The 72,089-nt window shown below is 40.5% G+C and overlaps 1 protein-coding gene across 1 annotated transcript; it reads right to left on the reverse strand.

Moving 5' to 3' along the window:
• Positions 1-3,947: 3,947 nt before the first annotated feature.
• On the reverse strand, positions 3,948-57,662 carry TTC9 (tetratricopeptide repeat domain 9). Its single transcript, XM_027844668.1, has 3 exons — positions 57,000-57,662; positions 27,718-27,900; positions 3,948-6,977 (listed from the first exon to the last, which is right to left on the reverse strand). Exons 1-3 carry the CDS (start codon positions 57,433-57,435, stop codon positions 6,898-6,900), a joined length of 699 nt encoding a protein of 232 aa, XP_027700469.1. The 5' UTR covers positions 57,436-57,662; the 3' UTR covers positions 3,948-6,897.
• Positions 57,663-72,089: the final 14,427 nt, after the last annotated feature.

Genomic DNA, 72,089 nt, shown 5'->3' on the forward strand with positions numbered 1-72,089 from the left:
AAAGGCTTTCCTTCTCTCACTCCTGTAGTAGACTTTTGTTTCAGATTTTTCTAACACTGAGAACTCTAATGTCTTATTTAAAAGTAATAACATGCACAAAATATCATTAATATCTCTCTGACTCAATTATAACCTCCTTCCTTCCCTCCTCTTCTATTCACCTTGGGCCAGGAGCCAGCATCTCTGGGGATTCTAAGATTGCTGCCTTTCTTCCACAATCAAAAATGATTAAAAACTTCATATTATCACCTTATTTTGGTGACGCAGAGTAGCTTTAAATGGATTTGGGGCACTGAATATGCAAGCCCATATGACTTAGCCCTCATTCTTTGTGCTCCATCCTCCCCTTCCCCCCACTTCACATTCCCCTTCCCCCAAAGGAACAATTACTACTTGGATCCCAAGATTTTTTTGTGGCTGGGAAAGTGGGACTAACAAAAAAAGGGAAGTGGTAGAGAGAAGGGAAGGAGGAGAGAAGGGAAGGAGGAGAGAAGGGAGGAAGGCAAGAAGAGAGGGAGAAATCATCAGCATCATTCCATCTTCTACTGGACTCGTCTCAAAGATGCTTTCAGTGAGTCTACAGAAGATGAATTTGCATCTCAACACTTTAATTTAATTACAAAAAAAATCAATCATTTTATCTACTTGCACAATAGTAGGTTGAACATGAAACATAAAAGCACAATAGTAGCAAGATAGTGTGACTTGTTCTAGGACTGTTTCTATCCGTACTTCATTGAACATAAAGATGAAAACATCATCGTCATCATCATCATCCATCATCATCATCAATAAGATCCATAATTATTGGCTCAGATGTCCCATAGTAGAGCATGAATTATTAGCAAGGCACTTTACCAGCTCAACAGAAAGCATCACATATCTATTACCAGAAGATGAGAACACCAATGACTCCTTCAAATATAAGTGAATTACACATTTAAGTACTTTATAAAATGCATTTACAGTATCATGAAAAAAAAAAATCTAGAAACACATAAGAAAACAACATATTGGCTGAGCAAAAATGTGTGCCAGAAAGTCCTAGGATCGTAAAAAGAAACTTATTTGTGATTCGGTAATTGTTGAACAAACCACATGAAAGTGCTGTAACATTTATACTGCCTTTTGTTGATAGATATTTTTAGAGCACATAATTTACAGGTCAAAAACGTACAGAAATACTTTTAGAACAAGCAGACATCACTTTGCTGAGTAAAGGCTGATAACAGGTAAATGCTATTGGATCTGTTGAATGTAATTTAAAGTGATTTACCATCAGATGGAGTCTATGAAACAGCTAATATCTAAAATGGAATAAGAAAGTGCTTCATGGATGACGTGTCAATTCCAATGTCACCAAGGAAGCATTAAATAAATGGTTGTTGTGTAGATATTTAGGGGGTGGGGTGGGGCAATGAAGGGGTTTAAGATAGCAATTCAGAAAAAGAACATTGCCACCAGAAATTACAGAATGGTTATTCTACAGAAGCTCAGACTCAGTGATCAGTGTAAATGATACAGGGAAATGGCATAGAAACTATGCCACACAACTATATAGACTGTAAAAATGTAGCACCTACTGAATACTTAGCAAGGCTTGATCTGGTGGCTAGAATTATGCATCAGAAGCTTGCTCAGTCTTTTGTAGCTTGGTAGATGACAAATTCTCATACTATAAATACAGGACCCGCACCCCTTCCTCCCCCCTCCCCGCACCAAAAAAAAAAGATCTTGGCAATCTAAGCCAATAACCTATTGGACATACCATTTTCACAGACCGAACTGTGGCCCACAATCACACGGACATAACAGCGATCCATAAAAACTTTAGACCAATTTTTAAACATAAATATCCTAATCTTCAATCTACATGGAACAACATGCTTTCAAAATTTAGAAATGCAGCAGATGAAATAAAATTCATGTGGGAACGGAATGGGGTATATAGCCTTCATCTTGTCTGCTACTGGAGTTGTCTCAAAGACACTTTCAGCGAGCCCATAGAAGATAAGCTTACCTTCCAATATTTTTATTCAATTACAAAGAACAAATATTTTATCCACCTGTGCAAGATTTCACAAAACATTAGATTTAAAAATACAGTAGCAGGCTAGTGGCTTGTCCCAGGACCCTTTCTCTCTGAACTGTATCCAAAAAGATGAGAATGAAATTCTTATTAGTAGTAATAATATTAATAATGATAGCTGGCATTTATGTAAAGCTTTAAGATTTGCAAAGCACTTTTTACATATATGTTATCTCAGTGGATTCTCACAGCAACCTCATGAGTTAAGTACTGTAGGTATTATTATCCCTATTTTTCAAACGAAGAAACTGAGGTTCGGAGAAGTTGAATGATTTACGCATGGTCACACAGCTAGTGAGTTTCAGGATTCTTAACTAGTTTCTGTGTCTGGGGCAAGTGGAGATGGGGAGAGCTCACTGGGGGTACAGCTTCCACAAGGGAACAAGAAGCATGCCTCTGGGACCATGTTATTTGCACTCTTTAAATTTTAGCCCACTGGAAAAAGTCCCAGTCACCTTGCCTTAGATATAGCTTTGAGCTATAATGTGATTTAAGTCCAGCTGTCTCCAGACTCCAAATCCTACATTCTTACCACTGCATTAAATTGCCTGGATTGGTTGCAAAGCTTGGTAATCCCACTGGCCCATGGGATTCATGACTCCTGAATCTCTCCTGTACCTAAGTACGGTGTGGTAAAAATAACTGATTGTCAACAGTCACTTCACACACTAAGAGTGCTGGATGAGAGAAACATGGATTTAGATTCCTGTCTCTGCCATTTACTGCCTGTGTGTCCTTGGACAAATCACTCAGACTATCTGGGCCTTGGTGTCCTCATCTCTTAAATAAAGGTGTTAGGTTAGATCAACTAATCCAAGTGTCTTCCAACTCCAAGTCTATGATACTACAAAACCTGGGATCATGCTGGATACTTTTTTTTGTTATCAGCAAGCACTCATTCAGGACTTGACTGTGTTCCTGTGCCACACATCTTCAACTAATCAAGTTCTGAATGAGCATTTAGTGATAGGAAGAAGTATCAGCAGAAAGAAGTCAGGAGAACTGGGCTCTAATTAGGTTTTGCGCTGAGCTAGCTGTGACCTTAGACAAGTCCACCCTCTCTGAGTTTCCCTTGTGAAATGAAGCAACTGGGTTAAGATGATCTTTGAGGTCACTTCCATTTTTATGACTTTTCAACATGCCCAGAAAATGGGCTGGAACTTTCTACCTGACTTAGTTCTCTTCAGGTGATTCACACATAGGTCCTAATATACTTAATAGAGAAGGGGGGGGTATGCAATTGAGGACATCATATGGATTTTGGCAGATTTTTTCCAGTGATATGTGGTGGTCTTAGAACTAGTGGGCCAGGTATAGTGAATGCTCACCCCTGAGAGCAACCCAGGCATTTGCTTAGAGACCATGGTTCTATCCTTTGTGCAGATGGAGAATAGAAATGACAGCAGACCACTCCCTCTTTTAGCAGAGGGCTAATATCTTGGGACTTTGCTTTGAACTGGGTCCTTTCTTTTTGAGGCTGTCCACCAGGATAGCGAGTGGGAAGAAGAAGCAGTGGGGTGTGATGGAAAGAGGCTGCACCTCAAATCAGAAGGCAATGAATCAGTCAACAGCCATTTATTAAGTACTTCCTGGCTAAGTGCTTAGGAACCAAAGAAAAAGCTGGCTGTGACACTTCTTAGTTATGTGACCTTCCCCCACCCCATCTCTTAGAATCCTTTTCTATTGCTGCTGTTGTTGTTGTTAGGTCATATCAGACTCTTCGTGACCACGTTTTGGGGTTTTCTTGGCAAAGATAATGGAACGGTCTGCCATTTCCTTGTCCAGCTCATTTTACAGATGAGGAAACTAAGGCAAAAAGAGTTAAGTAATTTGCCCAGGGTCACACAGCTAGTAAGTGTCTGAGGCCAAATTTGAACTCAGGAAGATGAGCCTTCTTGACTCTGGGGTTGTCACTCTATCCACTGCACTACTCAGCCACCCCTCTTAGAATCCTAGCCTTCTTCAAAGCTCAGCCCAAGTACCCCCTCCTCCTACATGTGATCTTTCCAGATTCCCTCTACTGCTAGGACCTACCCTACCAAAATTTCCTTGCATTTGAGGATGGGAAAAGTTTTATAAGTGTCTCTGTATCCCCAACAGCACTTAGCAAATGCTTACTGATTGATTTACCTCACAGATATTTCATCTTGATGATTCCCAATTTTCTCATCTGTCAAACAGAGATAACAGTCCTTGCACTACCTATCTTACAGGATCTTTGTGAGGAAAGTGCTTTGTAAACTGTAAAGTGCAGTATAACCATGAACTACTGTTAAGCTTGAGCTAAGGAGAATCAAAGATGAGACTCAATCTCCATGCCTTTGTTTGGCTTGATCATGGCTTAACGTAATGGTTCTCAAAGTATGTTCCATGGACCCATGAGGGGCCCCATGATCCTTTCAGGACTTCCTTGAGGGCAAAATTACTTTCATACTAATACTAAAATGTTATTTGCCTACTAAAATACTCCTTCCTTTTCCAACTACATATCTGTGTGAGGCCAGATTTCCTTCATAAACCTCAACCAAAACAACCTATCACAATAGATTGAATGCAAAAGCCGATGTGAAAACCTAGTAGTTTTCTATTAAGTTAGACATTAAAGAGATTTGTAAAAACATGTAATACAATGCCACTCTTCTCAGTTAATTTTTTTTTGTTTTGGAAAATAGTATTTTTCATAAAAATCTGTCATTTATGTTACTGTATAATGGGTTTATTACTATTTTTAATGAATAAATATTTTAAAATTTTATCTATTTGTACTCTTCTAATACAGTAAATTATGATAGCTATAACCCACATAAACAAAAGCTCTTTGGGGTCTTCAATAATTTTTAAGAAGGTAAAGGTGTCCTGAGGCCAAAATGTTTGAGAATCGGTGGGCTATAAAGATGATTAGGAAAGACAGAACTGATATCAGTGTCAATGGAAAAACATATCATATAGCAGGTTTTATGAAATGGTTGTCCTTGAGATGGGCAGGATCAATAATACAATGGAATCTAAGATGTGGGATCCAAAGAGATTTCAGCTGGATAGAATGTTGGGCTGAAGCTAAGATGTAATTTAATAAGGGTAAGCGTAATGTCCTGACATTGGGCTCAGAAAAACCAACTGTGCAACTACAAGGTGAGGAAGATAAGCCCAGAAAGCAATCCATGTGACAAAGACCTGGCAATTTTTAGTAGACTACGAGTGATGGAGAAGTCAGCAGTGTGCTTGGCTGCCAGAAAAGCTAACACAATCCGAGGGTGTGATGTCCAGATGTAAGAAGGGAGAACGACGTTGTGTTGAGTCCTGTTCAGAACACATCTGGAACAGTGAGCCCAGCTCTGAACACCCTAGTTTAAGGAAAGCACGGTCAAAGTGTAAAATGCTTTGAGGAGGGTGACCAGGATGATGAGGATACTTAGAAACCCTGCCAGGGGATATTTAGCCTAGAGAAGACACAACTTGGTGGTAGACATTGAAGGGTTATTATATGAGAGAGAGATTCAATTTGCTTTATTTGGCCTATGATCAAGCCCCATGGACAGAAGTAGGAAGGAGACAGATTTTTGTCTCAAAATAAGAGAAAATTTCCTAACAATTATAGCTATCCAAAAATGGACTCATCGCTCCACTGAAGTCTATCTACCCAACCTTGACTAGGTTATACTTAGGTTAAGGCAGGGAAGAATGCAAGCTCCTTGAGGGCAGGGACTATTTTTATTTTGTCTTTGTGTCTCCAGCACCTAAAACAGTCCTAGAACACAGGAGGTACTTTACATAAATGCTTGTTGGATTGGATTGGGAGTATACATGCTGGGGGTAGACACCTCTGCAGAGGACACACAGTACAGAGTACAAGCAACTGCACAGGGCACTAAGCAAATGGTCAGCTGCTCTGAAGGTCATCCAATGCTATGTGAGTACATCCTTCACTCCACGTATGGGGTGAGGGGTGGGAAAACGGTTAGGGGGGCTATTTCAAAAAGAAATGACAGGAATTATCACCTATTAATTTATTTTTATTTGCACTTCATTAGTCCATAGTTTTATCCCCTGATTTATACAAAGCCTTTTCAGCTTTTGCATCACTGTCCCCCTTCCCTCACCGTTTCCCTTGCCCTGATCTTCCCATACCTGCTCCTGTCTGCCATCAAAGTTACTATGTGGAAATAGGATGTAAGTTCACTGAGAAGGCATTTAGTAGGGGCTTCAGTGGTGGATGAGCTTGTAACCGAGTCCTAGAACCCCAAATGGAGATTTGGGATTGGGGGCACACAGAATGCAACAGGAGCCAAGAATAGGAGTGTGGGAGGGGGAGGGAAGTTGATGTGCACATCTATGTCCCTCTAGGAGGGGGTTGGGGTCACCAGCTCTTTCTGTGGCCATCTTCCAGATGTGTCTGTTAGGACTGGGTTGGGATGGCTTAGTCCATCAGGGAGGTGATTAGAAGGGACAAGCTTACAGACTCAAGGTGAAGACTCAAGACTTTAAGATGAATTGCCTTCCAGGCATGATCCCGGCAGTGGAAACCACCAGCTAAGCCTTTTCCAACTCTGACACAAATCTCCTCTTCAGGCTTCTTCTCATCAAGGGAACTTTGACCATTTTCTGGCAACTGGCCAGGTTCTAAGCTGGCTTCTCTTGCTCTCTCTCTTTCTCTTCATACTGGGAGTAAACAAAGAGTTAAGGGGGCTTTCGAAGGAAGATGGGAGAGGGGCAGGAAAGGGACCAAACCCAGGAAGGGGAAATCCACCTGCTGGGCCCCTGGAAGCACAATGTCCACCATGGGTCCATCTCTGAAGGAAGCTTCCTGGTTACAAGGCTTCTTTCTCTCTCTGGGAACATCTGCTGAGTTTCATCTCTGTCAGTTGGATATATCGTATCACATTGGTATCTGTAGGAAAAGGAAAGACACGTGTGAGCTAATACCAGATAAGGGAAAATTGTTGGCCTTTTCCCAGGCCCAAACAAACTGGGTCTATACAAAGTGGACAGACTAGAACCAACCAGTTTTGCTGATCCAAGACTGATTATTCTGTGACCATCTGGCTAATGTTTTGTGAAGGGAGCCAGAAGGTTTTTTCTGAACTGGGGCCTGATGTACTTGGCTGTAGACCTAGGTGAGGACAGACGACAGAGAGAGAGAGAGAGAGAGAGAGAGAGAGAGAGAGAGAGAGAGAGAGCAGCTTTTCTCCATAATGAGACTCAGTCCCTGGCCAATAAGCCTATAAGGAGCAGAAGGAAAGGTGAGGAATGAAGGCGAGGGGCACAAAACTTTCATCTCTAGCATTACTTTATCCTTATAACCAGGGCTGGCCTGACAAATTCCATGAAGCAGGCTGGACAGATTCCTACAATGCCGGACCACTGGGCAGAGTTTCCTATAGACAGCTGGCAAGACATCCCACTGGGTAACAAAAGGAACTAGGACACATTCAAATACACCCTTTACATGTAGACTATCAGCTATAGCCAGTATGACAAAATAAGTACACAAGGTACACAACACATACTGGACTGAGGGTCCAGCACTGTGTTAGAAGCATAGGCAGTCCCTGCCCTCAGGGAGGTTATGGTCTGACTGGAAAACAAGGTACAGATAAATGAAGCTGTTATAATGCAAAACAATATGTGATTCTGTTGATGTAACTGTGAATTAATTGATGCAAGCATTTTAGAAAGCAATTTGGAATTATATCCTATTGTTAGGCATATATGCCAAGGAAGGGTGTGTGTATACACATGCATGTGAGAAAGAACATGAAAGGAAGAGAGAGAGGGAGAGGGAGATAGGGAGGGAGAGAAGAAGAGGGAGAGAAGGAAAGAGAGAGAGAGGGAGAGAGGGAAGGAGGAAGGGAGGGGGAGAGAGAGAGAGTGAGAGAGAGAGAGAGGTAGGCAGGTAACTAGGGGGTACAGTGGATAGAGTATTGGTCCTGGAGTCAGAAAGACTCACCTTTCTAAGTTCAAATCCAGTCTCAGACACTTACTAGCTGTGTGACCCTGGGCAAGTCACTTAACCCTGTTTGACTAAGTTTCCTCATCTGTAAAATGAGCTGGAGAAGGAAATGTCAAAACAGTATAGTTTCTTTGCAAGAAAACTCCAAAATGGGGTCACAAAGAGTTGGACATGAGTAAAAATGACATATATGTATATATGTATGTATGTGTATACATATATACACACACATATATGTGTGTGTGTGTATATATATATCCTTCATTTCCTCTGAATGTCTAGCCCATGAGTTAATGCAGCAGTTCTCAAAGTATGTTCCATAGACTCATGGGAGTCCCTGTGACCCTTTCAGCAGGTCCTGAAGAGATTCAATACATTTTATGACTATATCTGGGAGAGATATATCTTTTGTTTTATCATCACCTATATTACCCAATGTATTTCCCCCTCCTCTTTCCAGAGAATCATCCCTTGTAACAAAGAGAAAAAGAAAGAGGAAAAAAAGTTTAGCAAAACAAATCAATATACTGGCCAAATCTGACAAGTATTCTACGTGCAAAGTACTGTCATACATATACAGATAAATATACAAACACACTAATATATTTATAGCAATGTTTTTGCAGTAACAAAGAACTGGAAACAAAGGATCACAGAATCCCAGAATTGGAGAGTTGGCAGGGGTTTCAAGCAGAGGTTTGGTTCAACACAAACCCTAAAGAAATTCCCACTCCAATATAGCTAACAACTACTCACTCAGCCTCTGGTGACTGAGCTTCTGACTTTCCAGACCTCAGCAAGCACCATGGATGGCTCAGCTGCAATCTTCCCCTGGGACTTCCCTCAGCACTCAGGGCCTCCTCATCCTGAAATATCCATCTACCCCTGAGACCTTCTCACCCTAGAACATTCCTCTGCCATGCTCCCCCCCTCTCTCATTAGTAAATTCCTCCATTTTGGGGAGAGGCCGAGGACAGCCAAACTTCATTCCCCTCTCGGCTCTGATTCTGACTTTCTGGACTCCCAAGACAAAACTCTTGTGGGAAGGTATCTATCTACTCTACCCTCTTTTCAACTCTTTTTTGTGTGTTGTCTTTCCCAGTTGTAAGCTCCTTGAGGGCAGGGGTTGTCTTTTTACTTGTATTTGTATCCCCAGCATTTAGCACAGGGCTTGGCACATAGCACACAGTAAGTGCTTAACAAGTGGTTATTGCCTTGCAGACCTCCAAGAAGGCAGAACCCACTACCTCTTGAGGTAACCCTTTTTATTTTTGGATGTCTCTGTTAGGAAGTTTTTCTGGACAGCATACTATGTCTGTATTTTTGTCATTTCCATCTGTTGCTCCTGATTCTTCTTCCTGGAGATAAGCAGAATAAGTCTGTGCCCTCTGCCACATAACAGGCCTTCTTTAACTCAAACCCCAAAACAGCTTGCATGAAATGTTTTATAGAAACTGCCTAAAGACGAAAGTAACCTGGGAGAATGTGGCTCAAGCTGTTGGGGGGCGTGGGTGGGGAAGTAACGTTTGTGCTTTTGTTCTTGCACTTTCTTCTAATATCTTGCAATATCTTACAACACCTATGTAAAAGCTTAAAATATATATGTGCACGTACACACATATTACTATATCTAGTTAACTAGCTATGGAGGGAGGGAAGAGGAGGGAAGGCATACCTTCCACATGCTATTTGTCTTTTCCAGGTCAAATATGCCCAGTTCTTTTAACTAGCCCTCATGGGCAACAAGGAGGTAGAGTGGTTAGACCACCAGCCCTGGAGTCAGGAGGACTTGAGGTCAAATCTGGCCTCAGACACTTACTAGCTGTGTGACCCTGAGCAAGTCACTTAGCTCTGTTGGCCTCAGTTTCCTCATCGGTAAAATGAGCTGAAGAAGGAAATGGCAAATGACTCCAAAATCTCTGCCAAGGAAACTCCAAATGGGGTCACAGAGAGCCAGACACAACTGAAATCACTCAACAACAACAACAAAAATCCTTATGTGATAAGGACTTAGGTCCCTTCACCATCTTGAATGTGCTCCAACTTAGCAATGCCCTTATTACCCCGTGGAATCCAGAATTGAAATACCATACCCTAGCTGTGCTCTTACTAGGACAAAGCATAAAGGGACGATCGCCTACCTCTTCATTCCTGGGAGTGGGATGTCTCTCTAAATAAGGTCCAGAATCACATTAGGTTTTTTTGGCTGCCATATTACATTGCTGACTCAGACTGAGTTTGCAGTCCACTAAATCCCCCAAATCTTTTCCAGACAAACTGCTGTCTAACTATGCCTTCCCCATCTTGGACTTGTTAAGTTGGTTTTAATGCACACAAGCATAAGACCACACTTATTTCTACTGAATTCTTCTTATTAGATTCAGCTCAAACACTTGTTGATATTTTTTTGGAGACCCTTACTCTTATCCAATGTGCCAGTTATCCCTCTTAACTTTGTGATAGCTTTGATAAGCACTCCATCTATACACCTTTATCCAAGGCACTGATAAAAATGTTAAAAACAATATAGGGTCAAGAGCAAATCTCACTGGAGATCAACAGCTCTGCTGACATTAAACTACCTACTGTGTGCCAGGCACTGTGCTAAGTGATTTACAAGTACTATCTCATTTGTTCCTCACAACAACTCTGAGAGGTGGGTGCTATTATTATCATTCCCATTTTACGGTTGAGAAAACTGAGGCAAACATAAGTTAAGTGATTTGCCCAGGGTCACACAATGTCAGAAGCCAGATCTGAACTCAAGTCTTTCTGACTCCAGGTCTGATGCTCTATCTATTGCACCATCTATATGTCTCAAGGGAAACCTCAGAGTTGTTTTGACTTGTATTTCACTTATTATTAGTGATTTGAAGCAAATTTCATAGTTTGAAAATCTTCTTTTGAAAAGTGGTCATATTCTTTGACCACTTATCCATTGGGAATGACTCTTAGTCACATTTTTGTGCTAATTTATTTTATATTCTGGATATCTAAGCCCTGTCAGAAATGCAAAACTATTTTTCCTCCAGTTGACAATTTCTCTTTCTATCTAACTTCATTGATTTTCTTCGTTTAAAAGTTTTTCAATTCACATAATCAAAATTATTTATTTTCTCTTTTGTGATCTCCTCTATCCTTTTTTTTTTTTGGTTTAGAATTTCTCCCCATAACTCTGACTATAATAACATAAGTGGAAAGAATAATAGTGACATAATAATAAAAAATTACTGTTGTGCAACCATATTGACCAAGTTTGGTCCCAAAAAGGAAAAATAAGAATATGCCTCTCTACCTCTCCCTTATTTGCAGGGGGCGGTGGGGAAAGTATTATGTGTGTGGAATACTTGTCAGACTTAGCTGTTATGTCCATTTGTTTTACTGAACTATTTTTTTTCTGTCTCTTTTTTTGTTACAAGGGGTGAATGTTTGAGAAGAGGAGGGGAAATTACATTGGGAAATGTAGGTGATAAAAAAGCAAAAGCTATCAATACAAATTTTAAAATATTCTTCTCCAGGTATAGTCATAAAAGGTACTGGATCTCATTATTTTCTATATTGTTCTTTAGTATTCAGATCATGTATCTTTTTTGAGTTTGTTTAGTGTATATGGTATAAAGGCTGGTCTAAACCCCAAAAGCTTCCTAGTTTCCCCAGAAGCATTTGCTAAATAGGGATTTTATTCCCAAACAGTTTATGTTCTCAGGTTTATTGAAGATAAAGTTGTTGAATTTTATTGTTTTTATTCTTGCCCATCTAGTCTGTCCTATTGATCTACTTTTGTAATTTTTAACCAGTACCAAATAATTTTGCTATTATTGCTTTATAATGTAATTTGAGGTCTGGGAGTACTTTTTATTCTTCTTTCTCTTCAAAAAAATTACTCACCTTGAGCTTCTCAACCTCTTGCTCTACCAAATTAATTTTGTTTTCATTTTGTCTAGTTTTAAAAATATACCCTTGGGTAGTTTATGTGACCTATCATTCAGTTTGCAATTAATTTAGGTAGCATCATAAATTGTATTATATTGGTGTAGCCCAACCATGGACAGTTAATATAGCTCCAATTATCTATATCATTATTTCTTTAAAGAGTGTATTTCTATATCTTCATAGATTGATTCCAAGATATTTTGTGAATTTTTTAGTTATCCTGAATTGGACTTTTCTCTCTGTTATTTCCTCCTGGTGACTTTGTTATTGCCATATGGAAATGCTGATGGTTTTTGTGGATTTCTTTTGTATATATATATCAATATAACTATTAAAGCTATTAATTTTTTTCAGTCAGTTTCTTTGCTGATTCTCCAGGGTTTTCTAAACAAAACACCGTGTTACCTGCAAATAGGGTTATAATTTTTTTCTCCTCTTCATCAATATTTGTGCCTCTTAATTTCTTTTCATTGTGTTCTTTCTATCATTAGGATTTCTAGAATGATATCAAATAATAATGGGAAAAGGAAGCATTCTTGCTTTATTTCTATACTTATTAGAAAATCTTTTAGTGTTTCCCATTATAAATAATTCTAAGTTATAATTTTATATACACATGTTTGTATAATAGTTTAAATAGCCCTTCTATGATTTTTTTTAGGGTTTTTAGTAAAAATGAATGTTGTAGAGGCAGTTAGGTGGATAGAGTGGCTAGAATACTGCACCTAGAAAGAGGAAGATGTGAGTTCAAATCTGACCTCAGACACTTACTGGCAGAGTGACCCTGGGCAAGTCACTTAACCTCTATTTGACTCAGTTTCCTCCATTGTAAAATGAGTATAATAACAATACCTACTTTGCAGGGTTGTTGTGAGAATCAAATGAGATACTTGGTAAAGCACTTGGCATGATGCCTGGCTAGTAGTTGGTGCTATATAAATCCTAATTCTCTTCCCCTTTTATGAAAAGCCTTTCTTCATTTATTGATATAATCATGTTTTGGGGGGGATGGTTTTATTTTTATTGTGATTAATTATGTTAATTGTTCTCTTAAAGTTGAACCATCTCTGGTATAAACTTGTTATAATGAATGCTTTCCTTCCCCTTTGGCTATATTGCTGTATATGATTTTATTTAAAATTTTTACTCTAACATCCACTAGGGAAAAAAGGCAGTATGGCATATTGGATATAGAGCTGGCCTTAAAGTCAGGAAGATTTGGGTTCAAGTCTTGTCTCTAACACATACTGGCTGTGTGAACTTGGACAATTCATTTACTCTTTCAGTTTCCCCAGGCAACTCTCTAACACTTTTAAGTTGAAGATAAGAAGCTGATCCTGCTTTGATTACTTGGAGCTATCTACAACAATTAATTAGTGAGACTGGCCTAAATTTTTCTTTTTTTGCTTTGTCCTTCCCTGGTTTAGGTAAGAGGACTATATTAAAAATATCAAGTGTTTTCTCTCTCAAGGTGGAAAATAATTTGTATAGCATGGGTATTAATTACTCTTTAATTGTTTGCTCTAAGTTGTCTCTAAATTCATCTGGACTAGGATTTTATTTTATTTTTCTTTTAGGTCCTTTGTGTCTTGTTCAATGTCACTTTTTTGATTGGGTTACATAAGATCCATATTTCATGCTCTGTTAATTTTGGCATTTTATATTTCTGTAGGTAATCCTCCATTTCTTTTAAATTCTGTTTGGCTAATATATAATTGTGAAAAGTAGGTTCTGATCATTTTCTTTATTTCTTCTCTGTTGTGATTTCACTGTGTTCTTTTTGACTTGGGTAATTTGTTTTTCTTCTTTCTTTTAAAATTAGGTTAGCAAAAAGTTTATCAGTTCTGTTAGTCTTCAAAGAATCAGGTTTTAGCTTTGCTTATCATTTTTATAGTCTTTTTGTTTACTGTGTACTTACTCTAATTTTTAAGATTTTCTTTCCTGTGCTAATTTTGGATTTTTTATTGTTGATGTTCTAGTTTAAACAAATTAAAATGTACTTTATTTGATATATTTTATTTTTGTATACCATTTTCCCTTATATACCTCTTCCTGACCCACTCTTAGCAACATCCCATTAGTTTTGCTTTAATTACACACTCAGTTCATTAATTCTCTTTTTTTCCTATTTTTAATGTATATTTTCAGAGAAATAACTCTTTCCTCTAAGGTCTGTTGTGGTGGCCTCTTGGAGATTTTGTTATTTTGTCTAATTGCTTTCATTCTCTTTCACGGTTATTAATTTTTTATGTTTTGTTCTTTGGTCTAATCATTATGTATGATGTCATTATCAAGTCTACATTTTGATCTACCTCTGTTTTCTCCATTCTATTCCAACAATCTTGGCACAGTTTTAAGCTTTTGTCACCTACAGTTTATACTAATATGATAAATATTACATCAATATGGTGAAATTTATGATATTACCTAAATTACCAAGAGGGTAGTTTATAAAGCTAAACAAAACAAAGTTACTAAAGCTTAAAACTGCACTAAGATCTTTTGGGATACCCTGTATTTCATTGCATTATAGTATATGAAAGATGTGCTTAGTATTTCTGTTTCTTTTATATTTATTTATAATTTCTCTGCCCTAGCATTCTTCAATGCTCCCATCCAAAAGATGGCATAAGTTTTTCGACTCCAACTTCTCTAAAATTCTGTATTTTCCTTTTTGTTTATCTTTCTGTTAGATTATTACAGTTCCAAGAAAAGCACTAAAATCTCTTACAATTATTATGTTATTGCCTATGGCTTTTTCAAATTCAGCTAACTTCCTTTATGAATTTAGATGTAATACCATTTGATGCCCACATATTTAGTACTGATATTGTTTTATTTTCTATGGTTCTTTTAAACATGATGTAGTTACTATATTTGCCTTGGCATTTGACATGAAATTTTACTTCTATTCTGTCTAATGTGATTGTTACTCATGGGTTTTTGTTTTTGGAACCATATGATGCATAGAAAATTTCGTTCCAGTCTCTTAATTTTATTTTGTATATTTATTTTGATGTGAATTTCTTGTGTACAGAAGAATGTTGGATTTTGTTTTCTTATCCATTCTGCCATTCTCGTTTTATTGGATTAATCTATTTACATTGAGGGTTATGATTATTAGGCTTGTGTTTTTCTCCAATTATTTCTTTTGTACTGGTCTCTCTTTTAAATTCAGTACTTGACCTCATGACTAGTTTTGCTTATATTACCTTGATGTTATTCTGTTCCCACAGGCTGTCTCCCAGTTTTCATTTACTTGAGGTAACTCCAATTCCTTGAATTTACTTAAATTGATAATTTCGTCAACTTTATTTTTATTTACTTCTCATATTTCGTGCTTTTTCTTTCTCCACCTAATTAAATATGAGGTAGAAAATTAAATCTTTTCTCTTTTCCCTTCGACTTATCTCCAATCTCTTATTTAAGTAGCATCCTTTTACTCCACCCTCTTTTAAAAGGTTTTCCTTTGTTTCATCCTTATTTCCTTTCCTTTCTTTTCTAGTCTAAATTTTGTCATTCTATTTTTTCTATATTCTGTGTCCATAATGAGTATGGACCTTCTGATTGATCAAATTTTAGCTCTCTCATAGCTTACTTCTATTTTATTATATTCATGTATCTTACCCCCATTCTTCCTATTTTCTGTCACACTTCACTCTTAAATGGTCAGCTCCTTAAGGAGGCAGTATCCAATGAAAGTGGTGATATTTGTTGAGATTCACTCTCTGTTCCAGACTGAAGTCCTTGCCTTTACATGATCAACTCATCTCTCCTAGGGCCTGATTATCTCACATCTAGTTCTATGTTAGTACTCTGGGAACTGGTTGCCAGTGGGAACTCAAAAATCCCTTCTCCTGGGGTTGGGGATGCAGTCCTGTACAACTTTTTATGAGATAAGGTTGTTTTGTAATATGCAAATTCTCCTAAGATGAAACATTATAAGGTTCCGTCCCCTTCCCAGCTTTATTCATGAAAAGCCTCCTCACTCTACAACTCACCTTGCTCTCTTCTAGAAGGACAAGTGGGGTCTTTGTATTGAGAGGATGGGAGAGAAATTGTCTGAGAAGAAGCTGAGGCAAAGATGGGGGCCCATGTGTTCAATGTCATAAAGAAATGACACTGAAAGGAAAAATAATGCCAAGGATTCTGGCTAGCAATCAACCAGCCAATGCCAGGGGAAGTATGAGCCCTTCTGACTTTCTATTCATTTCAGATCCTAAATTATACTCCTTGGCCTAAATTGAGCTCTTGATGTCATCTGTACCCAGAATCTACTTTCTATGCCTTGGATCTGGCAGGATTAGAGTACTTTCAGGGGGGTCCGCCTCTTTATTTTGTGAGGCAAAATTCAAATGGACACTGCTTTGCCGGCTGAAACAATGGCTGTGGGGAACTAAGCGGGATTTCCAGTATCTGAGGAAGCATAGTGTTTGGGCTTGCTGTGCGCTTGGTAGCTGTTTTATATGCTTACTATGACTATTCTATTTGCATACTATGGTTATTATTTAATGTTTATTTTCTTAGTGATTCTTTGCCAAGAGGAAATGCCACTTACATTAACCATGTATGCCTGTCTGTTCCTGCATGAAGCCCATTCCATTATGCCAAGGTCACATGACTAATGGCAAGTGAAGTAAGTCAGCTCAAACGGTGGAATGGTTTCCCATGGATGAACGGAATGATGACAAAATAGAGATGTCCATGGAGAGGACGACAGTCAAAAGTTAATTTTTATCCGCTAGACCCACACATTCACAGATCCCTTGATAAACAGGCACCATGTTATCAAGAGAAATGAGAGTCTGGCTAATTCATACCATAGAAAACATTGCTTTTACTGGGCATTTCCACCCCAGCTGGGCATGAAGTGAGCATATGCAAATTACTATCAATGCCACCTGGTAGTTAAACTCAAAAATCTTCAGGAGGTTCCCCATCATCTAAAAAATATAGTCCAATCTTCTTTGCCCAGCATTCACGGCCCTTCTCAATCTGGTGCTGCCTTTATTTTCCAGCCTCATGTCTTATTACAGGAGTACCCAGGTGATGCAGTGGGTAAAGATCTTGACCTGGGGTCAGAAAGACCTGAGTTCAAACATAGCCTCAGATACTTCAGTAGCTGTGTGATCCTGGGTAAGTCATTTAACCTCTGCCTGCCTCAGTTTCCTCATCTATAACATGGGAACAATAATAGCAGCTATCTCCCAGGATTTTTGTGAGAATCAAATGAGATATCTGTAGACAGCTTTATAAATCTTAAAGCGCTATATAAATGCTATCTGTCATCATCATCATCATTACATTACTCCTCTCCACGTACTCCAACCAAATGGGAAAACTCCTTTTCTACCCCCTGAAAATACAATGCATTTCCTTGACTCTGTGCCCTCAGTCCACTGTAACCCCTATGCCCTCTCCCCCTTTGCTTGTTGAATTCCTACCCATCCTTTAAAGTCTAACTCAAATGCTACTTCCTTCATAAAACCTTGCATAATACTTTTCATCTGTAATAACCTTTTCCTTCCAACCTCACAAGCATTTTGTCTCACAATTCTCCATTGTACTTTTCACAAGTTCTTTATGATTGAATGAGATGATACATGTTAAATGGTTTGTAAACCTTGAAGCATTATACATGTTAACTATTATTATTGCTGTTGTTTTATTATTTCTCCCAATTTAGACTAGAAACTCCATGAGAGCAAGGACCACAGCTCATCTAATAATAACAATGACAACAACAATGATAACAACAACAACAACAACGATGATGATACCTAGCATTTACTTTGTACCAATTGCGTGCCAGGCACTGGGCTAAGCACTTCACAAATATGATTTCATTTTATCCTCAGAACAACCCTGGAAGGTAGATGCTATTATCATCCTCATTTTACAGTTGGGGAAACTGAAGGAAACAGAGTTTGTTTATTTTTTTTTACTTGTCCAATATCACACAGCTAGTAAGTGTCTGAGGTCGCATTTGAACTCGGGTTTTCTTGATTCTAAGCTCAAATCTAAACTTTGTATGTCCTCTAGCATCTAACTCAGTGCTATTCCACACACAGCAATTACCAAATAAATGCTTACTGAATTAAATTTAATTGTCCAATACTTGCTGCCTCCTACCCTTGTCAAGAGGACAACCTCTCAGGATTGCAGAGATCCCCCTTTTCAACTGCAGCATTCATTCTAACAAGAGTTATATAAAATTCTTGTGTCTCCTGATCTTTGTTCTCTGTGCTGGAGAAGGGAGGAGGCGAGCAATGCAGCTGGCCTGCCCTTGCCCCTGACCCCTGATCTCTCTTTGGCAGCTGTCTGCAGAGTCCACTTCTGTGAGATGAGGGGGTTGGACTATAGCTCTCCTAGGTCTCTTCCCATCTCTGACATTCAATGGCTCCACTAGGCACCCCTTTCAGAACAGAGGGAGCCTGTGTGAAGGAATTCCTGCATGCCCTTTACAAAAGTACTCACTCAGAACTGCAGCTGGGCTCTGATGACGTATTCCTGGAGCATGAGGAAGACTGGAATGGCCAGTAGTGGATGGCATGAGACCATACTGAAGCAGCCGGGGCCTGGATGAAGACAACTGAGGCCCTTGGAGATTTCATGAAATTGATGACTTTTTTTAAACCCTTTAATTTAGTTCTACCTTCCTTTCCTTTGGAAAAAAAGTTGTTTGGATATACAGAAACTTTCTACCAGACCCCACTACAAAACACATTTTGTGCTATATAGTATATTAACTGAAAAGAGCACTGTGTCCTTTGATTTCGATTTTTGTTAGTGTAAGGAACTCCCATTGTGTAATTCCATCCATCAATGCAGATGTCAACTTTCCTGCAAATTATAGTCTTAAAGAGGTATTTTAGACATTAAGAGGGTAAATGATTTATTTGCCCATGATCATCAAGCTAATATTGCTCAAGTCAGAGCATCTGCATTCAAATCCTACCTTTGACACTATCTATAACACTTTGTCACTTAATCTCTCTGAGTATCCGTTTCCTTATCTGCAAAATGAGGGGTTTAGAATACAAAGACTCTGAGGTCTCTCCCATTCTTAGGTCTATGAGCTGTATCAAAGGCAGGACTTGAACCCAGGTTTTCCTGACTGCATGACCATCTCTCTATCCACTACTCTACATTGCCTATCTAACTTTGATAGTATGATACTAACATGGATGGTTTTATTCAACCAGAACTTTGTGGCCCATCAATATTTCCTTTATTTATGTAGTGAGCATTGACAAGGAGATTAGGATGTAGGTGAATGCCCAATCATCTCTAGCATCCCAATCTTCTTGAAAATGCCAACACAGTGCTACATTTATACTACCATAGACACTGCATCTATTGTTCTTTCGACTCCGCTTTCTTCCCTCTGCATCACTTCATACAAGTTTTCACATTTGAGAAAGGGGAGAGAGTCATCTAAGGGAAAAGCAGGACCCAGGCCTGGCGATTAAGAACTGAGTTGTAGATAGAAGGAACTCCTGAAAGCTCAGCTAAGCAACCCACCCAACAGAGATGCTCCACTCCAGAAAGAGCTATCTGAGGACTCTACAAAGAGAGAAAGGATATCCAGGCCCTTCAGTACCAGAATTTGTGAGTTGCCTTTGCCATATGTGTATCCTACATGTATGCTTAAATAACACTCTAAGCCAACTCTCCCTGAGGATAACGTGCTTAATTTGTGGAAGAGTATAACTCAGGTTTACAGGGAGGATATTTTATAACTGTTGTTCTTGCAGTACTATCTGAGTAAATGCCTTTGTTAAGAGTTAATTAAGTCTTTTGGCTGATCATAAATGGAAAGCACATTAGTGAGGGCTTAAAGGCTAAAGTAATAAGATTACCTCTAGAACTTGAGGTAACTGTCATTCTCTGGTCACCCAATCTATGAGGAAGTGCAAGTTTGGGGAGTCATCAGAGCAGGTGCTACATTTACATACTATAGTTTATCCTCCTCAGGTGAGAAGACTTCAGACCACACGTGTGCTAGCATCCTGAGGCTTCTACCTTCTGCTAGGTGTAGCATGTTCCCTAAGGAAAGGCTGCTTGGGGCCAGGCCAAGGTATCTTCCAGATGTCTGCCCCAAAACAACCACTTCCATTTGTACCAACAGAAAGTATCTTCCACTTGCTGCTGCCAGCCCGATTTTTCAATTGGGATGTGGAAAACCTCCAGTGCAGAGAGCAAACCTCCCTTCGACTTCAGGCTGCATCTCTTGCTGCACCAGTACTTTATGGGTAGAAAAGTGGTACTCTCAAAAACTACTTGGTACTGGCTAAGAAACAGAGTGGTGGATAGTGGAATAGATTAGGTATGCAACAGACAAAGTCAATGACTATAGTAATCTACTATTTGATAAATCCAAAGACTCTAGGTTCTGGGATAAGAACTCACTTTTCAATAAAAACTGCTGGGAAAACTGGAAAATAGTATGGCAGAAACTAGCCACCATGTCACCATGTGACATCCTATACCAAGATAAAGTCAAAACGGGTACATGATTTAGATATAAAGACTGATACTATAAGCAAACTAGGAGATCAAGGAATAGTTTACCTATCAGATCTATGGAGAAGGGAAGAATTTATGACCAAAAGAGATAGAGAACAGTATGAAATGCAAAATGGATGACTTTGATTACATTAAATTTAAAAGTTTTTGCACAAAGCCCATGCAACCAAGATTAGAAGGGAAACAGAAAACTGGGAAACAATTTTGACAGCCAATGTCTCTGATAAAGGCCTCATTTCTAAAATACATAGAGAACTGAGTCAAATTTATAAGCATATAAGTCATTCCCAAATTGATAAAAGGTCAAACAATATGAATAGGCAGTTTTCAGAGGAAGAAATTAAAGCCATTTATAGTCATATAAAAATACTCTAAATTACTATTGATTAGAGAAATGCAAATCAAAACAACTCTGAGGTACATCGCATCTATCAGATTGGTCAACATGACAAAACAGGACAATGATAAATGTTGGAGAATATGTGGGAAAACTGGAACACTAATGCATTGTTGGTGGAGTTGTAAACTGATCCAACCATTCTGGAGAGCAATTTTGAACTATGCCCAAAAGGCTATGAAATTATGCATACCCACTTCTAGGGCTGTATCCCAAAGAGATCATAAAAATGGGGAAAGGACCCACATGTACAAAAATATTTGTAGCAGCTCTTTTTATGGTGGCAAGGAATTGGAAATTGAGGGAATGCCCATCAGTTGAGGAATGGCTGAACAAGTCGAGGTATATGTATGTAATGGAATACTATTGTGCTGTAAGAAATGATGAGCAAGCAGACTTCAGAAAAACCTAGAAAGACTGAGTGAAATGAGCAGAACCAGGAGATCATTGTACACAGCCACATTTTGTGATGACTGACTTTGATAGACTTAGCTCTTCTTAGCAATTCAAGGATCTAAGACAACTCCAAAAGACTCATGATGGAAAATGCTATCCACATCCAGAGAAAGAACTATGGAGTCTGGACGCAGATGGAAACATACTATTTGCTCTCCTTTTTTTTTTGATGTTTTGTTTTATTTCTTCTTTCTTGTGGTTCTTCACATTAATTTGAATTCTTATTTACCTCATGACTAATGTGAAAATATGCTTAATATGAATGTATAAGTAGAGCCTCTATCAGATTGCATGCTGTCTTGGGGAGGGGGGAGGAGAGAGAGGGGGAGAAAATTTAAAACTCAAAATCTTATGGAAGTGAATGTTGAAAACTAAAAATCAATTAATTAATTATTTAAAAGATTAATTAATTATATTAGTTAATTATTTAAAAATAAATTTTAAAAAAAGGAAAGTGGTACTCTCCACTTAGCAATGAACATTCTCGTATCTGGTAATATTCTTCACATTCCAGTGATTCTGAACCCCTGTAGATCATAATTCTAACTCCACTTCACACCCCCTTCTACCAGATTTCTCATTACCATCCTCCTCAACCCTCCCACTCCAAAGCCTCCTCCTAAATTCCACCTAGTGCTTCCACTGTGCCCTCTGGAATGCCTGTTCCATATGAAACAAACTTCCCTTCATCTTAAATCGATTCCTTTCCCACTCCTTCCATCTACTAACTCTTACTAAAACCTGGCTTTCCCCTGATGACACAGCTTCCCTGGCCACCCTCTCCAGCACTAGTTTCATCTTCACTTATTCTCTTCGGCTCACTGATCAAGACACTGCTCCCTATTTCTACTTCCAGGTTTTTTTTTCTCCCTTCCTTCATCACTCAGTAACCTCTCTTCTTTTGAGGTTTACCTTATTTATATCTACCACCCAATCAAAATCCTAGTAGCTACTATTTACAGGTCAGGTAATTCCCAAGATCACACCCCTTCCTTCCTCCATAAGTCTGATGCCTGGCTTGCAATTTTTCTCTCCACTCCAACACCTGCCCTCATACTAGTGGACTTTGATGTACATGTTAATTCTTCCTCAAATACTTTAACCACTCAATTTCTCTACCTGCTCACCTCCCATAAGCTACTCTTCCTCCCCACCTCAGTCACACATAAAAATGGTCATACCTTTGATGTTGCCATCACCTATAAATGTACCATCTCCATGTTCAAGAATTCTGAAATTTATCATTTAGCCAACCACAATCTATTAGCTTTTCTCCTCTCCCTCTGACCTTCTTTATATAACCCCACTCTTTCTTCACACTGTGACCTACAATCCCTTGAGTCCTCAGTTCTCTCCTAGACCACCTTCTCTCTACTAGCCACTCTCTCCTCTTCTCCCCATCCTGACTCCTTGGTAAACCAATTCAATTCTTCACTGTTCCCCTTTCTTGCACCTCTAGCCACCTTATCCTATGGCTGAATACTCTCAGACAAGTTTCAGCCTTGGATCACTCCTCCTTGACACTCTTTATCTTTCTAGGTTTTTGAAATACTACTCTCTCCTGGTTCTCCTCCATCTTATTTGACAACTTCTCAGTCTTCCTTCCTGGATCCTCCTCCAGATCATGACTTCTAAATGTAGGTGTCCCTCAGGGTTCTGTCCTGGATCCTCTTCTCCTCTCTCTCTATACGACTTCACTTGGTGATCTCATCAGCTCCCATGGATTTAATTACCATCTCTATGCTAATGATTCTCAAATCTGTCTTTCCTGCCCCTAACTCTCTTCTGATCTCCAGTCTTGCATCTCCAACTGCATTTCAGACATCTTAAAGCAGATGTCCACTAGACATCTTAAACTCAATCTGTCCAAAATGAAACTCATTATTTCCCCCCTTAAGCTTTTCACCCCTCTTACCTTTCCTGTTACTGTAGAGGATAACACCATCCTCCCAGACCCTCAGGCTTACAACCTAGTCATCAGGGACTCCTCACTATTTCTCATCCCCCGTATCCAAACCGTTGCCAAAGTTGGTTGATTTCACCTCTGCAACATCTCCTGAATACAACTCTTTCTCTCCTCTGACAGTACCCTGACTGTAGTGCAGGTGCTTAGTACCTCATGCCTTGATTACTGCAATAGCCTGCTGATGGGTCTACCTGCCTCAAATTTCTCCCTTCTTTAATCCATTCTCCATTCAGCCACTAAGGTGATTTTCCTAAAATGAAGGTCTGATCATATCACACACACACACACACACACACACACACACCCTCCCCTCCCCTACCCCACTCAATAAACTCCAATAACTTTCTATTGCCTCCAGGAACAAATACAAAATGCTCTGTTTGGGATTCAAAACCATTTCTACCCTAGCCCCCTCCTACTTTTCCAGTCTTCTTATACCTTATTTCCTAACACAGACTCTTTGATCTAGGGCAGCTAGGTGGTGCAGTGGATAGAGTGCTAGACGTGACGTTAGAAAGATCTGACTTCAAATCTGGCCTCAAACGCTTACTAGCTGTGTGGCTCTGGGCAAGACACTTAACCCTGTTTGCCTCAGTTTCTTCATCTGTAAAATAAGCTGGAGAAGGAAATGGCAAACCACTCCTGTATCTTTCCCAAGAAAACTCCAAATGGAGCTATGAAGAGTTGGACACAAGTAATTGACTAAATGACAACAACTCTTTGACCTGGTGGCACTGGCCTCCTGGTTGTTCCACAAACAAGACATCCCATCTCTCAGCTCTGGGCATATTCTCTCTGGCTGTTCCCCATGCCTGGAATGTTCTCTCTCCTTCGCTCTGACAACTGACTTTCTTGGCTTCCTTTAAGTCCTAACTAAAATTCCACCTTCTATAAGAATCTTTCCCTGATCCCTCTTAATTCCAGTGCCTTCCTCTTTTAATTATTTCCTATTTGTACTGAATATAGCTTGCTTTGTACATATTTGCTTGCATGTTGTCTTCCCCACTAGATTGTAATTTATTTGAGGCCAGCACTTAGCATAGTGTGTGGCAGAAAGTTGGTACTTATTAAATGTTGACTGTTTGATTTACTCAGCCATTCTCCAATTGTTGGGCACACATTTTGCTTCCAGTTAATTGGTATCCTAAATAACATTGGTGTGTACATTTTCCCAGCCTACTTTTTCAGGGCCCCCTTCTCACCTGTAAGACAAGGAAAGAAGGCTATGAGTCAGCCCTGTTCTGGGTTCATGGTGTTCTCTTTTCTTGCCTCCCACATCTGTGACCTATCTGCTTGTCATATTGACATTTTCTTTTTTGGGCTGGGTCTGTTTGGATTGTTCTGTGTAATTGTCTTTAAATATAAACTCACAGAGGGCAGGGACCATGACAGCTTTATTGACTATGCAGGTCTATGTACAATTAATTAGGGATCCTAGTTGTAGTGACTTAAAATGGACACATTTTGTCCCTTTAACTTCTCTTCCCTTTCATTCCTTTGCCACAGCCCTTGCCACAGCTAGTGATTACTGACCACCACCCAACCCAACCATGTTGATTACTATTCCTCTTAGCCATAGTCTTGGCCCCTGTCATGTAGTTTACTAATTCACAGCAGGTTTGAAGGACCAGCAGGACCGGTATGTTGGGATTTTTATCCTATGCAAATACTGACTTGGCCAAATTCTGTTCCTTCTAGATCTCTTAGAACTAATTCTGATCCTAAGCCACCCATCTTCATTCTGTCCCACCTCTCTTTATTCTTTTTCTAAAAATGTTTTATTGATGCCTTTCATTTTAAAATCACAGTCATTTCACCCCTCACTCCAAAGAAAAACAGCAAAGTAAAACATCTGAATCAGAGACCATGTCTTATAATTTTATAAATTATTATAACATTTTAAAATATATGTATATGAAACATACATATATTTAAATATTTAACTAAATAAAATATATTTAAAATAAAAATACAAAATTATAAAATATAAAATATTTATAAAATATTCTCTTCCACATCCCTATTGTAAGAGAGAAATATCCTTCATTATCACTTCTCCATTCTCTTCATTTGGACTTTTTCATTACTCAGAATCCAACTTCCTTCTTGCTATAACAGTCATTGTTGTCTATTTGTCTGCTCCCCATCAGGTCATACAAATCTTCCCACTTTTCTCAGAATTCTTTGTCCCCATTTCTTACCACATAATATTATTTTATTACAATCATACATTTGTCTTCATTTCTTATTGCATATATTATTCTAGGACATTCATACATTCATTACTAAGTTATTTTCCAGTCATTCTCCAAATTATGGGTACCCACTTTGTCTCCAATTCTTTGCTACCGGAGTGCAACTATGCATCTTTTGGTATCCACTGGAGCTCTTTTTTTGCCTTTAGCTTCCTTGAAGTATATGCTCAAGAGTGGGATTGCTGGGGTAAGTGGTATGGCCTGCTTAGTCACTTTTCTTGCACAATTCTGCAAACTGAAATCAAGAACAAGCAGACCATTTCACAGCTTCATCAACTGTGAATCAGTGTGCTTACATCTTCATATCTTCCCCAGCACTGACTGTTTCTATCTTTTTTCTTCTCTGCCAATTTGAATAATGAAATCAGAGTTGTTTTCATTTGTATTAATCAGACTATTAGTCATTTGGAGCATATATTTTTCTTATTTATAGTTTGCAACTCTTATTTAGAAAACTGTTGATAGCCTTTGGCCACTTACCTATTTGTAAATGGCTCCTGGTTTTATATATCTGTGTTATATAGTATGCATCATTTTGTGTGATATTTATATATTAATCCTGTATTGGTTATATTTGATGAAATTTTTCCCCATTCAACCACTGGCTCTTTTAGTTATAGATTCATTAATTTTATTTATTCAAAAATTTTTAAATTTTATATACTCAAAATTTACCTATTTTGTTTTTTATGAGTACCTCTATTACTTGTTTGGTTAAGAATTCATACCCTTGCCATAGTTGATCTTGATCTCTTCTGATTTTTTGAAATGATATGACCTTTTATTTTCAGGATATGTATCAAATTGGGTTTACTATGGTATATGGCACAAGCTTTTGGTCTAAATCTAATTTCTGCCAAATGGCTTTCCATTTTTCCCAGAAGTCATAGTCAAAAAGAGAATCTTTCGGGAATTCATGTTCTTGGATTTATCCAATAAAACTCTTTTTAATTGCTGTTGTCTCTTGCTTATCTAGTTTGTTCCTATTATTTACTTATATATTTTAAAAACCTTTATCAAATAATTTTGATGACTACTGCTTTATAATATAGCTTGAGGTCTTGTAATGCTATGTTCCTTCACTTCATATTTCTTTTTCTTATTTCCCTTGGCATTCCAGATCTTTTGTTCTTCTAAATGAATTCTGTTATTTTTCCCCTAGTTCTAAAAATTATCACTTCAATAATTTGATTGGTATGGCACTAAATCTATAAATTAATTAGTTAGTATTGTCACTTTGAACTCAGGTTTTCCTGGCTCAGTTTTCACATGTATTGAATGAGATGGAGAAGGAAAAGGCAAATCACTCTTGTATCTTTGCCTCCGAATGGGGTCACAAATAGTCAGACATGACTCAAAATGACTGAACAAATTGTCATTGTAATTACATTGACAAAGCCCATTCATAAGCAGTGAGTGTCATTATATAAATGCTAACTATTATTATCTCTCTCCAATTATTTAAGTCTCCTACTATTTCTGTAAAGAGTATTTTGAGTTTGTATGGATAGCAATCTTGGGTGCTTCTTAATAGGTTATTTCCCTGACATTTTGTGTCCTTTGTCCTTATCTCCTAAATTTTGCTATTGTGCTATAGAAATGAAGATGATCTTTTGTGGGGTTATTTTGTATGCTGCCATCTTGTTGACATTACTAATCATCTCAATTAGGTTTCTTCACTGATTCTCTGGGATTTTCCAAATATACTATCATGTCATCTGAAAACAGAGATAGTTTTGTCTCCTCTTTGATGATGTTTATATCTTTGATTTTAGTCTTATTGCTATAGTTAGCTTTTCTAGAATTATTTTAATTAATAATGAGGGGGGGTCACCTCTCATTTTTCAGGGGTCAAGGGTCAAGGATGCTTAGGCGCTGGTCTGTTATGTTGGGAGGGGTGTACAGTGGATATGGAACACTGAACCCTCTTTAAGGGCTAAATAGTTGCTTTCTCTATCCCTAATATGGCACCCAAACTTCTATCCACCCTTTATAAATATACATACCACAAAGTTCTAAAGGTACAACCTAGTCCTTGTTATCATTCCATTATCTAGTCCTGAAAACAGGCCACCTAATGTAAGAAGAGTCCAGAAAAATCTGCTATGCTAGCCAATAAGAAACAAGTTGCTACTGCCTTACCTGTTGGTTGCCGGGACCTCGCTTCTTTCAGGTAGTAGAGGGCCTTGTCATAGTCCCCCAGGTGGTAGAAAGCCACACCTGATCGGTAGAGGGCTTTGAAATTTTCCCCTTCTTTCTTCAGAACTTTGAGACAATACTCCTTGACTCGCTCATAATTCACCAGTTCAGCTTGGAGCAGACAGGCTATAAAGGTTGGGAGGGGAGAAGAGAGAAGGCTATGAACTCAGAATAGAGTAATTGATGAGCTTCCTTCACAGAATCACAGAATTGGAGTGTTGGAAAGGACTTGAGTGGTACCCTCGTCTAACTCACACACAAAGGAGATCCCTACGGTGTTATATCTAATAAGTGGTTTTCCAGTCTCTGCTTAAAGTGCTCCAAAGAGGGGGGACCCACCACCTCCTGAGCCAGCCCACCTGACTTTCACTCAGTTCTATTTATTGGGAAGTTTTTCCTGACATAAAATCAAAACTGATCTCTTTGTAAAAGACTGATTCTGCTATGGATCAACCCAAGCATGGAAAGGTTCATGACTCGGCCATGAGATTTTGAGTTCTTTGGCCACAGTAATCTATGAAACGAAGAAAAAAAAATTGGTTCTCTGCTCTATGTGCCTCTCCCCACCTTGTTCTCCTTCTGTAGTAATAGTGTTAAAATGCTAGAAAAAGCACCTGAGGACATTACAAATGACAGATTTTAGACCATCTATAAACTTTAACTTGTAGAAGCAGCATACTCTAATAGATAAAGAGCTGACTAGCTGACAGAGCTAGGAAGAACATCTGACACATACTGACTGTGTGACCCTGGGCAAGTAATTTCTTGACTATCTAGGCAATTCTGTAATATTAAAAGTTACAGAGAAGGTGCTAACCTGCATTGGTAAAGAGGGAGTTTCCTTATCTGGAAGTTCCCCATACCAATGAAATCACAACATTAACTTAACTGCTGCTACATTAAATATGAGATCTTTAACTAAGGGCCAATAAATTGAGAAATTATTAGCAAAACTGAATCACATGAATATGCAACACCATGACTCAACATCGTGAATATAAAACATACATATTCAATATCAGAAATATTCAACACCAGAAGACAAAAAGTTTCAGCTATATTTTAGGATAGTTCGGAGGTCTTTTAGAGAAACAAAGTGATTGGTGGTACTGGTTTCAATACATACATACCTATATATATATTATATATATGCTAATATCTGGTGACATCAGTGCAAAGGTGGGTTCAGGGGAGAATGATGATAAGCATGTTGGAAAATATGGCTAACATTGGAGAAATGAAAGAGGTAGATATCTTACAGACTACTAAAAAGTCTCAGCTTTATGCATTATGATCACATTCCAGAATGGAATTGGAAGTTAGACAAGTTACTTAACGCTTCTGGGCCTCAGTTTTCTTGTCTGTAAAGTGAGGCTATATATTCTTGCTCTAAATCTAGTAATGTTCTAGGAAAAGTAGTGGGTCATGTAAAGAGAAGAAGAAACTTTTTTTCTTAAAAAGATACAGACCTAGTTTCCTATAGTTATACTTGCATATTAGGACTAAATTAAAAGTGGCTATAAAGGCGCTAGACTTGGTAAGCACTGATAAATAGCACAAAAAAATGAAAGTGATCCTATTAAGACACTATAAATGATTACTGATATGGAAGTCATATGAGAATCTGTGTGGTCAGATCATTGCTGAATTAAAACAAATGGCAAAATCAGCATCCAATTAGAAGAAAAACTAAAGATGACAAGAAAACACTATATAATTGCAACAGCTTCAACAGGATCTATTCAAATAAGTCATTGACGCTGAAAAATGAGAATGTAAAAGGCAGATATTGACCTTGATCATCATCATTTCTAGCAAAAGCTTAACTGTTATAAAGCAGTCACCATGTCAAAGAAGTAAAAAAAAAACCTAGAAAGTGATTCAGCCAGCAAATGCCGTGGATGAAAGGGCCCACAGGCAAGGCTCAGGGGAGAAGATGCCCAGGAAGTCAAGTGAGTCATAACTGGAACTTGTTTAGATATAGTGGGCCACCAAAGGCACTCACCGATCCATTCAGTTTTTTCCTAGTCCTCATCCTCCTTGCTCTCTCTGTAGCTTTTGATACTGGTGACCATTCCCTCCATCTGGGCATTTACTCCTCCTTTGGCATCTGGTTCTCCTATGAAACTGACCACTCTTTCTCAGCCTCCTTTGCTATAGAGTATTATCATCCATTTTCCATGACCTTAGTATGGATATCAACCACAACTCTGTTCTGAACCCTATTTTTTTCCCTCCTCACAAAGAAATCTCATTAAATTTTCCATCTAGCTGCCCCTTTTGCTACTGTTACTCCACTTTCTAAGATGAATCAACAGAAACCATGCCTGGGAGGAATTAGACCACTCATTTTGGCACTTTCTGGGACAATGCAGCCTCCTCTTGACCCCTGCTATTTTCTGCTCTGTCATTATACCCCACTTTTCCACCTCATGTTCTGAAAACCATCATCATATCGACATTTTTATTGCCTCTGAAAAGGACGTGTTAACTGACTGCCAAATTGTTCCATTTACCGTCTTTGGGACTTCCCTGATCACAACTCCTTTTGCTGGGCCATCACTGTCCCACATGTGTTGTCTCCCCCATTAGAGTGTAAGGTCTTGGAGGGAAGGGACTCTTTTGTTTTTGGGTTTTTTTTTTCTGCATTTGGATCTGCAGCATAACACAGTGCTTGGCATACAGTAAGCTCTTAATAAATGCTTTTCATTCATTCATTTCAAAGATAATTTCTACTTAGATAACTCACAAATCTCTATACTTCTTACTGAACTCTAGTCACACATCACCAAGTGTCCATTGGATATCTCCTCCTCGATGTCCTATAAGGCATCTCAAATTCAGCATATCCAAAAACAGAATTCACCATCACCATCCCCACTCCCCAACATACTCCTCCTCCAAATTTCCTTATTTCTTTTGAGGGCTCCAATATCCTCCCAGGCACACATATTCGTAACCTCAGAGTTTTCTTCTAATTGTTCTAATTCAATCTAATTCTTGACGCTTTAGTTTTTCTTCAAATTGAATGTTGATTTTGTCATTTGTTTTTCTTCTCTCTCACCCCCATATATGATCACATCTTGTCAGTTCCCACATCTTGTCAGTTCTCATGCTATAGCACCTCTCCTCATCATATCCTTCTCGCCACTCACAGAGCTCCCGATCTAGGCTTTTACCAACTCTTGCTTAAACTATCAAATAGTCTAATAGGATTCCCTGCTTCTAATTTCCTCTTTTCCAATCCATTCTCCAAAATAATCTTTTTAAGGCACAAATCTAACTGTGTTACTCTCTTACTCAGAAACCTTCAGTGATGCCTCAGTACCAATAAGATAAAATACAAAATCCTTAGCCTGGCATTTAAGACCCTCCTCAATCTGGTTCTCATATACCTTTGAAACCTTATTTCATACTACTTCCTTTCCTAGACAGTACATTCCTATCAAAATGCTATATTAGCCATTCCCAGATCTTGTTCAATCTCACATTTCCTGATGTTTATACAAGCCATTCACCAGGTCTGGAATGTATGCCCTTCTCTTCTCCACCTCTAAGCACTTTCATCTTCCTTCAAAGTTCAGTTCAGGGGGCAGCTAGGTGGTGCAGTGGATACAGCTTTGGCCTCGGAGTCAGGAGGACCTGAGTTCGAATCTGGCCTCAGACACTTACTAGCAGTGTGGCCCTGGGCAAGTCACTTAACCCCGATTGCCTCACCAAAAAAAAATCAGATAACCATGAAGCCTTCCCTCATATCCCTAACTGTTAGGGTATACAGAGCACTGTGCTTTGAAAGGAGGGAAAATAAATAAAGGACATAATTCTCAGTTCTTGAGAAATGGATGGGGAAAATAAGGGACTGATATAGGAAATTATGGCCCATGCATGTTAGCCATGGCTCTCTCTTCTCTGACCTTGCTTCAGGCCCACACTGTCTGGGAAATTGTGACTTTTGAGACAGTAACAATTGTTAAACTAGATTCTAAAGAAGTCCTTTTAAAGTCCTACGCAGCCTGGTCCAACCTTCCTTCCTGTCTTCCTTAGATGTTACTCCTCTCTTGTACATCGTGATGCAGCCAAATTGGCCTTCTCTGTTTTTCACATAGAACCCCCCATCTCCCCTTTTTGCCTTTGCACTAGCCATGCCCCACGTTTGGAATTCACTCCTTCCTTACCTCAACCTGAGTCCTTCTCTCCCTTTAGGATACAGCTCAGGCATTATCTTCTGCCCACACCCACCCCTTGAAGCCTTGCCTGATTCCCCCTCCCCCAAATGCTAGTATCCCTCCTCCCAATCTACCTTGAATATATTTATATTTATTCACTGTATATTTATGCTGTATATGTGTGTGTATACACACACATACACAATACACACACGCACACATACTTGTCTTCTCCATTAGAATGTAAGTAACCCCTCCTTTTTATTCTTTGAACTTGTATCCCCTCAGTGCTTGGCACATAAGGAGTCTTTAACATTTGAGGAAGCGAGGCAGCTCAGTAGATGGAGCACTGGGCTTGGTGTCAGGAAAACCTGAATTAAAATATGGCCTCAGACATTTACCACCTATGTGAGCCTGTGCAAGTCATTTAACCTCTGTCTGCCTTACTCCACTGGAGAAAGAAATGACAGACCACTCCAGTATCTTAGTCAAGAAAACCCCACGGACAATATGGTCCATGGGGTCACAAAGAGTCCCACACAACTGAGCAACTGAACAACAGTAAGTAAATACTTGTTGATTGACTGATGTCTCCTGGAAAGGTCTAACTTCAATCCTGCCAATTCAGATACCTCCCGAGTCATCAGGAATGTGGAAATACATTCATTCAGAAAGAACAAACCTTTCATTGAGTGGTTTGTAACTGACAAGTTTTGGATGAAAGAAAACCATCCCTTGCAATATTAGGGAGGCATAAACCAAGATCTCTGAAGTTGAGGACCTGAGGGCAAGAAAACCAGGAAGTGAAAGAGAATGGGAAAGGATACTGGAACTGGATAGTCAAGTTCACTGGAAGGGAAGCCAGGTAAGTCAACCGAAAGAAGCAAAATGGTTGCCAAGAGGTTAACTTAATGCTTTCCTTTTTTTCTGCTTTCTGCTCATCTCTTTTCATTTGTGCCAGGAAAGTGCCTCTAGGGGGATCAGTTTAATTTCGGGAGCAAATTGTAAATGTTGTGGGTGGCCTGTTAGTCATTACCACAAACCTCTTGCCAGTCAAGGGGACAACATTCCAAGGAGCCTGTTAAGGAGATGGCAGAATCCTTTCCTCTCTGGCTCAGTGACTAGTCCTCTGTGGGGCTACCAAAGCTCAGTCCCCTTTTTATTCCCTAGGAACTGGGGAAATTCATTCTTAGGGAGATCAAAGCAGGGTTAAAATCTTAGAGCTAGTATTTTAGCAACAGAGTGGCTGAGTGGAAATAGCATCAGCGGTCAAATCTCCTTGAGAGGAGGAGTTGTTTCATTTTAGTGTACTGTGGGGGTTGGTCAATTGATTTCTCTCCAAGGGGTGTTTGAATGGATTTAAGGGGGTCCCTGAATGTGGATGAGGGAAAATTACAACTTTATTTCAATATAATTGGTTTCTTTGGTAATTCTATGTATTTTATTTTCTGCATTTAAAAATATTATTCTGAGACAGGGTTCTCATAGGGCTATGAAAAGGTTCCATGGTATGAAACAAAAGTTAAGAACCCCAGTCGTAAAGAAAGGGGTTAAGAGGTAGCTAGGTGGTATATAGATAGGGTGCTGGACTTGGGAGTCTGGAAGACCTGAGTCCAAATTCTTCATCAGATATCTGCTAGCTGTGTTACCCCGAAAGAAGTCACTTAACCTTGATCAGCCTCATTTTCCTCATCTGGAAAGATAGATTTAATGGCCTCTAAGGTTTCTTCCAGCTCTAAATCTGTCATCTTGGGAAGTATAAAGAAGTTATCTCTTTATGATATGCGAGAGACAAGGGGTAGGTAGTTCTGGAGAGGATTCTCTGAGGTTTTGCATTCATTTGTAGGGACCCACTGGAGAAAAAAAAATTGTGTGTATTTTTAGACTATGACTGGTCAGTGTTCTGATGCATTTCCTTCTACCAGTTAGACCATTTTCTTTGAAATAATTTTTTAATGTTTATGTACTGGTATCTATTGATATCAGTATGTCCATTACAAGTATGGAAGCTAACAGGAGGAATATGAACATTAAATATCCCTAGAAAACTGTAAAGGATCATCCATGTTAATATTTCAAAATTTTGCTTTGCAGATCTGCACTGTTGCCTCACTGAGGTATACATCTAGACAGCTTGTCTGAATGCCTTATGTACTACTTGTACATAGAGTAAAGTTTTCCTGATGGCCTATAAATCATAAATAGTCAACTTCAAATGCTTAATCTCTTCCTTTGGGTCCCACACCTTTTGGGGACTTTTCTGAGTTTGTTTGGTTTGTTTTTAAGCTAGCCTGCTCATCTTGTGGGCTAAAGGAGGATATCCTCTTGGAATGTCCTATGTGTTGCAAGGATCCATTGGAAAAATGTGAGGTGCCCTAATACGTTGCAAAGACCCCAAGGAATTTTCACCTAGGAAGGTAAGAAGGTGACTTCCAGTCAACTGTAAGTCTCCTTGTTGGGAGCTCTGTTGGGATCAAACTTTCCCTAGGGGTGGGTGGAGGTGGGGAGGGGAGCTTAATTTTCTTTCCTTTATTGTCTTTGGATTGGGCAGACCTTTGAAAGCATGAAGACAAGTGGAAACCTACAAGAATTTTGTAAAATGGTGTTTATTGAGTGGTATAACCATATATTTAGGAGTGAGTGTGTGTGTGTGTGTGTGTGTGTGTGTGTGTGTGTGATCTCCAGTCCCACCAGCTCTCATGGAGGAATGTCAATTTTTGGACCTTCCAAAAGCGGTGATACATGGACCTTGATGGGTCTTGTTTTTAGCACAAGACAATGGTGGGGACACTCCTCCCCCAAAAGTTCACCCTCTAATCTGTAAGGAAGCACTCCCAGTATATCCTATGAACTATAACTTATGTATCCCTACCAATGAATAGTCAGAGGACACTATTAGCTCAAAGCAAAGACATTTACTCAACATTACTGTTTCCTCACCTTTAAATGGCATAAATGAGCATTGATGCTCATCATTTTCTGATATTTATATATTACTTTATACTTCTGGTATCTCAAAGGCGGTATCATCCTTCCTATTAATTATGCTGAGGTGGTCTGTAATTGCAGAGACACTCACTAGTGCTGGGGCAAGTGACCAAAGGGATCACTTATGAGTTTATATACAGTATATCATGCATATAGCCAAAGCTACAACCAATTCAAATTAAATTTTTAATAGTAAGTCAGATATAAATACAAGAAGGACATTGACAAGAGGGAACCACACATGTTGTAAAGGGACTTGATATTATGGTATGTGAAGAACAGCTGAAGAATATTTAGCCTGGAAAAGAGAGAAAGTTTTTTGGGTTAAGGGTATGGGGAAGGACCATCAATGTGAACTTCAGATATTTCAAGGGTTGCCATTTCTAGGGAGGGGGGTGGGGTGGGGAGGGAAGAAAAAAAAATTACATGATAATTTTATTATATATTAAAATGAGTAGCAAGTTGTACATAATCGATTTGCAGTTTCATATGCAATCATCTTTTCATTATTCTGTTATGTTATGGAAATGCATGTTTTATTTCAAAAATTTTAAATAAAATAATTAAAAAAAAAAAGATTAAAGTTATTCCATCTATCTCCAAAGGCTAGTACTAGGGTGAGAAGAAGGCAGATTTTGGCTCATTAGGAGGCAAAACTGGTTAACAATTAGAGCTGCTCAACAGCAGAACAGGTTGATGAGGGGTAGGTAGAAGAAAGGAGTGGAGTGAGTTGGTCATCACTGGAGACCTTCATAGGTTGTTGTTGTTATTTGTCCTTCATTCTCAAGGAGGACCATGACATCAGGAAGGTGATGCCATGACTTGCAAGTGAATTGGATTTAAGTGAGGGAGGGCTGTGCAAAGTCACCAGCCTCACTCTCCTCTGGAGCCTCTGGGATCAGTGGCAAGATATAAATCAGGATGACTGGGGATGGCCTCCAGAGTCCTTCAAGTTAAAGTTGGAAGATCAGTTTTCGTGAATGTTATAAAGAAGATCCTAGTTCAGGTAGGCTGGACTACTCAGGAGTCAGCAAACTACAGACTGGGACTGCCACCTGTTTTTGTAAAGCTAAGAATGGTTTTTACATTTTAAAATACTATACAACAAAACTTTATTAACAAATGTAAAAGTCATTCTTTGCTTATTGGTCTTATAAAAATAGGCAGCAGGCCATATTTGGCTAGCTGGATGCCAATCCCTGGGCTAAAGACTGCTGAGATCCCTTCCATTTCTGTGATTCTATATAACAGGCGTGTTTAATACATAATAATGAATGGATTTTGAGGGGCCATAGAGAGTTCACACTATATAGGATCCATAGGGCATATGGCAACTGGGAAAGGGTTGGGGAGAGAGGAGGAAATGATGGTGATTGAAGAAAAAGCCCTGAATCAGAATTATTTGCCCTGTTTCTTCATCCTCAGCAAATCCTGATTTACCATTTACCTTTTGAACAAATCTCTACAGCAATGAACCAGTCCATTTATATGATGCTTTGACTCCAAAGAACCTTCTAGACAAATTATCCAAGCAATGACACAAACTATTTTCCTAGGAGTCACATAAATTCATATTATTTGCCTGAAACAAGTCTAGAATAGATGTTTGGCAAGGTGGGTGGTATTATCTCCAATTTACAGATGAGGAAACTGAGATAGACACAGAGAGGTTAAATGACTTGGGGGCGGCAGGGGAGTCACACAGTAGATCATTGCTGAGACCTATTTAAACAATCCTCTTATCTAGGTGGATGTTTGTTTTTTTCTAATTAGGTTTTGGTTTTTCCCCGTCCTTTCAAAAGGGAGTTATCTCTATGGGAGCCAGGAGGCAGCAGGGAGGGAGAAGAGAAATTACTGAATGCTCAGCAGGTAGAAAGAGGTGATGGGGATCGGGGCCAATTCCTTCCAAGTCATATCCAGATCAAACTTAGCCTGTGAGTCAACAGTTGGGGGAAAGGGAGAGGGAACTTTCTAGCTGATAGCTCCACTCAGTTTCCCTGCAATCTCACCACCCTTCTGGGGTCTTTTATCTCCTTACATCACCAGCTACAGATTCTGATCAGAACTCAGCTGTCAGGCTGAGAGCCTTCTGGATGGTGCCTGAGGCCAGCCAGAGGTCCCCTGGGCTCCTCTCCACTCTTTCCCCTCCACCTCCCTCTTCCTCACCTGCCACCAGTTTTATTGACTGAGCAGAGCTTGGAGCTTGTAAAAGTCAGTCTGTGTCAGGAGAATGAGCAGCCCTGGCTCCAGACTCCTTAGCACGAGCCCTTAAGGAAGAAGAAAGGATTTTTAGTGGCACTCTTTTCTAACCCCTTTAAGAAAATCCGGGCTAGTATTTAGGAAGTATCTCCTCCAGCTCTGCCACATATTGCTTGGGGTTCTTAGGATAAGTGAATCAGATTTAAGGCTAAGGCAAGGGGCCTTGGAAATCAGCTGGTCTAGGCCTCTCATTTTACAAATGGAGAAACTGAGGCCCAAGAATGAGAAAAACTTACCCAAGGCTTCACAGGTGATGAGTGGAAGAACTATAATTTTCAATTCAATTCAAAAGCCCCTACTAAGTGCCAGGTACTGTACTAAGCGCTGGGGATACAGATAAGGGAGGGAAAAGACAATCCCTACCCCCAAGAAACTTACAATCCAATGGGGGAAGACAATACCTCAAAAGAAAACTGGAGCAGGGGGTGGAACACCAGATGGTACCCAGAGGAGTGGGGTATCCTGTTCCACGAAGTTGAAATCAGAAAGATGGAAAGTGGAGTCTGTTGGAACTCCAATTTTAAATGGTTCCTCTGTGTTTTGGCTCTGGTTCTCAACTTTATGTCTATAAAATGATGATAAACATGCTTAAAGCCCTGACACGTCCCTGAAGTGGGGCTTAGAAGATTCCTTACTTGCCAAATGCATGCAGCTCTGTGTATGGAACCCAAAAGCCATGTGTATGCACCAGATGTAGTGGCAGCTGTCTTGCTAAGGTGCGGCCCTCAACTGATAGTTGACTGTTTTCTCCTTTTCCCCCTATGAAGCATGCACAGGTTTTTCCCTTCTGCACCAAATGATAGGTTCAACATTGTTTGGGATGAGATAAAATCACAGGGTGACTCTTGAAGAGGACTAGAATTCAGTTTATAAAAGCACAAACCCATGTCTTCTACCTTGAGCCTTTTCATGAATACATTTGGCCATAGTGTTTAAAGGCCTGGAGAATTCATTTCCAGAACCCTCGCTAGAGAACCAAATTCCAATCTGCTCCAGAGCTTCTAACCCACTGTAGGTCATGGATTCCCCAACCCTGCCTTAGACTATCTGGTGAAACCTATGGCTTCCCCCGCCACAGGCAATCAGGGTTAAGGGATTTTCCCAGGGTCACACAGCTAGTAAGTGTTTGAGGTAAATAACTGAAGAAAATACTAAATTTCAGTTAGATGAAAATAAAGATGCACTTTTTTCCCCTAAGTTCACAGATCTCAGATAAAGAAACCCTGTTTCAACTGGCTCCAAAACTGTCCCAGGCAGCTAGGTAGTCTACTAGATGGAGCAGGCCTGAAGTCAGGAAGACCTGAGGTCAAATCCAGCCTCTGATACTCACTAGCCGGGTGACCCTGGGCAAGTCACTTAACCCTATTGGCCTCAATTTCCTCATCTGTAAAATGAGTTAGAGAAGGAAATGGCAAACCTGATTTCTTTGCCAAGAAAGCCCCACATGGGGTCATGGAGAGTCAGACATGATGTAACAAGGGAAGAAGAAGAGATATGAGAAGATACTCTCACCCCACTCCTTTGCAGAAGTGGAAGGACCACAGGTGTGGAACATAACAGATATTTTCAAACTTTTTCACTGTATGGATCAGTTCTGTTGATTTTTCCCTCTTCTTTTTCTCGAAAAAGTATTTGTTATGTGAGATGGCTCTCTGGGAAGGAAAAGGGAGGAAAGATAATGGGAGAAATTCTGTTGATGTGAAAAACAGATGACATCAATAAAAAAAATTTCTTTAAAAGACCCCCGCTTTAGATGATTACTTCCTGATGTCAGGCACTCTGTGTGTGTGTGTGTGTGTGTGTGTGTGTGTGTGTGTGTGTATTGGTGGGAGAGGGAGGCTGAATCTATTTTCCTGGATGCTCACTCCTGCATTTATTTGGTTGGTCTACACTAAGAGAAGTTTAATCAAATAAAGGGGAGACTGTGTTATTAAGTCGTGGCTGTCAGCCTAGTCCTCCAATTTTCCCTTGATCTCCCAATTCAATGCAATTTAACAGTTATGAAGCACAATCAATCAACAAGCACTCATTAAATGCCTACTCTTTCCCAGGCACTGGGCTAGGTGCTGAAGATACAACCATGAAACAATCTGGGCCCTACAGGAGCAATGTACATTCCACAGGCACTGTGACAGGCACCCAGGATACCAAAAGTACAAAATGACACAGGCTTTGCCCTTAGGAGCTTCTAATCTAATAAGGGATAAGGCCTAGCCACAAAGAACTGAAAATGTGGGACAAGTGGATCAGAAATGTAGAGCCACAAGAGGCCTCAGAGGTCACTGAGTGCAAGAGTTCTTAACCTGGGGGTCTGGGAACTTTAAAATCATATGTGTATATATGTGTATGTGTATGTGTATAAAACATATGTAAATATATACATCAAATATATATGTGTATATACCTAATATGTGTGTATGTTTAATATATGTATGTACATATATAATATGTGATAACATATGTGATACATCATATATATAATTGTATTTAAATATAATTGGTTTCCTTAGTAATCCTATGGTGTTTTTTTTAAATTTTAAAGCATTGGATTGAGATGAAGTCCATTAAGTTTCACCAGACTGCCAAAGATACACAAAAAACCAAGAACCCCTGGTCTTTTCCAACTCCCTCATTTTACAGATGGGAAGAAGAAGCCCAAAGAGGGTGACTTATTTAAGGTCCCACTGATAGTAAATGTCAAAGGCTGAATATGTATCCAGATCCTCTGACTCTAGAGATGGAGCACTTTACTGTCCTGGTCACCACCCAACTGCTTGGGCCATTAACATCTACAAAGGCCTCTCTGCCCCTCTGCAATCCCTCCCTGGACAAAAACCTTGGAGCTGGCCCAGTGAGTAAGTTCATTGCAGCCCCTGGGAACTAGATCAGTAAATACTTAGTGATCCAGAGCTCTTTGCAGTCTCCAGCCCCCACCTCTGCTATTTGGAGAAAAGACATGCTGGGGAGGCCATTGCCTCTCCCTTGCCTCTTTACCTTTCTCTCCTCACTTAATCATCAAGGGGCCCAGGTCTCCCCATCTACCAGTCTCCTTAGTTATCATGACTTCCTTCAACCACAACTTTAAATCTCATCACTCCCCAAACCAGGATCTTAGGCTCTGAAATTCTTCCTTCTCATCATTCTCTCTTCTTCTTCCATCTCTCTCTGTGCATCATTCCTAGGTTTTATTCTTACCACGGTCTCCGGTCTCTCCATTGTTCCCTCTTCTCCCAGTCTATTACCTCACATGGTCCTTCCTTTCCTCCCAGTAGCTAACTTGTTCAATTCTGTCTTCCACTTAAATTCCTTGGCCCTTTGTTCTATGCCCATTCATACCCTCCAGTTCTCAACCCTAAGGTCAAACTGACTATCTGCCTTCTCCATTTGTGTTCTCATGCCGCCTAAAGTCACTTAAAATATGCCAACTAAATCCACTCCTAATTCATATTTTCTAATTTCAACTGGGTCCTCACTGCTGCACAGCTTTGATTCCCCCTAATCAACTCTCTCAAATTCTAAGCAGGCTTTTCCAACCCTGCTTTCTTTCCTCAAGGTTGGGTTTCCTCCATCCTTAAAAAACTTCCATTCCTTCAACCTATAGCACCCTTCAACATCTTTCCTCCTTTTTTCACTGTCAGTTCCTGGATTAAGGATCTACATTTGCTGCCTTTTATATTCTTATCACTCATTTGTCAAGCTTTTACAATCAGGCTTCCAGCCTCACTGCTCACTATAACCGCTCAATCCAAAGGTCTTCTCTAGTCCTTTTCTTCCCTCACCTCTGGGCAACTTCTGAAAGATAGGTATTAATTCCCTCTTAATTGGCAGCAATTCTAGGGTGTTGTGTGGTTTTTCTGAAGCATTCAGGGGATCCCTAGGTGGGATCAGTGGTGACCATTAGCCCCTGGAAGGTTCCCTTTTCAAGGAGGTGCACCCACATAGCCTACTGTGATATAACAGGAAAGCCTACTCAGATTGGAAGTGAGGGACCTCGATTCCAGTTCTGGCTTTTTTTTTTAACTTACTCATCCTTAGGCGAGGGCACTTATCCCCTCCAAGCTCAATTTCCTCATCTGTAAAATGATGATAGTAATGAAGGTTGAACTCGTATCTCCCAGAGAGTTGCTAGAAGCATTGAATGAGACAATGTATATGAACAATGGCTTTGTAACCTGGAAAGCCTAACAGAATTGCCTACTATTGTTACTATTTATTCCATGAAGTATACCTACTCTCCTAAACCACAATGGCACAGTAGCTCTGGCTACCAATTGTATGCATAGTTCCTAACTTTCAGGGACTGAGTGAGGCCATGCCACAGACTATGAGAGAAGGCGCTAGCTGCTTTTAAAATGTGGGCAAAGGATTTATTTGTGAGCAAAGGTTGGTTTGTCACTTTGGCAAATTTCACATTCCCATAGTCCCTGGCCTTTAGAGGCCTGGTGTGGGGATGGGAAGGAAGGCTAAGCACTGGGCTGGGGGCAAAGAAAATATACAGGAAATGAGGGGATCTCAGGGCTAACGCCTCTGGAGTCAAGCTTTGACCAGGCCTCAGAAGCAGACAGACGGCTATTCCTTTGACAGCTAGTTAGTGTCAAAGGTGGAACTTGAACCCTAATTTTCCCTGCTTCCCATTATAGCACACTGTCCTCCTTTTTCTTCAAATCTTTCATTTTACAGATGAGAATCTGGTGCCCAGATTTTGGCCAAGTAACCTGGCCAAACTAAGTCAAGATAGCTAAGTGGTGTAGTAGAGAGAACCCTGGAGTCAGGAAGAATTGAGTTCAAATTCAGCCTCACACTAACTGTGTGACCTTAGAAAAGTTACTTCATCTCTATTTGTCTCAGAGTTCTCAACTGTAAAATGGAAATAATAATAGCACCTACCTCACAGGGTTATTGTGAGTATCAAATGAGTTCATTTTTGTAAAGCACTTAGCACAGTAGCTTAGCATATGATGTTGTTGTCGAGTGGTTTTTTTAGTCCTGTCCAGTTCTCCATGACCTCATTTGGTGTTTTCTTGGCAGAGATACTGGAGTGGTTTGCCATTTCCTTCTCCAGCTCATTTTACAGATGAGACAACTGAAGCAAACAGGATTAAGTGACTTGCCCAGGGTCACCCATCTAGGAAGTATCTGAGGCCAGATTTGAACTTATGAAGATGAGTCTTCCTAACTCCAGGCCCAGTACTCTATCCACTGCTCCACCTAGCTGCCCCTAGTATGTAACAGGCACTTAATAAATGCTCGTTTCCTTCCATTTCACCAAGTATTTCAAGTCATTCTATGACTTGAAAGATATGAAGAGGCAAAGGAAAGGCAGTGGCCTCCCTAGCATGTCTCCAAATAGCAGAGGTGGGGCGGGGAAAAGAGGCGGCAGAGAGCTCTGGATCAATAAGTACTTAGTGATCTGGTCCTCAGGGGCTGCAATGAGTTTACTCACAGTGCCAGCTCCATAGTTTTTGTCCTCTTACAGGGAAAGACTGTAGACAGAGAGGCAGCGGAGCCTTTGTAGATGTTAATGGCCCAAGCTGTTGGGTGGTGAGCAAGAGAGTGTGGAATAGTGGAAAGAGCCCCGTCTCCAGAGTCAGAGGACTTTTGACATTTACGACCAGGGGATCTTTCTGTTTTCTCCCTGAAACAATCCCTCTTACAGCTGGTATTTATATGACCAACTACAGATTTTTGCTTTTTGAATCCTGAGAATTATATTGCATATTTACATAAGAACAGCACTTAAAGCATGTCTCAACCAGTTGGCTCAGTCATTTACAGTGTTGTGCTTAACTAAGAACATTGTTGAGTTCAGTCCTCACATGGACATTTAACTTTGTGTACAAAGTAAGATTTTGTATACCACAGCCACCAAGTAGACCTCAAATCCTCATCAGTTGTTTTACAAATAGAGAATGAGGGGAACCAAATTAGGATGACTCTGTAACAAACTCATCACCTGTTAGAACAGGTATCTCAGCAGCATTGAGGTAACATTCAATTCAATATTTATAAAACATCTACTGTGTTTGAAGTGAGATGGATGTCAATATTAAAATGAGCTGGATCAGAAAGAAATAGCATGAATGCTGAGTTCAGAAGTGAGCTAAAAGTTCAGACAACTAGGTTCACCCTCTACCCAGCTTTGCCACAGACTTTCTAAAGGACCATAGACAGATTACTTTCTCATTTTTGAACCTTAATTCATCTGTGACTCTGGTAATGAAATGTCCTCACAAGGCACATTGTGAGGACTGCTAGGCAGAATTGCTTTGAGATCACCTTTGGTCCAAATCGTTGTATAATTAGACAGTTACAGGAAGGATTTATAAGACCCTTGAGGTTTGTAGTTCTTAAGCCCCATTTGATCAGTAGCTAAATGGAGGGGAAAGAAAGAAGCTTTTTCTGGATCCTGTGAACCACCTCCTTAAAAATGAAGGATTATGTTTGGTTTTTTTTTTTAAAGACTAGGTTTCCCCAACTCACCCAGGCTGGAAATACAAAAGCTATTCACCAGACAATCCCACTAACTGAATGGCATGGAAACTTTGATTTGCTCTGTCTTAAACCTAGGCCAGTTTGCCCCCTCCTTAGGTAACCCTGTGGCCCCTTAACATAGACATCTGATCAGCATAGCCCACTGCAGCTCAGAACTCCTGAACTCAAGGGATCCATCAGTCTCAACTGGGATTATAAGTACAGATCACCACACCTGGCTGGAAATTTTCTTCCAAAAACAATGGTAGCTTCTCACTTGGATGCTTCTGGTACAGACACTTTGGCAAAGTTTCTGCCCCCTTAATCTAAGTCTGTACCTTACAGTGGGCTCTACCCTTTGGAATCAAAGATCCTAAACCCTTTAGGAAGGTGGAGTCCACACTGGGGAACCAATAAGAAAGGAAAGGTCAAGTAAGGTGAAGGTGGGGTTAATGCAATAGATTACAGAGTCAGAGACTACCAGAATCACCAAAGGCTAAAAATAACAAGATGAAGTTTAATAGGAATAAACATAAAGTCTTATCTTTAGACTAAAAAACCAATCAGCTGTACAAATACTGGGTAGGGGAGACATGGCTTAATAATAATCTATGTGAAAAGGCCTATATAAAAGGGTTTTCTTTTTGTTGGGGTTTTTTTTTTTGGTCAACAAGCCAAGTCAGCAGTGTGACTTGGCGGCCAAAAAAACCATATGTATTAACTTAGGCTACATTAATAGAAAAATAATGCTTAGAACTTGGGGCAGCTAGATGGCACAGTATATAGAGCACTGGGCTTGGAATCAGGAAGATGAGTTTCCTGAGTTCAAATCTGGTCTTAGACACTTACTGGTCAAGTCACTTAATCTTGTCTGCCTCAGTTTCCTTATCTGTAAAACAGGCTGGAGAAGGAGATAGCAAACCACTTCAGTATCTTTGCCAAGAAAACCCCAAATGGGGTCATGAAGTCAGAATCGACTGAAAAACAGACTGAACAACAACAACTCTGTTTAGAGCAAGGCGGTAGGAAGCAGCCACAGTAATATTGTCCTCCGCATTGGTCAGACCACATCTGTTCTGGGCACCCACTCTCTTAAGAAGGATATCGATAAACTGGAATGCATCCAGAGAAAGATCAGGATGAAGAAGAATCTGGAAATCGTGTGATATGTATAATGGTCAGAAGAGCAAAGTCTGTTTAACCTAAAAACGAGATGATTTAATGGGGATGTGAGAGCTGTCTTCAAAGAGCTACATCTGGAAGAAGGATTAGATTTATTCTATATGGTCCTAGATGGAAGAACTAGGACCAATAAGCAGCATCCATAGGGAGTCAGATTTCAGCTCAATTCAAGAAAGAACTCTGTAAAAGTCAGAGCTGCCTAGAGGCAGAATGGGCAGTCTCCGCTGTGAACTCCCTCTTGTGGGCTCCCTCCATCTTCCTCTCTGACTTCATTTGTAATTATCCTACAATTGGGTGTTTCACTTTAGGCCTTGAGTACCCCATTGTGTGAGATAAAACATCATAATAAAACACCTTATTGCTTTATGCATTACTAATCTGATTGATTTTTTGTGGGAAACTTTTAGTTCCCATAACTGCTGGTTTGGACTTGAGATACTCTCCTCCACTCACCTTCTCTGTACCCTAATATTCTAAAGCTAGAAGGGACCCTAAAAGATTAGTCTATTCTTTCTCCGATTCTAGCCTCCTGCCACCTTCATTCTTTGGGGAAGGTCAAGTTGAGCTCATCCTGGAAAGCTGAGAGTCCACTGCATTTTGACTGACCTTCAGAGAAAAGCTTTGAGTTCTAGTCTTGCCTTCTTTTCCTGACATGACAACAATGGCAACTTCATTCCATCACCCATAATGATGTCCAAAGCTGACCTCTAAGAATAGATCTACCTTAGAGAATCACAGCTAGGTGACTCAGTAGATGGAGTGCTAGGCCTGGAGTCAGGAAGAACTGAGTTCAAATATGACCTCAGACTATGTGACCCTTGGCAAATCTAACCAGTTTGACTGGTTTGACTCAGTTTCTTCATCTGTAAAATGAGCTGGAGAAGGAAACGGCAAAGCACTCCAACATTTTTGCTAAGAAAATCCCAAATGGAATCACGAAGAGTCGAACACAACTGAAAAGTGTGAACAACAAAAGGGAATCACAAAATCTTCCCTACTCAAGTCAACAAGCATCTATTAAGTGCCTACGATTGTGCCAGGCACTGTGCTAAGCACCAGACTTCCTCTACTGTGCCCTCCAGAATCCCTATTTTATTATTCTCAAACTGTCTTTTGTATTAGGCTTGTGCCCTGGTAATTAATTTGTGCCTATTTTGTTCTTACTATGTGTTTACATGTTGTTTTCTCCTAATAGAATGTAAGCTCCTTCAGGCCTGGGAATGTTTCATTCAATCTCTGCCTTCTTGATCCCTGATATACAATGCTTAGCACATACCTATAGTGTGGGCCTCAGCAATGCTGACTGAATCTCAGAGTGGGTCGAACCTTGGGGACCAACCCATATATTCCTGCTATATTTCTCACACAAAGAGTTAAGAAGTCTGCTAGCAGACTTCCAGTGAGGAACAACTGACTATCTCCTGATTTCAGCTGATTACACTTCTGAAGAGCTCTAATTGTTAGGAAGCTTCTTCTTACAGCAAGCCTAAATTTGCCTCTCTTTATCTTTCATCCAACAACAAATTACATGATCTAATTACAGAGGAGATTGCCCACCTGACCAAAAAATCTTCTTTCCCACACCACCCCAAATGGTCTATCCAATGCTTAAAATTCATACCTTTCCAGCACATTCAAAATGCTAAGGAATTCATAGAATCATATAGATTTAGAGCTGGAAAGGGATGATAGATGTCATGGAGTCCAATCCCATCATTTTATGGTATATTATCAGTGAAGTCAGGAATTCTGTCAGCTAGTCAATATATTAGCAGGGCTGCTACCCCCTGTTCCTTGAGAAAAGGGTCCAGAGGAACCAGGTTGCAGAATGGCACTTGGGAAGGGGAAATGGTCAAGAAAGATATGAAACTTGACATTACTAGGAAGCAAGAGAGAATTAGGTACTGGGAGAGGAGAAGGACCTATAAGGGAACACGAAAGGCCTAAAGATGATCAATGAATTTAAATTATCTACCTCTGATTTTGCTGTGGACCACAATGCTTGTCCTAATATCTCAGGAATCAGCCTAGGGTCCTATGCTGTTTAACATTTTTAATCAATGACTTCAGCGAAGTTGTAGATAGCATTTGCATCAAGTCCACAGATGAAGAGAAACTTGGAGGAATAATTAATATATTAGATGCTAGGCCCCAAAAAATCACTGGTTTTCTAAGCTTAGTATTTCTTGAAATAGGCTCTCTCTTCCTTAGAAATGATGATGATAACAACAATATTAATAGATAGCCTTTGTATGTACTTTAAGGCTTTTGCTGTTGTTCAGTCGTTTCAGTTGTGTCTGCATCTTCTTGACCCCATTTGGGGTTTTTTTGACAAAGATACTGGAGTGGTTTACCATTTCCTTCTCCAGATCATTTTACAGATGAAGAAACTGAGGCAAACAGGTGCGCAAAGTACTTTACCTATGTTATTTCATTTGACCCTTACAGCAGATCTGAGAAGTAGGTATTATTATCCCCTTTTACAGATGAGGAAACTAAGACTGAAAGAAATTAAGTAACTTGCCGAAGGTCACAAGTATATGAAGCAGGATTCCAACTCAGGTCTTCCTGACTCTAAGCCTTACACTCTATGAACTTCCCCACCTAGATCCCTGTAGATGGCCCTTTCTTCAGTATGTTTACCCTATCCCTTTTCTGGAATCCCTCTTATGGGGAAGTAGCCTTGCTGGAAATTTCTAGCATCTTAGTTAACTGATGCCTGCCTTCCTGACCACTTGTGACATCAGAGATGAGAAACCAATCAGCCAAACCTGAGCAATGCCTCTCTCAACCCTACAAAACACCTAACCTTCTTCAGTATCTCGAAAACACAAATTAACAATCCTGTTTTGTGGGAATGAACCCTCCTACACTGTACCCACATTGGGTGTGGTGTGATACCCTGGTGTACCCACACTAAACTAAGGAGATCTAGAGGGCACACTCTTTGACTATTTCCTTTTACTGCCCTATCCTCAAGATCGGTGATACCAAACTCAAATAGAATCAGGGGCCACTCAACAGCACACGTGGCAGGCTTCTTGTTGATTTTATTGTCCGTGTTTTTGTTGTTGTTGAGTCATTTCAGTCATGCCTGGCTCATGACCCCACTTGGGATTTTCTTCACAAAGATACTGGAGTGGTTTGCCGTTTTCTTCTCTAGGTCATTTTACAGAAGAGGAGACTAAGGCAAATAGGGGTAAGTGACTTGCCCAAGGTCATCCAGTTAGTAAATGTCTGAGGCCAGATTTGAACTTAGGAAGAGTCTTCTTGACTCCAGGCCAGGCACTTTATACACTGTGCCACCTAGTTTTATTATATATTTATTTCTGTTGTTAAACATTTCCCAATTTTAATCTAGTTTGGACAGTCTTTGGGAGTGTTCTGGGCCATCATCAAAAGGGCGTGTTTGACATCTCTGCTCAAGATCACCTCACCCACAGGCGAAGTTGAGCATTTTATCTAGGCTTGTATCGAAATCCCTCTCAGGTAACTGTGAACCCAATGCATGCTTGCCTTTTCTTCCCTTGCCCTCCCTGCTTCTGTCCCTCTCCAGGTGTCTCAAGTTAAACCCTCCCTTCCTTGAGGTAAAATGCCTTTTTTTTTTTTAAAGGCCCACTTTATTTCTCTGAGTTCCGCCAGCCCTAAGACTCTCTGACTCCAGGTCCAGTTCTCTATTCACTTTGCCACCTTCTTATACTGATGTTTCCTCATTCCCTTGAGTCTCAGTGCTCTATGGTGTAAGTATCAGTTCTCACTCCAGCCAGCTATCTGGTTTGCTAAGCTCCATAATTGATCACAGGATATTTAACTCTCTTCCATGTAGATATTTAGCACCTGATGACAGGATGCTGTACTAGACAGACCAGTTCAAGAGCCAAGTGGCTTCACCCACCCCTACAGGTAGGGCGGGGGCTCTATCTGGGCTGGAGCTCAGCTACCCTGGGGAAGGAGCCTCTTGGGTTTCCTCTGGATTTGGCCATTAAAATCACAAGAAGGTACCACTTTTAAAAATCCCTTGCAAAAGGTGATGATTCTTAGCACTTGAGGACTAATTTAGATAGTACCCTTGCCCTACCCTCACCTCAGTAAATATGCTGGAGCTAGCAAATCATATTCTTACCCTTCTTTTTCTTCTCATGCCTTTACTTTACTTTCCAGCATTTCTTCTTCTGCATCTCTTCTCTCCTCATCATTTCTTAACCACTTTCCTCTAAGAACATGCTAGAATTTGAGCTTGAGAGCTGATGTTCTGAGTTTCATAGGCCTTAATCCACCAAAAAAAATCACCCTATGGCTGCCAAAAAGATTTGCTGTGGCCTCCCTCTAAGTCTCCCCTACCTCTCCTTTCTCCCTACTCTTCTGAACCCTCTTGATGAAAGGAACAGAGCTCTGATGGTCAAAGAACCTGGAGCTGGATGGATGGGAGGCACCCAGCTGAAAAAGACCAAAGCATCAGAGGCTCCCCAGTGCTAGGACTTACTGCAGGTGGTTCCTAGGACCTTGAGCCAAGATGGATAAATACCTCTGATGCTAGTGTGGCCTTGATAACTTACACAAGGGCTAGTGCCAGACTTAATTCAGCCAACTTGCTCTTAAAAATTTGTTTTTTCTGTTGCCACCTAGAAGGGTCAATGTTACCACAGTTTCATAATTTTGGCAGATCCAGAGGGAAGGGCATTACACCTCCAGTATAGAAGTCAGAGAGTCTTAGGGTGGCTGGAAGACACTCAGAGGTCATTAGAGAAATAAAATGATCAGGTAGTGAGTACAAAACTAGTACAAGTGCTGAGGCCCTAACTATCATGCCAGGACTTGTTCTGCCATGTTTATTGTCACAGAGACCAATCAGTATTGGAAATTTTAAGATTCTCCCGTTTCACTCAGTCCACTTTCCCAAGAAACACTCTTCCTTTGATAATCTTCAGACCCTTCAGGGACTGCTTGGGCAATGGTTTTGCTGGTGACATCCTTTGAGCGATCACTTCTCAATAGATATCAATGAGACCACCCTACCACATATTAGATTGTGATGGCCAACTGCATCGGCCGGTGCCATGGTGACCTAGCCTATCACCTCCCAACCTAAAATGGGTACTCTGGATCAAAATCCATGGCCACCTAGCCATGTCAAAAAAAGCATCCTACTGTCCAGATCTCTGGTATCTTTTGAGGAGAAAAGGCTGTCTTAGTTTGATCAACAGGTTTTTATTAAGTACCTACTATATATACCATGCACTGTGCTAGGTACTGGGGATTCAAAGATAAAAATGAAACTGTCCTCAAGGAGCTTGCATTCTTATTAGGAGAAACTTGTACATACACCATATATACAAAGTAAATATAAGATTATTTCAGGAAGGAATAAGAACTTGCAGCTGGGGGGTGAGGGGGAGGGAGGAATCCAGAAAGGTCTCATGTAGAGGGTGACAGAGGAACTGAGATTTGAAGGGAACTAGGAATTCTAAGAGGCATTGAAGAGGACAGAGAGTATTCCAGTCATAGGAGAAAGTCCTTGCAAAGGGCTTCTGGGGCTAAAAAAACCAAACCCTCCCACTACTACTGTGATTTCATACACTCAGAGAAGTCTCTGGTAAGGATCTACCCACGAAGATCAACAACTTCCCTGTGATTTATGGGTCTAGAGTGTTGTCTGGGGCACTAACAAGAGAAGTGACTCGCCCAGGGTCACACAACCAATATTAGAGTCCAGCTCATGCCTACTTGGAGGCCAGGTCTCTATCTACCAAGCCACACTGCCTCTCTCAGACCTTTTCCTGAATTTATAGACGCGGAAATTAAGGCCCATAAAGCTTAAACAACTTGCTCAAGGTCACACAGCCATGAAACACAAGAACCCAGGCCTTTCTGATCTTTATCCACTCCCCCACATCGATGCCATGACTCTGAGGTCAGGGCTCTTTTCAATTCACCCTTTGGAATGGAACTGGGGCTGCCAGCTTTGCCTCCAAACAACGCTTCTTCACATACACTTATTCCTTGCTCCTACTTGACTATTCTAAATAATTCCTTCACCTGAGGTCCTCCACAGGCGATTTCATATACTGAAAGAGAAGTTAAGCTTTCAAAAGGCCTCCAGGGTTGGAAAGAGGAAGAGTATTCACCTGTCCCCTTCCTCTCTCCAAGGCATCATGCTAGTGACAAGGAAGGTTTTCCCAGAGTAGATCAAACACTGAGACTATGGCCTATTTATGGCCTTCCTCACTAGAATGTAAGCTCTTTGAGGGCAGGGATTGTTTTTTGCCTTTCTTGGTATCTCCAGTGTTTAGCACTATGCCTCACATATAGTAAATACTTAATAAGTGTTTGTTGACTGACAACTGGAGTGGGGAAAATGTCCCCGATGCTTTTTCTCAATAGGCCCTATTGAGGAGCCCAAAAGGGTTTGCTCTTTTTTTTTTTCAGCCTCACCTCTTCTGTCCTTCAGTGCAGGTGAAGATCTCCGAGGGTCCCTTTCAGCCCGGACCCTTTCTGCAGATCTTTAATTTTTTTGATGTTGTTCATTTAAAAAAAAATGTTTATTTTCAGTTCCAATTCCCTCCCTCCCCTCCACTCATTAAGAAGGCAAGAAATATGGTACCCATTATACATGTGAAGTCATCTGTAGGTCTTTCCTAAGTCTTTTCAGTAGAAAGATGGTGAAGGGGCTTGTTCCTGACCCTGTTCCACTTTGGGTTCGTTTTTTTGCTCCAGGCCAACCCTGCCTTATCACTTCTCTTCCATTACCCCTCCCCCCTAATTTATTCTTTCAACATTTATTGAATACCTAACCCTAACAGAGCACAGTGCTAGGCACATTGCCAAGAGAGGGGACTTTTGCTTCCTCTTCAAGAAACTTAGGGAATTATCCCTTCTGGGTTTTGTTAGAAGAGGCAGTTTTCCAGGAGGCTAAGGGTGTGTGTGTGTGTGGAGGGTGAGTATCTAGGAATGTACGTATGCGTGAAAAAACAGATTTTTTCAACAGCTAATAGATTCTTTGTGATTCTGTGGACTAAAAGATTAAATAAATCATTAGAATGGCCTAAACTCAAAATTCCCTCATTCTTCTCTTCTGTAACCTTATTCTGATTGAAATATGCTTGAAAATCTTAAAATCTGATGTCATCATCCTTCATACCTTAAGACTTGGCAGCTGCCGGGATTGCTATCTGTGGCTATGATTATATGCTATCAACTATTTGGATGAAAATGGAAAGTCGGCCTACTCAAAGCTAACAGCTGGGCATTTGGAGACACCAGGATAACTCATTGAAGATTGTGGTTTTAAACATGGTTATTTGGCACCATGGAGATACCTCCAGGATGAAATACAGCAGTTGCACAGATCTGTATGTGTGATCTGACCACCTAGAGTCTCTTCACATTGTGCAAATATTTCCAACATCCTGGCATGTGAAGACAACCCCCATCTTGTTCCCTAACCTTATCTCCTACTATTCTCCTTTCACATGTATTTCAGTCAAACTGGCCTAAACACATTTTCCTATCTTAATGCCTGGCTCATGTAATTCCTAAGTCCCGGAATGCCTTCCCTTAATTTATCCCTTCCCAACCCTCCCCCGCCCCCAACCTAACAGTTTACCTATTTATCCTTCAAGGCCTAGCTCAAATACCACTTTTTTTTTTTAACGAAGCCACTCTAGACTTCCTAAGCTAGAGATTATCTCTTTCTCATCTGACTTCATAGCATTTTATATTCTTCCCATTCACTTACATTCTAAGTAGCATTACACTCATCTTCTTTCTCCTGCTTGACTGCAATCTCCCTGTTAGAGACCCCATCTTATATCTCTATATGCCCCCTACCCCAGCACCCAGCCCATACATTGAACACAGGTATTTAGAAACATCTGCAGAACAAATGACAAACATGACTTGTTGTTTCTGGTTGTTCGGCCTCTTGGCCTCTGGGCTGCACTGGCTTTGTGTCATCTGACATTTGTGGTCCATACCTAGATGATTCTTCAGTTACAAAAGCTTTCCAGGATATACCAGAGGCTGGAGGGAGGGGGTGTATATCAAGCAGTCTTCTGCTCTGCTTGCAAACTGTAAGTAAGATGTGCATTCCATTTCTCTAAGACTTCACAGCTAATTACCCTTACAGTCAAAAAGTTCTGACTGATGTCTAACCTCATTTCATCAGGTGTCTTTTCTATAAATGCTTGACCAATGTTAATTCTCACACCATTCCTTGGAAACTTCTAAACATTATCAGTTCTATTGGTGGTGGTGGTGAAAAGAATTGATTTCAACACCTAGAGAAGCCAAGGTAAGTGACAAGATTTCTCTAAGGTCACACAGTGACTCCAGGACAAAAGCCTTAGACTCCTGGTTCCATGGTCTAATCTCATGACTATCCTTCTGTATTCTTGACATTTGATCCTCAAACCTCATTTGAAGACATTAAAAAAAAAATCAGCGTGTTTTGTGCCAGCTCCTGAATTCACCCTAGCCATCTCTTTAATAGCAGCAGGCCAGCAGCAAGGGATTGACTATTTATCCACAAGATCACCTAAATTTATGACAATTGAACTATAAGGGACCTTAGAGACCAATCCCCTTAATTTACAAATGAGGAAACTGATGCAAAGAGGGTAAGGTGACTTGCCCAGGGTCACAGAAGTAGTAAGGGGTGGAGGCAGGATTCAAACCCAGGACCTTTGGTTGAGAAACCAGCACTTTCTACTGGATCTAACTGTCTTCACTGGGCTGACTGAGAGCAAAAAGGGGTGCCTCACTCAAGGTCAGAGACAGTTGCAATCTAGCGATCTGTCTAGTGAAATATACTTCCTCTGAGGCCTCTACTGCCTAGAGATTCCTCAGGGTACCTGTGTAGGGCTTGAGGCTTTTTGTCAAGATTTCTTTCCTGATCATTATAGGCTAGTCATTGAAATTCCTTCCTCTTTCCCTGCAGGGATTACTATAAAAGAAATGCACTTCAAGTCCAGGGAAATCACAACATCCCTCCAAAAATGGATGGGTTCAGTGCAGGTCACCCATTTACACTTTGCAATTCACCTGTGCACTGTAGCATGCAGGCCTGACATTCCCCAGCCCAGACAACACTCACTCAGTGCTGGCTTGATTTAGCACGTCGGGCAGTGCCTCCTTGCTGTTCCTTTGGTGAGGAGTCCCCAGAGCTGAGGGAAGCGGGTCCAATCAGCCTGTGCTGCTTCACAAATTCTTGGAGCAGCACCTCTTATTTGGAGCAGAGATTCCCCCTTAGCAACATCCTAATTGCCATGGCACTTCTGGCCCAGTTTGGGCTCCCTCCTCAACCCCTGCATTGCTCCACCCACTATGGACTTATGCAGCCCAGGCAAAGGGAGGGAAGATCAGAGAAAATCTTCAGAGACTTTGATGCCTTGAACCTGCCTGGTTACTAATAGCTGCAGCCCAGCTGGAGGCAGACTACAATCTTTTTATTTGACTCTGCCATTGTTTGGGCTCTCAGTTTTTCCGTGGGTGAATGGGAGAGAGTAAAGTCTCACAAGCGGCCAAATCTATCCCTGGAAAAATGCTTCTTTCTCTTCCTTTGTATGCTTTCCAGCTCTTTCCATCTAGACATAATATTAAAAAAAAATTCATTCTCCTATCATCCAGGAACCGCAAGCCAGTAGAAGCGAATTTTACCTATATCCACCTCTTCAGACTTAACTGATGCCAGGGCCCTGGGAAGAGAGCCCCAGCACAAATGTTACCCAAGTGACTAAGGTGATCTATTATGCAGCTGTCCACAGCTGCCTCTTCTGCTCAACATTCTAAGCCTAAGGAATCTGTTTTTGGTTCCTGATTCTAAAAGCACTGTTCTGCCTGCAGTGAACCTCCTTTCCCTTTTCTTCCATATGTGAAAATGAACGATGTTGAGAAATGACCCTTATTTCAAATTTTTTAAAGAAGACGTTGATTTGCCTAGCAACAGTGCCAGGCACCCCCCAGAGGTGCTCATGAAGCACAAAGCCTTGTGTTTGGAAGTGCAGGGCACAGGTGAGACTGCATCCCGGGAGTGATGGGTGCCAGGTAGTATATCAGGAAGGAGAGGAGGATGTAAGAGAATTTAAGGGTCTAAGTGTCCCATTACTTCTTTCTCACCTTCTGACCTAGTTGTGTAACTCTATACAGTTGCTATGGCAAGCAGAGCTTGCCCAAGTGCCAGCCCCTTGCCTCACCCTAAGAATGGCCTAGCTCTGACCAAGGACATGCCTCTGGTTTTGCTACAGAGATGCAGCTAGCTACAGGGAAGAGGGTAAGAGTAGCTCCCTGGCACACAGACAAAAGTCTAGGGGAAGAGAAGGGGTAAGAATGCTGGTCACCAAGACTGAAACTTTTGAGAAGGCTCTATAACCATTTAGAATTGACTGCATTATCAATCCAACTTTTCCACCTCACACCGCTTCCCCCTTCCCCAATTCCTCTGCATCCTTTAAATATTAATTGGGGAACATGTGTACCAAGGTGTTATGGGAAATAAAGGGAAACAAATCTTTAGATGGGTTTAGACATTCCACCTTGGAGACAGATCTTAATTTTGCTTAGTACTGCAAAGCACACAAGCAGCAATCAGCCTTTCCCAGGGATCTATCTAGTCTGGCTAAAACTGCTACTTAAGATAGCTTGGAGGCAGGGGTCAGGCTGCTTTGACAGAACCATGGGATAAGGAACAGGTCTGCACTTAGAAAAGGACAGGAAGAGTCCTGGGAAACATTTACTTTCAAAACCAGACTCCCCCAGCCTCAACCATAGCACAACCACACAGCCACACCCAAGAGTGTACACATACACACACACACACACACACACACACACACAAGACCATTTACATGTAATTTTGGAAACCCTTCAAGGGTTAAGGAAAATGGTTTCTTCTAACCCAAATAGGATAGATCAACCCTGCCAGGATTGTACCAAAAAGGAGAGTATGAGAGACCAGGGGCAAACCCAATTCAAGGCCACTACCTTCCACTTTCCAACAGGCAGTCTCTAGAAAGACCCAGTTTCTTCCTCCACTACTGATTTTAAATCCTCTTCCTAAGTTAAAAAGAAAATGGGGGAGGTAGGAAGGAAGGAAGGAAGAAATTGATGTTGACCTCAATCATCAAAATCAACCTGTAATCACCATCATCATCATCATCATCATCATCATCATCATCACCTCTTGTCCTAGGGGCCCACTCCACCTCCCTGTAATAGTGGTTGCACCTAGTGTACAGAATTGATGCCCTGAACTCCAAAGATAGAAGGCAGGAGATTTCTATTTGGAGGTTAGTCGGAGAGCATGGAACACATATGGTGCAAGCCCAGACCTGATCTCCAGTCCCTGTGAGGTCTTCCTCCTCACCTGACACAGAGAAGTCAGAAGAATAGGGAACAGCTAAGCAAAAGTGGTCTTTGGGGAATCTGCTTGCCTCCTACGGTGTAGATATTGGTGGCAGCCTGCCTTTGTAGAGGAAAGGAATACAACTTTATGGAAGGGTATTTCACTTATTAGCTTCCAACTGGAGGGTCATCACCCTAGATTTTTAATAGGATTTTCATTGGTGAGGGAGGGGACAGGCTTGCAGCAGTTAACATAGGAGAGTATCAATGTTCCTGGGAAATTCAGCAGATCCATGAATGGCATGCCCTGGTCCTCTGCCTTTCCCTAAAAGAGCCTTGCAAATGAAGGAAACAGAGCATGCTGTGTGAGTGACCCCGACCCTTTCCTATCTTCTTCATGCATTCGGACCTCGGTCCTCTGATTAGCAGCAGCCGTGTCTCCCTTTAGGTCTGCCCCAGTTATCTGGGGGAGGGGAATGTAGAAAAGAGTGAAACTGACCGAGCCTTACAGCAGGGAAGATTTAAAAAAAAAAAAAAAAAGTCATACTTCTTCTCCAGAGCCCTATTCTCGGTCCCCCAGAAGAGGTGGTCATATCGTGGGGTGGTTTCAAAACCTGGACACACGGTTAACGATCAAGGTTAATGATCAAAAGATGAACTGGAAAAGTGGGAGGGCTTGGGGTAGATCGGGGTGGCGGTGGAAGAGGATGGCTAATGATCAAAAGATTAACTGGAAAGTAGGAGGGCATTGGGGCGGATGGCCTCGGGTAAATAAAGGGGAAGGAGAGGTTAGGAGAGCACGGGAGAAAAGCCGCATTTTACCTGCCAGGCTGTTGTAACAGTCGATCTCTACGGCTTCCACCGTCTTGCTCTGCTCCTCAGTTAAGTGGCCCAGCTTGGCCCCGTGGGCGGTGGACGGTGCCTGGGTGTCCTTGTCCCGCTCCTCCAGGGCTGGCAGCAGCCCCTTGAGCTCCAGAAGCGCCCGGTGGTATTTGCCGATGGCTTCGCGGAATTTCTTGTCCTTGTAGCACTGCGCTCCTTGGTTCTTGAAATCCTGGGCTCTCTGGAGGAGCTCCCCGAGATCCGCCGCCGCCCCAGCCTGGCCCCGAGGGGCGCTACCGGTACCAGCGCCGCCACCGCCGCCGCCGCTGCCTGCGCTGCCCAGGGCACAGGACTTCAGGGGCTGCTGCTGCTGCCCATCCCCTGCCAGGCGGTGGCTGGCGCTCAGCTTCGCTCCGCCCGAGCTGTTCCTCTCCATGCCCCAGTCTCTGCAGTTACCGTGCCCAGTCTCGCCAGCTCACTGCGATCTTGCCAAGCCCTCCGGGATTCAGAAGCCCCAGGAGCGAGTCTCAGAGCGCCCAGTCTTTCTAGAAGCCGTGACCCTTCTTGGCTCTCTTTTGCCCCTTACTCCCATTCTTCTCTCCTGCGGTCAGAGGCTGGCTCCTTCTCTTTTTCCTCGCCCTCCTCCTCCTCCTCCTCCTCCTCCTCCTCCTACGCCCTTCTCCTCTACTCTCCCCTCCCCGCCCCCAGATCCCCCTGCCCCTCCCCCTTTCCTCCACCCCTCCAGCAACCTGCGGGGCTGTGGTCGGCTTCCACTGCCTTTATTGCCGTGGTGCTGGGGATCGCGGGTGTGATTAGAAGGATGATAATTATTGTTGACCCGGAAGGAGCTTGCACACCGTTGGGAGGGAAGACAAATGACAAAGAGAGCCGAACTCTCTCCCATTCAATCCAACCTTCAAAGCAAGGTCTGGAAAAGAGGGAAGAAAGGAGTGGGAGGGGGCAGAGGAGGAGGAGGAGGAGGATGGAAAAAAAATTAAAAACAAAACACGGGGGAGGGGAAGATGGCAACGCAATGTCTACGTGTGCACACGGTGAATCATAATTTTTTTAAGGTAGTTGAGGCTAGGGTGGGTGGGGATGAAGGCAACAGAAGCAAGATCCATCACCTTGCTCTTTGCAGTATTTTTTAAGGGGAAGTTTCCCGTTTAGGGGTTCCGAGTTGTGGCTAGGGTGAGTTTGCGTATGTCTCTATGAAGTGGCTACCCAAGTGAGCATGAAATGGGTCTAGGCGCCTCTGGGTGCCCCCACTTCCTTTTGTGGGCAACTGTCTCTAGAGGTTTTCTCAGAGTCCTTGACCGTTAATGTTGCTTATCAAAGGCTCTGCTTTTGAAGGTGTTTTGGTTTCCCACCTCCACAGACACTATCCAGGATTACATCCATATCAGAGAGTATCCCCCTTCACATACACACACACACACACACACACACACACACACACACACACACACACGGTCCTTACTCTCTTGGGAAAGCTTTAAATTAATTAGGATGCTCCCCGATATGGATGTAACAACCACAATAATAACCATCATTTATATGGAGGTTCAGACTTTTCAAAGGGCTTTTATATTTATTGCCCATTTTGATCTCATAACAACCCTGGGTAGGACTAAAGGGTTACAGGCAGAGTACAGGCAGAGAGGAAATGGGGGCACAGCTGAGTTCAGCAGCAGAGCACATAGTAGGCATCATAAATAATCTGTTAATTGCTCAAGGTCATATAGTTAATGTATGCCAGGACAGCCCTAGAATGAAGGCTGCAGGTGGGAACTGGCTTTTTTTTTTTCATTAAAGGAAGATGTCATGTTAGCATTATTATTAACACCATTATGTTAATTGTTACTAGTAATAGTAATAACAGCCTACATTTATATAGCACTTTCCCCTACTAAAATCCTATTCCAGTGTCTCATCATGGCTTGGAGGTAAACCTGGGTTCTCAAAGGCTATTTCATTAGAGCACAGGCTTTGGCAAGTCCAACTGAACCAGAAAGGCTTCAATTATGGGCAGTGATGGATTGGATGTCTTTTGTCCCAGTACCAGGAGCCCAGCTAAGTTTGGAGAGATTCATTACCAGGTTGGCTGCAAAGCAATGAATTTTTCAATCATAATAGCGCCAGAAGACCTCTTAGGTCAGGGCAACTTGGCAGCTCATTATACTTGGAATCAGGAGTCATTGATATACTTGGGAAATTAGGAGTTTATATCCTGCCTCAGATGCTTACTGTGTGTCTCTTGGAATGCCATTTAATCCCTCTCAACCTTAGCATCTGCATATGTAAAAGGAGGATGATAATAGTAGCATCAGGGTTACTATGAGGATTAAACAATATAATATATGTAAATCATTTTGCAAACCTTAAAGGGATATATACTTGCTAGCCATTATTGTTTTGTTATTATTATTATTATCATCCACTAAGTGATAAAGAGATTGGAATTTGCATCCAGATGGGTAGAGAGTAGTCATACCAACAGTCTCACAGATCCCTGAAGTATTCAACCATATTTGCACTTTACAGTTACAAAACACTTTACTATTTCCCTATTTTCATTTTATCTTCACAAGACCTTTTGAGGCAGGTAATACGACAGTGTTATCTTTCTATTGTATAAGTAGTACAGTCTCAGAGAAGTTAAGTGACTTATTTGAAGTCACACAAGTACTCATCTCCAGTCCTTTGAGATCTTTTGACTCCAAGCCCAACACTCTTTCTACAACTTCTAGTTAAGAACAAAGGTGGGAACTTGGAGGCTGAGGAGTAAGGGCTTTGAATTTTCACTGCAAAAAGAGATTATGGCTACAGGAAGAAATATTGAGGCATAATATTGGAAAATCCAGGCCTGGGGCTTGGCTAGTGACAGAGCCAAAAGATGAATTAGGTCTGCCAGATCATAGACATTTTAACGGCAAGAAGCCCAGGAAAGAAAAAGGAGGGGGAAAGAAAAGCTTTTTGTTTCCCACAATGCTCTCACCTAATGGTCTAGAAGTTAATTCTCAGGCTTTGAGTTTGGGAGAAAGACAGTAGGACATAAAACCTATTATGATTCTGTACATTAAACACAATGATAATAGCTCAGATTTTCATATGGTGCTCTACAGTTTAGAAACTGCTTTCCTTTGATCAACCTGTGAGGTGATAGTGTTAACTTTCCTGTTTTTTTTTTTTAATAGACAAAGAAATTAAAGTTCAGGGAGCTGGATGTTGCACCTGTGCTATTGGAAGTTATAGAAACAAGACTAGAATCAAAGTTTTCTGATTCCAAATTCAGCCCTCCATCCATCAGACCAGGCTGCCTGGAAAATGGTTTATTAGATGGATGTGAGTCATGGCATCCATACCACATCTCCCTATGGTACATATCTTTATTGTACCTTTATTTAACAGAATGATTTTTCTTCTCCATTTTGTCACCTCTTCATAATGATAACTGATACTTACATCAGGATTTAAATTTTGCAAAACATTTTATATGAATTACTTCACTGATCCTGGCAACCCCTTGAGGTAGGCATCATACCTATTTTACAGATAAGGAAACTGAGGCTGAGAGGCAACATGACTTACCCATACTCACACAGCTAGCAAGTGTCAGAAACAAGATTTAAACCCAGGTCTTCCCAACTCCAGGGGATAGTACACTATCCACTAAGCTACTATTGACTGTGTGGGATTCTCAAAAATGACCTCCAAACCCCATGCATGAATGAAAGTAGGTGTTGATAAGAATTCATCAAACCTGTCAATGACAGTAACCCTTATTGTCTGATATAAAGGTTGCAGAAGGGTTGAGAAGAAAAAAGGCAGAGAAAAGGGTATTGGGTCTGACATTTGGGATGCCATTATTGACCTTCCAGGAGACCATTTCCATAGAGTGATGTGGATGTAAGCCACATGACAAGGGCAGATGTGATCATATCTACTATAAGCAAAGCAATATTCTAGGCACTTTGTAAAATTGTAAAAGGTATAGAAGACACAGCCCCTGCCTCTTAATCAGGGGTGTGGGTGAGGGGACAGAAATATCTTCTATGTCTTTTACTTTCATGAGAAAATCAGGGCAGGCTCAAGGGTCATAAAAAAAGATTACAGAAACTTCACTAATTATTACCAGTTACAGCCAATTCAACTAGAATAGCTAGATTCAGGTGAAGTTAGTGTGGGAAGTCTTCTTAGAGGGATATTTGGAACAGAATTTTACAGGAGAAGTGAAACATGGTATAATGACAAAGGCAGCTGCCTATTTCTTACTGTCCTGATTTGGACTGAGGATGTTTATCTACTTGTCAACTTTGAATTCATATTAATATTTCTCTGGTCATGTTGTTATTGTTTAGTTGTTTTTCAGTAGTGTCTGACTCCTTGTGACCCCATTTGGAATTTTCTTGGCAACAATACTGAAGTGGTTTTGCCATTTCTTTCTCCAGTTCATTTTACAGAAGAGGAAATGGAGGCAAACAGGGTTACGTGGCTTGCCGGGGTCACACAACTATCAAGTGTCTCGAAGCCAGATTTGAACTCCGGAAGATGAATCTTCCTGACTCCAGACCTAGTACTCTATTCACTACACCACCTAGCTGCCATCTGGGCATGTTATTTCATGCTTCGCTTACAATTTCCCTGAGGAAAAATCATGACTTTTACCCAATAGAATTCAAATGAAGACCCCTCAAGTACAAGAAGGTTATATAGATCACTTACCTCTCTTGTAGGTTACCCTTCTGCCTGCTACTTGATCAATTTCCATACTTAAATTTATCACCCTGAACTCTAGTGCAATCTAGGGTTATGTTTGGATATTTCCTCGTTAATTAATAAAATTTTAACATATCTCTCCATCAACTAAGCTCAAAGCCTCTATCCAAATCCATCAAATGTTATTTATTTAATAAACTGAAAAACTTCCTTTCCCAAAAGTAGTTTTATCTTTCTGCATTTTAAATCCCTTAATCTTCTAGGATTAAACAAATGTGAAAATTACTGAATATAAAATTAACAATTAAATAAATAATAACACAAATCTATAGATAATTGTTTTGGATATGAAAATGATCATAGCCGGAATGACCTCAGACCCTCACTAGTATTCACAAAAGACTTTACTTCTGGGGCAGCTAGGTGGCACAGTGGATAGGGCACCAGTTCTGGAGTCAGGAGGACCTGAGGTCAAATCTGACCTCAGACACTTGACACCAGCTGTGTAACCCTAGGAAAGTCACTTAACCCCAACTGCCTCACCAAAAAAAAAAAAAAAACCAAAAAACCAACAACTTCATTTCTGAAAATATAATTCCACACCATTCAGTTCATTCAGAGTAATAAGGTCTCTTTGTAAGAATCATGATAAAGATTATCACAGTTTCAGAAAGAAAGATCATACCTCCATCTTCTTTTTCTCTGTCTTCTCCAGCTTTTCTCCAGCCATGACAGGAAAACAGCACCTTCACCTTCTGTCATGTCATTACACTTAATGTTCTTTCTTCAGCTCACTCATCATAAAAATTTCTTTGTGATATCACTTGATATAAGTTGACAGTTCCTACAAGAAAGAAGTTTCTCCTCACTTTCTTTCCCTCTGTCCTCTCTATGGTTTATCTCATAGATTCTCATAGATTAAAGGTAATAACCCACGTTCCTCCTGCCTTTGCAGGTAGAAGCAGTAACAATTATAATTTTCATAGCTTCTTCTCTTCTTAAAGTAATAATAACAATTTTTATAGCTTCTGTAGAAGTTTTTGAAATCGGGGCTACACCTATGTCCCATGTTTGTGTCAATAAAATAACTCATGAGATATTTAACTATTTTATTCCTGGTTTTAGCTCATGGGGAAAATGAGTTATATTCTCATTCATCCCACTTCCTTTCATTTTCTTTATGATAAAGGTAAGAACCACTCTTCCTAGCTCTGCCAATTGTAATCTTCCGCATTCTCTCTCCTGCCTTGTCTACCAGCTCCACAATGGTATCTTTCATCTAGATTTTCTCTTCTTCCAGAAGAGAAGGACCTGCCAAAATAGGTCCATGTCACAGTGACATCTATCTTTATAACCCTGAAAATACTAATTATTCATTAGAGAAAAGGAAATTCTTATTGGACACCTCCTGCATGTAGATGGGACACACTGGAGACTAGTGATGGGGCTCAAGGCTGAGGTCCGTTTCTTGGACTCGCCACCTGTATATCCCTCTGTCACCTCAAATGAACATGTTCCAAACTAAACCAATGTTCTTTTGCCAAACCAGCACCTTTTTCTGACTTGCCTATTTCCAGTGCAGTAACTGGGAATGTTTTCACTTGAGTTGAGTGGAGAAAGGACAGACTTAGCAGTTTGTTGTTGTTTAGTCATTTCAGTCATTTCTATACTCTTCATGATCCCATTTGGGGTTTTCTTGGCAAACCAGAGTGTTTGCCATTTCCTTCTCTGGCTCATTTTCCAGATGAGGAAACTGAGGCAAACAGGGTTAAGTAACTTGCCCAGGGTCATACAGCTAGGAAGTATCTGAGTTCAGATTTGAACTCAGGAAGATGACCCTTCCTGACTCTAGGCCTGGCACTCTATGCCCTATGGTGTCCTCTTAGCAGGTGGTGATGCAGAAAAGAGTCCCATTGTAGATGCAGTCACACTAAAAGAAAGGGTTGTACAATGCTTGCTGCAGTGGAGATTTTGGTAAAAGGCAGGCTCCCCAAGAAAAGTACCACAGCGACAGAGCTGTGGAGGTGGGACGTAACCTGGAGGCAGTTCTGCTTCAGGACTATCTAGACCAATGGTGTCAAACTCAAATAGAAATTTGAGTTACCAAACCATACACCAGGATCCCTGCTACCATATTGACTTTGAAAACCACATATTAACATTATCTATGTTCCACTGTATTTTTATTTTGTTAAATGTTTCCCAATTATATTTTAATCTGGTTTGGGCTGCACTTTGGAAGTGTTGGGGCCATGGTGGGTGGTGTTGAACACATATAGACCACCAGCATACCAGGAAGTAAGGTACAGGGATGGTAGCCACAGTGAAAAGGAAGTAGTGCCCCACCCCAACCTCATAATGGTACTCTGGGGTAAATCCCATTTGTTCCATGATTGTTACAACTCCCCCTATTTCTATCATCAGCACCGCCATCTCATCAGTCACCCAGGTTAGAATCAAGATCTTTCTTGATCTTTCTCCTCCCTTTCTTCATCAAGTCAATGATAAAAATGGATTCATTTTGCCATTCATTCAAATATTGGTTAAGACTGTGAAAGACATTGTGCTAGGAAGAAAAATATAAAGAGTATATAGGAAGGCTCTCATTTATAAGAAATGCAAAGAGATTGTTTTCTCCCCATTTATTAAAGACTGCTATTGATCATGGGTTTGAGGGCTCCCTTCCACTATAGGGTCTCAATTCTGGATTTCTGTGGGTACCAGATTGGGTTTCTACAGATGGTAAATGACAGGTGTTCCAATGGGTAGGCAATCACCCTCTTCCAAACCTGGCTTATTTTTGCCTCGAGAATTTATCTCTACTAGGTCTAAGGGTACACATACATATACACATATATGCATAATACATTAATTATACATGTATATATAATAAGATTATTATACATACACATGTGTGTATACTTGCCTTTGCCTATAGACTTTCTTGTTTAGGAGTATTAACTCAATATGTCTTCATTGTATTTGGAATTTTCAAATGGAGTTATTGTCTTCTCTTCCTCCCTTCATGCCTCAGCCATGCTGAAGTAAAGTTGAGTCTGTGACTCTGAAGGCAGTTCACTGCCATCATTAATCACAACACCGAGGAAAAAAATAGATTCAATGGTTACTGGATTTTCTTTTAGATCAAAGAGACGGAACAGATACATAAGCAATAACAATAATAATGAACAATTAAAGAACAAATTGTTTAAGGAAACAGCTGCCTAAGCTGCTGGCAATGGGAAAGAGAATTAACTTCTTTCCCTGAGTACAACCTTCTCTCAAAGAGAGGAAAAATTGCCCAGCATCTTAACAAAGATATGAACTTTGAGGTGACTTTCTTTGACAAGGAAGTGAGGGGAAAAGCAAAAGCAAACCCTGTCAGTTCTCCATTGGGATGGGAAGGGTCACTCATTAGTTTCTGATCTTTACCATCTCTCATGGAACCTTGTCCAATCTAAGAGGAAGAGGAAGGGAGCTGGACGTCAGGGAAGGGGAGCCAGAGATTGGGCATCTCACTATATCTTATCCACAGTTCTTCACCCATAGTATGGAACAAGACTGACTTCACCATGGCTTCAGGCTTGTCTCTCCCCAAAGCCTACAAAACCATAGTCCCAGATATCCAAGTTTCAAAGACATCATTCAACAGGTGAAATTTAGGATAACATTTGTTCAAATAGCAGTGCTATCTGTGCTGGGTGCTCAGGAGCACAAGGCTAAATTCCTCCTTGGGGCCAGAAATTTTGCAGTCATTGCAAAAATTAACTGGGGTATACTTAAAATCTTTAATTATATAGCACAAGCTTCAAAATAAGCATCGACCCTTTGAAGTAACAAGGGTGATTATCCCAGAATCTCAGGTAACCTCCCCATGGTATTGTTGAAGAGAAATAAGTATTAACAATACATGCAGTAGATTTAACACTACACAAAGTATCACTTGACAGGATACTTCAAGAACTAAATCTCTTAGTTACATGCAAGACATATCATGCACATCCTGAGAGAATATGTATATCCATACTACTTAAGCAAATGATCATAAACAGAAAAAAAAGCTAACTAGCTATCACAGTTATCAACAGAGCACTCTCTCTCTCTCTCTCTCTCTCTCTCTATATATATATATATATATATATAATATACAAATAAACAGTGAGTCAAACCGCATGGCTAACCTGCAAATGTTGCTATGCTGTGAACATAGCACAAGTTCATAAACAAAATAATAAAATAAAAACATAAGTCCAGCATGCAGTAATTGACATGAGTATCAATGAATATGCAATTATATACAAGGTACTAAAATTTTATGTGGGCAAGCTCTACTGCTGTCACCTGACTTTATACCAATTGACTTTTCCAGGTTCTTGATTTAATCTGGTCACAATCTGAAGTGGGCTAGCTATTTTGTGACCTGATGACTGTTCTTCTCTTGTACTCAAGCTGGTTGATGGCATGCCTGATAAATAATATCATTATAGGTTGTAACATGCTCCTGGCAACCTAGTTGGGGAAATCCCAGTCTCTGTAGAATGATTATACCCATTCATTGGTCTACCAGTGGTGCATCAGTGTGCCTGTTTTCCCACAGACCCTCCAACACTCATCATTTTCCAATTTGGTCATCTTTGCCACTCGGATGTGTGTGAGGTAGAATCTGAGAAAAAACTTTCATTTGCATATCTCTAATTAGTAGAGACTTAGAGCCTTTCCCCCCATATGGTTATAGATAGCCTGGTTTTCTTCCCTTGAGAACTGTCTGTTCATATCTTTAGACCATTTCTCAATTGGGGAATGGCTCTTTTTTCTATAAATTTGAATTTATTCCTTAAATATCTTGGAAATGAGACCCACATCAGGGAAACTTACTGGAAAGATCCCCCCCCCCCAGTTAATTGTCTCCCTTTTAATCTCATTTACATTTCCACTTGATTGTAGTCCAGCTCCCTGGATTTCACATATGGCTTTCATACCTTCTTTTGGTATCACCATAACTGGGTCATAAGGCCTTTGGGACAAAGCATCTGTGTCTATAGTAATCTTCCCTGGCCAGTAAAGTATATGCTGAATTCATGGCTACTTTGCATTGTTACCTATCCCTGGCATGAAACATCCAAAGTGGCATTGGTCAAAATATTAGGATTTGTTCTGTGAGGTTTGGATTCGGTTAAAGGGCCACACTTGAGTACCTAGAGGGCACCATGTGATCTCGAGGTCACAGGTTCCCCACCCTGGGCTAGCAGCAAAGTTCTTAACAAATTTGAGATGACTGCCAAACTCTATCGAAAGAGGTTTTGAACTTGAGTATTCTGTACGTGTGGTTAAGTCAGGAGTGCTTCTATCTTCTCTAGGATAGTGCCCATGCCTTGTGGTATGACCCATATACTTAATCAAGTTGTCCAATTCCAACTTTCTCTAGCCTATCCAATACTTTCATCAGTCACTCCTCGTGAACTCAAGAGCCTTGGGAATAGCATTGCTAACAGCCCACACCTTTCACTATCATCCTGGGAAGCAACCCCTGTGGAGCTGCAGCCTGGCAACTGCTCCTGCAGGTGCTACAGCCACATCTACTGAAGACCCAGAAAAGAAAGTCCTTGGCACTGTCAAATGGTTCAATATCAGAAAGTGATATGATTTTATCAGTGAAAATGATATTAGCATCTGCTTTACACCTGCACCCTAACAACTATGGGATCTTTACATCTGACTTGTAGTTGAAACTTTCTATATGTATCATCTCCCCTGTTAGACTGAGCTCTTTGGGAGAAGGTACTGTTTGTTTCACTTTTCTATTTATATCCCATCTCTCAGCACAATGCTTTGCACATTGTAAGTGCTTAATAAATGCTTTATTCATTTATTCAACTCATTTGTAGCTTACAGTTTTAGTGAGTTGTTGCCATTGAGAGGTTTAGTGATTTGCCTACATTATATAGTATGTATCATAGGCAGAACTTGAATTCAGGTCTTCCTAACTTCAAGGCTTTCTATCCATAACACCACACCACTTCTCAAACTATTAATATTTATAATTATATTATATAAATGATACAATATAGTATATAATTTGTAATTATATAACAAAATAATAATAATAGCTTACATTTACAATGCGCTTACTATGTGCCAGGTACTATGCTAAGTACTTTGCAATTATTATCTCATTATCCTCACAACAACCTGGGAGCTAGGTGCTATTATTAACCTTATTTTACAGTTGGGGAAACTGGGCAAACAGAGGTTAAGTGACTTGCCCTGGGTCACACAGCCGGTGAGTGACTGAGGTCACATTTGAACTCAAGTTTTCCAGACTCCAGGCCCAGTGCTCCATCTACCATACCATCTATTAAGACTTCTGAATGCAAATCACTGGATATGGTATCTCTTAGAAGCTCCAGAAGTATATTAACAGGGCAGCTAGGTGGCACAGTGGATAGAGCACCGGCCCTGGATTCAGGAGGACCTGAGTTCAAATCTGACCTCCGACACGTAACACTTACTAGCTGTGTGACCTTGGGCAAGTCACTTAACCCCATTGCCTGGCCAAAAAAAAAAAAAAAAAAAGAAGCACATTACCAGCTGTTGAAGGGTTCTTTTTACCTGTATATCCTGTCGTTACCACAAACTTAACAACTCCTTCTTTCCCTCAAAATTCCTGATATCTCTATATCTATTAATAGAAACACCATTCTCTCAGCCACCCATCCAATTAATTGGAAAATCCCATCATTTCTCCTCCTCCACATCCCTCATGTTTATCCATTCCTTTCTGTTCCCACTATAGGGGGCCATCTCCAGTCATCTTGATTTATATCTTTTCACTGGACCCAGATGGCTCTGGAGGAGAACATGAGGCTGGTGACTTTGCACAGCCGTGCCTCCTTAAATCCAATGCACTTGCAAGTCATGGCATTACCTTTATGATTCCATGGTCCTCTTCGAGAATGAAGGACAAACAATAACATTCCCACTGCAATAATTCTAATTCAGGGAAGGATCTTTGTTTATCCAGTTCATAGAATTAGAAGACACTAGGGCTTTTGCAAAAATTTCCCAACTTGTCTAATTCTGCTCTAATCCAGCCTATTTACTACTGTCAATGTAATCTTTCTAAAATATAATATAGTTCCCCTCCCAGATGGGCAGCTAGGTGGTACAGTGGATAGAGTACCTGGCCTGGAGTCAGGAAGACTCATCTTCCTGAGTTCCAATCCATCCTCAGACACTTCCTAGCTGGGTGACCCTGGGCAAGTTATTTAACCCAATTTGCCTCAGTTTCCTCATCTGAAAAATGAGCTGGAGAAGGAAATGGCAAACCATGCCAATATCTTTGCCAAGAAAACTCTAAATGGGGTCACAAAGAGTCAGACTAGAATGAACAACATCAATTCCCTCCCAGAGCCTAATGAAGATTGAGTCTGAAAGCTAGACATGACATAGGCACTTACATCCAATATATCTTCTTATTCTCACTGGCTTTAGAGAGGGTGATGAAGTTCTCCCTAAGAAAGAAATTTAGGTCAATGAGGTCATAGAGCACCAGGCCTGGAGTCAGGAAGACCTGAGTTCAAATCTGGATTGTGTGATCCCAGACAAGTCATTTAACTGCTCTTAGCCTCAGTTTCCTCTTCTGTAAAACAGGAATAATAATAGCACCCACTTCCCAAGGTTGTGGTGAGGATCAAATGAGATAATATTTGTAAAGTGCTTAATAGAGTGCCTGGTATATAGTAAGCACTATATAAATGTCAGCTATTATTATTCTTATCATCATCATTATTATTATAATATTGAAAGCCATAGACAATGGTGGTGACAGGAGATTAGTTGAAAGGCCTGACAGAAGCCAGGGTCCTTATGCTAAAGTTACCCAAAGGGGGTCAAGTTGTAGGCTGAAAGGTCACTATTCCCCTGACTAAGGTTAGAAGAGTACAAAGCACCTGGAGGTCCTACTATGTAGAAAAGAGACAGTCTAGAGACTGCTAGTGCCTATGACACAGGAAAAGGCAGCTAGGTGGCTCAGTGGATAGAGCCGGGGCCTAGAGTCAGGAAGAACTGAGCTCAAATGCAGCCTCAGACACTTAAAAGCTATGTAACCTTGGGCAAGTGACTTAACCTCTCTTTGCCTTAATCCACTGGAAGGAAATGGCAAACCACTCCATTATCTTTACCAAGAAAATCCGATATTGGTATGTTATGATCCACAGGGTCATAAAGAGTTGGATGTGATTGAACAACAACAAAATGACACATGAAGCACGGGTGTCTTTGGATGAAACTATCTTGGGATCCTGCTGGTGCAGTCCTGGGAATGAAGACCAACTCCATGCTTATTTGTCTCCATCTACTCTTATTTTTTACTCATCTTAACAGAGAATGAAGCCATCACTAGTTTTGTCCTCCCTCGCTCCCTCCCACCCACCATCCCTACTCCTTACCCCACCTCCTTTACAGGCTAAGTAACTGGCATTTGGAATTGTTATCTCATTATGTGGCATTTTGAATTTCTTGTTATGCACTTGAAATTGTATTAAAATCAGATAGCTCTTAAATCTGTGCCAGCTCTACTTAATTAAATGTATATGAGTAGATTAGAAAGGAGAGAAGGACAACCCAAAAGGGAAATGATCTAAATTATCAAGGGTTTGTAAACCAATTTGGATTTTGCTTGTACAAACTAGCTAGGGGTTTGGAGTCACACACCTAATAAAGATAAGAGTTTATTAGTTTATTTTAAAAGTTGACCAGAGAGAAAGAGAGAGAACAATCTATGTTGACTTTGAACAGCACTAGAGGTAAATGAGCAAAGGAAGGCAGCCAGTTTTTTCCTTTTCCCTAGAAAGGAAAAACATTGAATTTTAAAGAAAAATCACACCCCAGAAGGGGGGTGAGTTGCTAGGGAAGCTCTGCTCCTACAGAGAGAAGTAAAAATGAGTTCCTCTGGCAAGCCCAAACAAAGCCCTAAGCTTAGGGGTGATTGACAGCTTGGCCTGCCTTGCTCACCATCACCACCTGGTGGTTTTAATATCTCAGATTTTGTTATTCCCTTGTCCAACTCGTTACTCTTGTATCCAAGGCCCTCTACAATCCTCTTCTCATCTTCCTTACTGTTCCCCTAAACATATACTATGTTGTTGTTCAGTTATTCAGTCGTGTCTTTATGACCCCGTGGACTATAGCATGCTAATACTGTCCATGGGGTTTTCTTGGCAGAAATTCTGGAATGGTTTGATATTTTCTTCTCTAGAGGCAAACAAAGGTTAAGTGACTTGCCCAGAGTCACACAGCTAGTGTCTGAGGCTGGATTTGAACTCGGATGCGGTGAGCCTAGAGTCAGAAAGACCTGAGTTCAAATCTGGTTAACTGCTCTACTCTCTCTGCCACTAATAATATATATATATAATATTGTAATATATAATAATGACAAAGTCATTTATTACCTATGTGACCTTGGGCAAATTACTTAACTGCTCTGGGTCTCTTTTATATAATCTGAAAAGTGAATGAATAAATTAATAAAAAGGATTTTCTGTACTCTTATTCTGTGCAGATCACTGCTAAATTCTGAGTACATGAACAGAAAAGAGAGATAGGCCCTGCTTTCAAGAAGCTCACATTCCAATAGGGATTCAGTTGGTTTAAATTGAAGGGAGACTAGAAAGGCCTGGTGGTTCTTAGAGTTCAGTGGCAGGACAATTGCTAAAACTGGACAGTCCAGATGTCAAGTAATTCAGTTTGGCAGGAGTGTCAAGGAAAAATACTGTCATTTCTTCCATCATCATCACCATTATTATTAATATATTTTTATTTCATTAAATATTTCTTAATTACATATAAAATTTAACATTTTTTATTTTTAAAATTTTAATAGTATTTTATTTTTTCCAATTACACGTAAAGACAAATTTTAGCATTCACTTAAAAATTTTGAGTTCCAAATTTTCTCTCTCCCTACCTTACCTCCCCTTTCCCTAAGACAGTAAGTAATTTGGTATAAGTTATATATGTACAATCATGTAAAACATATTTCTATGTTAGTCATTAACAATCATTTTGAGTTCTCTCCCTCTCTTCCTCCCCTCTCCCTACTTGAGAAGGCAAGCAATTTAATATTGTTTATACATGTCAAGTCATGCAAAACATATTTACATATTAGCCATGTTATAAAAGAAAATACAGACCAAAAAAAAAGAGAAATAAAGAAAGTTTTTTAAAAAAGTATGCTTCAATCTGCATTCAGAGTTCATCAGTTCTCTTTCTAGAGGTGTATAGCATTTTTCATCATAGGTCCTTTGGATTTGTCTGGCATCATTGTGTTGAGCAAAGTAGCTAAGTCTTTCACAGTTGATCATCCTTATAATA

The sequence above is a fragment of the Vombatus ursinus genome, unplaced genomic scaffold (genome assembly GCF_900497805.2).
Source record: "Vombatus ursinus unplaced genomic scaffold, bare-nosed wombat genome assembly UNPS02014945.1, whole genome shotgun sequence".
Classification (NCBI taxonomy): Eukaryota; Metazoa; Chordata; class Mammalia; order Diprotodontia; family Vombatidae; genus Vombatus; species Vombatus ursinus.

Excerpts from the sequence above, each read along its gene's own strand:
- TTC9 (XM_027844668.1), bottom strand. The coding sequence starts at position 57,435 with ATGGAGAGGAACAGCTCGGGCGGAGCGAAGCTGAGCGCCAGCCACCGC. Across the intron at positions 27,901-56,999 it reads CTGTTACAACAGCCTGGCAG|CCTGTCTGCTCCAAGCTGAA; the intron begins GTAAAATGCGGC and ends CAACCTTTATAG. Across the intron at positions 6,978-27,717 it reads GAGGTCCCGGCAACCAACAG|ATACCAATGTGATACGATAT; the intron begins GTAAGGCAGTAG and ends CTTTTCCTACAG.